Here is a 72,089-nt window from a genome sequence, read left to right as displayed (position 1 = left end):
GTGAAAGCGTAAAAATCATGACAACTAGTGAGCAATGGAAAATGGACACGTGTGAGAAATTCCATGTGTGAGAATTATATGTGTATAAAAATGGACACGTGTGAGAAATTCCATGTGTGAGAATTATGTGCGTATAAAAAGATGAATCCTATGTGTTTTCTTTCAGGAGCAAAGAGCCTATGAGCTCTGGACAATAACTTGAGGCCACAAAGATGGTCGGTATGAACTCTGTAAAATAAGGACTGTAATGAGTATAATGTATAATGTCCATTGCAAACTTCGTAGATTTACTGTCTTAGTTTTTAAATTTTTTTGTGTATCTTTACCTTAAGAACTGTCTTTGTCTATGAATGAGAGATCGCCATATTTGTGTAATCCTAATAATCAAATGACAGGAATACTGTGTTTGATCAATGTAAATCTGTAAAGTACTCAATCCCATAATGTTAACGGCGACATGTGAATCTTGGTAATCTCCTTGATTTCCAAGATTCCCATGGAAGGCAATGTAACATTATGTGATTGTCTTATCATTTTAAATCATTCACTAATCGAGCAGTCGCTCGGCAACAGCTACAGTTAGCAAATAATGTTGCGAGAATGTAAAAGGTGAACGACCTGTGACGTAACTTGTTTATTGTCGAAGCGCCGTCAGAGATGCAGTGAGTTATTGACTTTGAAAACCGCGGCGCGAAAAACGGACAGAAGAAGAACACTTTCATTCCATTTTTTTTTTTTGAGGTACGAGATATTCTCGATGAACAGTTACTCATTCTTCTCTTGTCTCTTGTGTCGGACGAGCATGTCTTGCCGCCGTATTATTATCGTTAAAAATAATATTGTTTTTGTGAAAAGTGAATGTGTAATACTAAACGTGCCTAGCAGTAGATTTATTGTGCGACGTGTATGTGAAAACGTCGAAGGAATTGTTTTCATTAAGAGAAGTGCCAGTCAAAACGGCATCCATGTTAAATCCTTCATTGCAGTGTAAGTTCGTCTATTAATTGCCATAAATTCAGACTTAAATGGAACTGGTGTATTTAATATAGAATCTATGTCTCACTCCTTCATGAAGTTATTTAATTTTCTTTATGTTTCTGCCAAATAGAGAGTTCACAGTCACGAATTCTTTCGTCGAGTTCGGGCGGAAGTTGCATGCGGCGAAATACTTTCTCCGCGCCATATTCTACTGGTAAATGCATGATAAACTACGGTCCCTTAGGAAATTCATGTTGAGCTATCCAAAATAATTATATTTTGAATAGGCATTTACTCTCCTATGCAATGCAACTTCCGAAAGATCAGACGACGAACGGGGACATTTATAACTGTATGTTTATGTATACACATTATGTAAACATATCGTTATAACTTCTAACATCCGTGTACCACAAGTCTCTAGAGGAACGGAAGGTTACAAATGATTGGAAAAGAGCACAGGTAGTTCCAGATTTCAAGAAAGGTCATCGAGAAGATGCGCAAAACTATAGGCTTATATCTCTGACATCGATCTGTTGTAGAATTTTAGAACATGTCTTTTGCTTGCGTATCATGTCTTTTCTGGAAACCCAGAATCTACTCTGTAGGAATCAACATGGATTCCAGACCCAACGATAGTGTGAGACCCAACTCACTTTATTTGTTCATGAGTCCCAGAAAATATTAGATACAGGCTCCCAGGTAGGTGCCATTTTCCTTGACTTCCGGAAGGAGTTCGATACAGTTCCGCACTGTCGCCTGATAAACAAAGTAAGACCCTACGGAATATAAGGCCAGCTGTGTGGCTGGATTGAAGAGTTTTTAGCAAACAGAACACAGCATGTTGTTCTCAATGGAGTGACGTCTACAGACGTTAAAGTAACCTCTGGCGTGCCACAGGGGGGTGTTATGGGAGCATTGCTTTTCACAATATATATAAATGACCTAGTAGATAGTGTCAGAAGTTCCCTGTGGCTTTTCGTGGATGATGCTGTAGTATACAGAGAAGTTGCAGCATTAGAAAATTGCAGCGAAATGCAGAAAGATCTGCAGCAGATAGGTACTTGGTGCAGGGAGTGGCAACTGACTCTTAACATAGACTAATGTAATGTATTGCGAATACGTAGAAAGAAGGATCCTTGATTGTATGGTTATATGATAGCGGAACAAACACTGGTAGCAGTTACTTCTGTAAAATATCTGGGAGTATGCGTATGGAACGATTTGAAGTGGAATGATCATAGAAAATTAATTGTTGGTAAGGCGGGTACCAGGTTGAGATTCATTGGGAGAGTCCTTAGAAAATGTAGTCCATCAACAAAGGAGGTGGCTTACAAAACACTCGTTCGACCTATACTTGTGTATTGTTCGTTAGTGTGGGATACGTACCAGGTCGAGTTGACAGTGGAGATAGAGAAGATCCAAAGAAGTGCAGCGCATTTCGTCACAGGGTTATTTGGTAAGTGTGATAGCGTTACGGAGATGTTTAGCAAACTCAAGTGGCAGACTCTGCAAGAGAGGCGCTCTGCGTCACGGTGTAGCTTGCTGTCCAGGTTTCAAGAGGGTGCTTTTCTGGATGAGGTATCGAATATATTGCTTCCCCCTACTTATACCTCCCTAGGAGTTCAGAAATGTAAAATTAGAGAGATTTGAGCGCGCACGGAGGCTTTCCGGCAGTTGTTCTTCCCGCGAACTATACGCGACGGGAACAGGAAAGGGAGGTAATGACAGAGGCATGGAAAGTGCCCTCCGCCATGCACCGTTGGGTGGCTTGCGAAGTATAAATGTAGATTTAGATGTAGATGTAGATCTCCACCATATGATGAGTAGTAACTATCATTTTCATAATATTGTTACAGTCCTGCCTGTATTTCCCATTGTTTGGTATTATAATTCCTTTTTTCCAGTCATTCAGCACTTTTTTCTCTTTCCGTATCACTACCAGCATCCAGTGTAACCACCATATTCCTTGGATTCCAGCTGCCTTTTGCATTGTAAAAGTCAGTGCCAGCACACCATTTGGGAACGGCAGAGGAGAGGAGGCTGTGAGAAGAAGTCAGTCAATTGCATCCTGACCAACATCCCTCCAGGATGACAATGTGACGGCAACAGCTCCTACGTGAAGAGGACATAAACGCAGCGCCCAACTGCTGTGGCCCACTTCAAAAGCAGCTCCAATATTAGCCACTTCATTAGTAAACTCTATGTAGCACAGACTTGTGGTGTCTATTCTGTACAAGACTGATTATTTTGTATGTCACCCTTTCTCGTGACACATATGAAATTTAAGTAGTTGTAATTGTCTTTTATAATGAAACTCATTAATATGAATTGTTTGATTGTTTGTCTAGCGAATCTCATCCACTCTTGCTGCCTTCCCACTTTTTATCTGTTTCCGGTCAATTTCTACATTTACATCTACATCTACATCCATACTCCGTAAGCCACCTGACGGTGTGTGGCGGAGAGTACCCTGAGTACCTCTATCGGTTCTACATTCCATTCCAGTCTCATATTGTTCGTGGAAAGAAGGATTGTCGGTATGCTTCTGTGTGGGCTCTAATCTCTCTGATTTTATCCTCACAGTCTCTTCGCGAGATATACGTAGGAGGGAGCAATATACTGCTTGACTCTTCGGTGAAGGTATGTTCTCTAAACTTTAACAAAAGCCCATACAGAGCTACTGAGCGTCTCTCTTGCAGAGTCTTCCACTGGAGTTTATCTATCAGCTCCGTAACGCTTTCGCGATTACTAAATGATCCTGTAACGAAGCACGCTGCTCTCCGTTGGATCTTCTCTATCTCTTCTATCAACCCTATCTGGTACGGATCCCACACTGCTGAGCAGTATTCAAGCAGTGGGTGAACAAGCGTACTGTAACCTACTTCCTTTGTTTTCGGATTGCATTTCCTTAGGATTTTTCCAATGAATCTCAGTCTGGCATCTGCTTTACCGACGATCAACTTTATATGATCATTCCATTTTAAATCACTCCTAATGCGTACTCCCAGATAATTTATGGAATTAACTGCTTCCAGTAGCTAAATGATAAGGGATCTATCTTTCTATGTATTTGCAGCACATTACACTTGTCTACATTGAGATTCACTTGGCATTCCCTGCACCATGCGTCAATTTGCTGCAGATCCAACTGCATTTCAGTACAATTTTCCATTGTTACAACCTCTCGATACACCACAGCATCATCTGCAAAACGCCTCAGTGAATTTCCGATGTCATCCACAAGGTCATTTATGTATATTGTGAATAGCAACAGTCCTATGACACACCCCTGCGGCACACCTGAAATCACTCTTACTTCGGAAGACTTCTCTCCATTGAGAATGACATGCTGCGTCCTGTTATCTAGGAACTCCTCAATCCAATCACACAATTGGTCTGATAGTCCATATGCTCTTACTTTGTTCATTAAACGACTGTGGGGAACTGTATCGAACGCCTTGCGGAAGTCAAGAAACACGGCATCTACCTTTTAACCCGTGTCTATGGCCCTCTGAGTCTCGTGGACAAATAGCATGAGCTAGGTTTCACACGACCGTCTTTTTCAAAACCCATGCTGATTCCTACAGAGTGGATTTCTAGTCTCCAGAAAAGTCATTATACTCGAACATAGTACGTGTTCCAAAATTCTACAACTGATCGACGTTAGAGATATAGGTCTATAGTTCTGCACATCTGTTCGACGTCCCTTCTTGAAAACGGGGATGACCTGTGCCCTTTTCCAATCCTTTGGAACGCTACGCTCTTCTAGAGACCTATGGTACACCGCTGCAAGAAGGGGGGCAAGTTCCTTCGCATACTCTGTGTAAAATTGAACTGGTATCCCATCAGGTCCTGTGGCCTTTCCGCTATTGAGTGATTTTAATTGTTTCTCTATCCCTCTGTCATCTATTTCAATATCTACCATTTTGTCATCTGTACGACAATCTAGAGAAGGAACTACAGTGCAGTCTTCTTCTGTGAAACAGCTTTGGAAAAAGACATTTAGTATTTCGGCCTTTAGTCTGTCATCCTCTGTTTCAGTACCATTTTGCTCACAGAGTGTCTGGAAATTTTTTTTTGATCCACGTACTGCTTTGCCACCTCGATAGCTGAGTGGTCAGCGCGATGGCATGCCATGCTAAGGGGGCCGGGTTTGATTCCTGGCTGGGTCAAAGATTTTCTCCTCTCAGGGACTGGGTGTTATGTTTTCTTCATGATCATCATCTCATCCCCATTGACGTGCAAGTTGCCGAAGTATGCCTAAACTAAAAAGACTTGCACCAGGTGACCAATCTACCCAACAAGAGGCCCTAGCCACATGACATTTCTTTTCAGTGTCACTTTCTTGTTCATTTTCCCCATTCAGTAAGATTTAAAAATAATTCTTCTTCACTTCCCTTATGCCTTCCACGCCCCTGAGAATATTCCCATCATCTGTTTCAATCACTTTTATATCTTCTCTGTCAGATCTCTTACTTTTCAATAACCCATATAACAGTTTTTGGTTCCCCTAGTTATCTTCCTCTAATTTCTGGGTGAGTATTTCCCCATCTCTTCTCCTTTTCTTCTTTCATTACTCTCTTTACTTGATGTTCTTTCTGTTGGAATTCCTGCTCCAGTGTTATCACCTTGTGTTCACCTATTGGCACCAGGCCCTGGTTCTGCTCTCTTTTTTAGTCTTCATGTTTTTCTTGGTGTATTGTGTTCTTTAATTGTATCTTTTACTCTATTGTTCCATAAACTGATTTCTATCATTTTTACTTTGTCATTTGTTTTACCACATATTTGCATGGCAGCACTGACTATTGATGTTCTATACAGGTTCCATTCCTCATCCACATTAGCAGTCTTTTGGAAACTTTTCTTATTTTCTTCTTCTTTCCATTTCCATTCCTTAATTTTAGGCATTCTTAGTACAGCAGTCACTCTTTTAATCTTATAATGGAAAATCAAGGATGGAATAATGGCAATTGTCATTTAATTTTATAATTTAGATCAGCTACTAGTAACCAGTTATCACTATCCAAATACTCAGTTGGTACAACTTTGGTGTCTCTCACCTTTTCTCCAATGAATTTGTCTGTTAAGACATAGTCAATAACTGTCTTAGATCTTACATCCCAGCCATATCTAGTAATCTTATGGCTGTCTCATTTTTTTAAAGAATGTGGTCTTTACTAAAAGCTTATTCCTTATGCACAGATTTAGAATTTGTTTGCCCTTAACATTTCTTTTTCCATGTTCAAAGGGTCCCATCACTTTCTTGCATCCATTTCTGTCAATACCGATTGAAGCATTGAAGTCCCCAATTATCATAATGTTATTTTCTCTTATTTGGTCTTCCAGTTCTTAAAGGAATTTCAGTTTTTCATCCTCGCTGCACCCTTGCTGAGGCATGTAAACTTGGAGTATATAAAAACCATTCTTTCTCATATTCACTATAGCTTTCATTATTCTTTTACTTATAAAGCTTTCATCTGTAATGGGGACAATGTTTTCTGAAACATAAAGCCAACTCCATTCTTTGCCACTTTATTGTGACCATACCAGTATAATCTGTACCCATCTCTCAGCAGTTTTGAGTTTTCAAGGATATGAATCTTTCTCTTTTCCATTAGGTCTACAACCTTTTCACTCTCTTCTGTTCAAGGTTATTGCATTTAATGTTCCCATTCTCTCCTTGTTTTTATCTTTTTGTTGAGTTCTAGCTTTTCATCCTTTATTACTGGGTTTTCTTACATTACTTGGATTTTCGTCAGGCTGCGAAACCTGTCATTCATTCCATGGGTTCAAGAAGTGTTGTCATTAGGTATTTTGAATCTCAGGCTCCTTCTTTCATTGAAAGCAGTAACATATTTTACTCTTCTGCTGCACTGCTAAACCTAAAGGATTTTCTTTCAGGGTTTACTCCCTTAGCCTTTGAAGTACCCTCTTCACCAGAAGGCAGTGGTTCCTCTATTACTTCTCAGAAAGGAGAGTGTGCCTCCTCTGACAGCTGTTCTGTACCAAAGGTAGTCTTCTCTGTCGAAGTTACCATTACATACTTGACCGTAACCCCGGCAAAGGACTTGTCTTTTATCCATGACAGGTATTTTATTTTTCTCAAACCCTCTGCACAAGTTGGATGAGCCCCCCATATTTGCCACCTGATAGAGGGTCAGGCAAACCTCCACAGGGATGCATAATAAGATCAACAAAAGTAATGTACTATCAACTGGTGCACTAAAGGATATCTCAGTATTATGCATATCTGAGAAGTGGCTTAACCCTGAATTATTTCAACATACAAAAATAAATAAATTTGTTTTGTCTTCATATTGCATTTCCACAGAAAACTGTAACCACAAAGGAGAATTCTAGAACCAACACTTGGATCACTATGGGGATAAGTGTTTCATTCCAGAAGAAGAGACTACTTCATAAAATCTATAACTTGAAGAATTCCTTACCTGAATTACATATATACTATAAAAAATATTCCAAAATACTAAGCAAAGTAATAAGAGGAGCAAAAAATAATGCCTAATGATGAATACATTTGTAATTCAGCGAATAAAGCAAAGAGTGTTATAAAAAAGAATCTGGTGAAAACAGATCATCATCTAAGAAAATATTACTAACACAAGAAAATAAAAAAGTGACAAATTGCTTACAAGTAGCTATTACATTTATAAACTTTTTTACAGATATTGCTGATAATACGATAAAATCAAATTTAAATAATACCACCCAAGCCAGTGAATATAAGTGCATGTCAATGTACATCCACTCTCTCTCACAAGATGAAGTAATAAAAGGTCTAAAAAATTTAAAGTCTGCAGGCATTGATAGTGTCTCTCCAACCATCTTAAAAAAGATGCACTTAATCTAATTGAAGTACTTTACATACTTATGTGACTGTCCACTTCAAGCAGGCACTTTACCTGATGTATTGAAAACATCTAAAATTATTCCAGTATAAAAAAAATGTAAGGTAAATAAAGTAAATAACTACAGTCTGAAATATGAGAGGAAATTGTAATCAAAAATATTAGAAAAAATTATGTATGAAACTCATAAAATTTATAAACAGAATCAGTTATCACATGTAAGAACAACTTGGGTTCAGAACTAAGAGGTCAACAACAACTGCCGTTATAAGGTCAAATAGCTCCACAACGAACCTGGGGGACAAAAAACAGGAACCAGCTGGAGTGTTTACTGATCTATAGAAAGCTTTTGACATTGTGGACCCCAAGATTCTGCTGTAAAAGTTTGAAAAAATATGGTATGTGAGGTCTGATCAACAGTTGGATCCTACTGAGCAACTGTAAGCAATCAGCGTGTGTAAAGCATGCAAATGTCAAACAAAAAACTATTTCTGAGCACTTGTCAAATTACAAACTAACTAAATATGGTGTACCTCAAGGATCAGTAATTGGACATTTTCTGTTCCTTCTGTAGATAAATGATGTAGCTTAAAGGTGGATGCTCATAACACGAATATATATGCAGATGACACTGCAATTCTATTAAAAGGGGATAATAAGGAATAATTGCACCAGTTAATCACTGTCACAGAACAATTTAGCTGTTGTGCAGAGAATAAACAGCTGGTAATAAACAGATAGCAAAGAAGAAAAAAAATGTACACCCTTTTAGAGGTTTTCAATTCAACAGCGCACATGGAGTACATAAAATGATTACATAGCACAATCTACATTCATATTAGTATGTGGTGTAACCTTGACAGATGGTAATGCAGCCACTGACTCTGGCATCCAGTCGATCGTACAGATGGTGTATACTGTCCCGAGATACATTATGCCACGCCTTTTCAACCTATTCGCATAGTTCTGTAAGAGTTGTCGACTGATGAGTCGCACATGTTTGGAAATTGTGCTGACTGGGGAAGTTGCTGCATATCTTGTAGGACACACTGAGTCTCATAAGCAGTATGCAGGCAAGCATCGTTCTGTTTGAACAACACATCACGTTCGTGTTGCAAGAACAGCAAAAGAACAGGTCTGATGACATTGCACACACACAGACTGTTTGTTAGTGTCCCATCCAGAAAAACCGAAGGTGTACGAGAGTTGTAGCTTTTGTACCCAAGATCATAAGGCACAGAATGGGGTCAGTATGTCTTCGACAAATGCACTCTGTGATGTAGAGCTCACCAGGTGTATATGCCAAAATGACCATTACTTGTACGAAGGCACATCTGCTTTCATCGCTGAAGATCATTGCACACCATTCTACCTTCCAAGTGATCCTGTCGTGACACCAGTAGAGCTGTGCACATTGATGCTGTGGGGTGAGTGGAAGATGGATTAGAGGTATGCATTCCCCAAATCCCAGTGCTAATATCTGTTTTGTAACAGTTTGTGGTGACATGTCTGGGCTCACATACCCTCTGATCTCTGCTGTGGTATCTGTATGATCTCCCACTGCTGTCCTACAATATGACAGTGAAAAAGAAGAGGAGCAGTGAAAGATAGGTTAATGTGTTGGCAGAGGGTGGCAAACAAAGGGGGTGGGAGATGATAGGACAGAGGGGGTGGAAACTGTTGGGTGGATGGTGTGTGGACAGTATGTTCCCACAGGTTGAGTTCCGAGTAATGTGTGAACAGTTTAGAACAGCTGGTGGTGGAGGAGAGGATCGAGATGGCTCGGGTAGTGAAGGAGCCATTGAAATCGAGCATGTTATGTTCAGCTGCATGTTGTACCACAGGGTGGTCTACTTTGCTCTTGCCACAGTTTGACAGTGGAAAGCTGGTTGGTAGTCATGCCAATATAAAAAGTTGTGCAAAGATTGCATGTGACCTGGTAAATGACATGGGTGTTTTCACCCTAATAGGATAGGATAAACTGTGCCAGTACTGGAATGGGAACATCTGGGTGGGTGGATTGGACAGGTCTTGATCACGTGTCTTCCGCAGGGCAAGGGTTTGGAATCTGGAGTGGTGTAGGGGTGAACTAGAATGTTGTGAGGAGGTTGGATGGGCAATGGAACACCACTTTTGGGGGGGTGGGAAGGATCTCAGGTAGAATGTCCCTCCTTTCGGGGCATGATGATAGGTAATCATAGCCCTGGAAAGACTGTCATTCAGTTGTCCCTGTTTGGTGTGGTATTGGGTGACAAAGAAGGCACTCTTTTGTGGCTTGTTCTATGTGGCGGTGAAGGAAGTCCTTAGTAAGTCACTCAACATATTGAGCAAGGGACTGCAGATACGTACCATACCTGGGTGGCCAGGCTGCATGGGAGAGATTTTTTTTTGGCATTCTAGTCCCTGCACACTCAGCCAGACTGTATCTCCCCCCCCCCCCCCCCCTTCATACAATTTAATTTTCTTGTTCCCTCTAGATTGCTGCTTCCATCCTGTGTGATTTTGGCTCGAGCTGCTGGAGTTGACAGTCATGTGTGCATAAGGTGTGCTTCCTTGTGTGCTTGGGTGTGTGAAAGGTGTGTGTTTCTCTTTTGCTGATGGAGACTGTGGCCAAAAACTTTATGTAAGTGTCTTTTGATTGTGCCTGTCTGCAACTTAATGTGTCTTCTTTACAGTAAGTAGCAATCAATCTTTTCCTACATTGTTGCTGTCTACACTTCCATTTTCCTAGTTAAAACAGTATACATTTCTATGTTAATTGCTTCTGATAGAAATGTTGAAACTTAATTAACTTCATTTTAATATTTTCATGATTAATAAACTGAGGGAATGTTGTTGTTATGTCAGTGATATTAAGAATTTAATGTACATTAAACACACAAACTGAAATCATAAATCTGCTCGACAATTCCTTCTACTCAACTGATTATTGCAGTGGTTGAAAATACCGCTTCAGTTGTAAATTTCTTTATTTTCACATGAACGGTTTCAGACTGTTGTAAGTCCATCCTCAGGTGTCCTACTGGAAATAGCAAAACATGGGAGATAATTTTCACACACTGCAACACACATAAAAAACAAAAAAAAATTCCCCTAAAAATTATAAAACTTTTAAAAAGCATTTTGAAACTGCTGGTCATGCTAGGTGCTGTGAAACCCATGTCAATGCACAGGTGGCACCGGACAGTACTACGGATGAGTGCCTGGGTAGGTAAATATACAAATGATATCGCAACACTTTCACTGTGCTGTGGTCCCCGAGCGCCGCGTGTACCAGGCGCGGTATGCTGCCTATGAGCGCAAAACAGGGAGTAGGGGATGTGAACAAGGAGGCAAATTGGTAAACTAAAGTGACAAAAGTGCTGCCATCTATTGATGGAGAGAAGAACACGGGGTCACAATTAGAATTTAGTGGTTCACATTTAAAATTAAGAAAAACAAAAAATTACTTAAAAATACACAATATAAGGTAAATGTTCACTTAAACATATTTAGAAAACTAACTATGACTAGTTCTATTATTCATTGCTCTTCAGTTCACTCAAAGCAGCAAAAAATGGCAGCTCTTCATGCTATGCTTTACCGCATTGCCAGAGTCCCTTTCTCAAAAGAAACTTACCAGCACGAGTTGGATACCATTAAAATCATAGCAAATGGTAATTGCTACCAGCCAAATGTTGTTGATGTTCTTCATCAGCAAATGCAATCGAAAGGTGCTTCCAATGATCTGTTTGGGATTACCTTGTCGTCTACTAACAGTGATGGTTCTAAAAAAACATTTTTGCAGTATCCCATATGTAAGTGTTGTATCTGACAAGATTGGCAAATAGCTTACGTAAGAGGGGGTTATACCCTCCTTCTACACCCCGCATAAGGTCAGGCACCCATTGAAGCATCACAAAACCAGAGAAGGCAATCGCTACGCACAATCGGGCATCTATCGCATCCAGTGTAATGAGTGCCCTTCCCCATACATAAGGCAAACTGGCTGTTCCTTTAACATACAATTCAGAGAGCATGAGAATATTCCAAATCTGCTCTCACTAACCACCTGAAGGATCATAACCATTCCATTTCAAATATAAATTGCAGGATTCTACATATTCAATGTAAGGGCTTGGTTTTAAACATTTTGGAAGAAATAGAAATCATCTGCAGCATTTGCCCTGATCCGTCTGGCATTTTGAACGAGAAAAATGTGCTTGAGCACACAGTCCTGCTGAATAACTTTTCTTTTCAGAAGCAGCGTCCAGCCTCATTTCCTTCTCTTTCTTCTGGTCCTTGATTACTGTACACCACACATGTACACTACTTTTTATTGGGTCAGTGTTTTTTGTGATCTTCAATAGGCTTAACGAATGTACGGCATATGCCTGTTTTCTATAGTGAGGTCCAAGAGGACCGCCCATTTCATTTTACATAGCTGTAAAATTGCCGTCTCTTAGTAAAAGTTGCATGTTTTCATTTTATTCTATGACTATGGTGCATTCTAGTGCCCTCACTAATTAAAAATTTATTTGTCTCTTAAGATGTAAAGTGAGTCTCGGATCTTATCTCTTGTAAGCCTTGATTAGTTGTCAACTGTTGGTTAATAGTTTTAAATTGACCCCACTTTTAGTGCGTCCTTTTAATGCTTTTGCTGCTAGCTATTAATTGGTATATTACTTTCTGACAGTATAAACCGTAAGGTTTCACTACATTCCTTGTTGATCAGTAACGAGAGCTTCTAAATAGGAGTGGCACATGTGCATGTTCTTTTAACTGATGACTGTGGCATGTTGTTCCACATTGACACTTACATATCCCCACTAAATTTAAAACTTGTTTGCCACTCATGTAAAAGGAAAGTTTCATTGCGCTTTACAGTTTATATAATAATTGTATATCACACCTTCCATTCAGTTTTACCACAGTTCTGTACCGACCTGTTAATAAGCTTCTTTACTACCCATAAAGCACTTTTACCTTATATCATGTATTTCTTATGTCATTTTTTGTATTTTCTTCATTTTAAATGTAAACCACTAAATTCAAATTGTGAACAGCTGGGCTAGTGCCGTCAATAGATGGCAGCACTTTTGCCACTCTGGTTTACCAGTTTACCGCCTCGTTTGCATCCGCTACTCTCTGTTCTGCGCAGGCATAGGCAGCACCCCACGCCTGGTACACGCGGCGCTCGGGGAGCAGAGCACAGTGTGAGTGTCGTGACATCATTTGTATATTTTCCTGCTCAGGCAGTTGTCCGTAGTACTGTCTGGTACCACTTGTGCATTGACATAGGTTTCACAGCACCTAGCCCGACCAGCAGTTTCAAAATGTTTTTTTTTTTTTTAAGTTTTAACATTATTAGGGGAAATTATGTGTAAATTATCTCCCATGTTTTGCTATTTCCAGTATGACACCTGAGGATGGACTTATAACAGTCTGAAACCGGTCATCTGAAAATAAAGAAATTTACAACTGAAGCGGTATTTTCAACTTCTGCTATAATGCTCAGTTGCGGATGTTCTTCCAACAGGATTGTTTGAACTGATTATTGATGGGAAACAGTTATGTCTGGCTACTTGAGAGGCCATTTGCAGCCATTTGTTTGATTTGGTCACCCAGATCACCTGACATGAATCCCATCAAACATTTGTGGAACATAATGGAGATGTCAGTTCATGCACAAAATCCAGCACAGGCAATATTTTCACTATTAAGGATGGCTGTACAGGCTGCATGGCGTAATATTTAAGCAGGGGGATTCCAAAAACTTGTAGAGTCCATGCCACTTTGATCTGCTTTACCATGTCAGGTAAAAGGAGGTCTGATATGATATTAGGAGGCAATCCCATGACTTTTGTCACCTCAGTATAATTGCATCTTAGCACATTTCAAAACATAAAAATGATCTGACATTACTTGACACAGAAGCTAGTTTAATCACATTGTTACTGATTATGACTTTCTGCGTGAATTGCACACTATGAATTGCATTGTGAATATTTTGCTTGTGCTTTATTTTTAATGCATCTGTAATATTCTGTGGGGTAAATGATTGTATCTCTGTTTTTGTTTCTTGAAACATTTTTTTGTTTGCCATGAAACAAAAAGATGCACGCGTGACTAATTCACCCAGTAAGAAGCCAAGATGATAGATTAACAAATTTATTGCACCGCAAGTGGTCTTTTAGTGAACCGAGGTCATGGTACTTAAAGTGCCTATCAGAGTTTCATCCCCATGATGGAGCAAGTGATTAGTGTCCTGAATGTAGGCCGTGAGGTTGCAACAATTAGTTGGAGATGCCAGTCAACCAAGACAAGATCTCTCTTTGCAAGTGTGTCATAGCAAGTCATGACAGGCAGGCCAGCATTGAAGTTTCCAGATGAGTAGGGTTTGTGGATCTTTGGATCCAGGTGACAGGTTGTAGGATGTACCAGGTTTTTAAAAGGTATTTTGAAGGACCCCTGGGATGGTATAACAACAGAAAAGTTTGAAAGTAGAGGTTCCAGAAGCTGGAGAGTATTCACAGCCATGAAGTTACTGCAACTCATGAGCAAAATTGTTGGACCCTTATCTGTAGGAAGAGTCATAAGATCAGTATTGGCTTTTGGGTCATGAATTGCTTCTACAACTGTGATGTTGGTATCACTACAAACAGAGTTGAGGAAGGAAGGTGAATCCTGCGAAGGATGCTGAATTTCTCAGAGGGTAGCTGTTTGGATACAGGATAAAGAGGAGGAGAGGGGGGGTCTCATATTTGAAGAGCAATTGAATCTGTATCTAATACTTTTATTTTACATTGCTAGCATTATTTGGTGGCAGAAATATTAGCCAAAAGAACGAAACATTTTGCAGCACTGCTGGAAATTTATTTAGTTTTTGTTCCTCAGTAAAATTTCATACAAATTTAATGCTTTCTTATAGGACAAGTTCTTATCTTTATATAATCACAAAAACACATTACTAAATTTATCTTGGCTTGATTTGTTGAGTTATATCAATAATGATTTTGTGGAGGGGCTAGGTGGTAATCATAACTACATCACAATTTTGTCATTAAAAAAGTAATGACTCAGGGAAAGCTGACACGAACTCCCAGTCATTCAGTCCCGAATTGCACCAAATTTTTCTGCCTTGTCGAGATACTCGTAAAATGGGAGTAGACTTTGATAGTAGCTGATAGCGGGGTGGGAAAAGTTATATAAATGCTTTGTCTAAAGGTATTAGATGAAAGCAGTAGCTGAGTAGTGGAGGATTTTTCAATGTAGCTGTTTTTATCTTTACATATATAAAAACACAAAATAATCGAAAATTAATTAGATTAATTGTCAGTTTGAGTTGATTAATGCTGATCATAATTTGTTGACAGTATACTCTGCCGAGTCCGCCTCTGTAGCTGAGTTGTCAGCACAGCCAACTACCACCTAGGGGACCCAGGTTCGATTTCAGGTACTGACACGGATTTTTCCTCCACAGGAGAAGTGGTATGGGATGCACTTAGCCTTATGAGGCCAACTGAGGAACTACTCTCTTGACTATTAGAGCTTCTGAGGTCAAGAAACTCAACAGTGACTGGGAAAATGGTGTACTGAACATGTGCTGCTCCGTACCACATCTGAAGATACTGCTGGCAGAGACAGGAAAGAGGGGGGGGGGGGGGCCGTCATCAAGCCTGGTTGGTGCTTTGGGGCCAGGACACTGAACTTAACTTTACTTGTACTCTGCCAGCAGCAATTACTTCTGACTGTCAATCTATAACTTTACATCCCTGTAGGCTCACCTGAATTATGTGTGCATTAATAAATGGATCCATGAATCATCTTGCAGTACCACCAGTGCCACAAAATAGTAAGAATGGGCAAACTTGCCTACAGCATACACAATTCACAGTTGTGTGCAGACTGCTTTCTTTAAGTGGTTAAGAAGAGACTTAAGTTTTCAATAACAGCACCTGCCAAATATTAGTAAGTGCTGTACCTATAAAATTATGGCCTGGAAACTGTAATATGAGCTTGTGTGTGCATGGTTAAGCACATGCATGCTTGAAATTTGTGACACTGCATTAACAATTCACACATGCTTTTGAGAAACAATTCTCTTCCGTCAGTTTTTCATACTCCGTAGAAAGAACTGATTCAGCACTCTTTCACATTGATGAATTGTAGCATGGAAGAATAGTGAAATAAAAAATACATCATGTAAACTGATATTGTTGGAAATTTAGTTATAAAAATACATAAATTGAAATTCTTGGAAATTTAGTTCTTTGTATCTAGTATTGAAACTTAAGATGAACTGAAATTTCCTTTCTTCAGCCTTACAGGCTTAGTGAAAAGATAGTAATAATCAAAACAAATTTATCATTCTGTGATTACATTCTCTAGATGAAAAATCCATAACTTACAATGAAAACATATAACTTAATTTTCTTGCAAATATATCAGAATTTATTTTGCTTTTCTCATTGAATGCTTATGAGTATAGATAAACAAACACCTCCCTGAATAAATGCAATCATTTCTGATGGCATTAACAAACATATTCTGTTCATTTCTTAAACACAGTTGTTATATCTACAGAGCACATTTAAGATACTCACTTTACTACATTCTTGGTAACTTTTTACCACCAGGCAAATAGTACTTATCAAAAGTATTTTATATTTATATAAATTGTACATAAGTCACATCTTTTACACAGTCAACTATGCATGAGAAGATTGAAATGTATATACAAAAGTTTTGATGAACATTGTAACAAACAAAATACACTATAAAATAATAGAAATTTCATTTACTGATAATGATGAATAAATTATAATTACATACAGTCAGACATAATTCACACAACTCAACTCAGTTACTTTATCATATAAACAGAACAACACTAAGCAGAAATCTCAAGTGTCTTTAAAGACATAAATAAATACATAACCTGTGTTCATTCCACATCAGGTGTTTTCTTAGAATAAGATTCAAGTATGAAGCACCTGCTATACAATGCATGTATATATTTATTTCAAATTGGGTAATGCTAAAGCAAAGCAGGAGTTGTAAATAATGAATTAATCTATCTTTATTTTATATACCTTTCTCTGGACTTTGTGCTTATTACTGTTATTGGAACTGCTGTTATTTCTTGGTAAAATAATTTTGATCTGTTATTTTTAAAGCATCCAGTAGATCAAAGAAATTGAATCCTCTCTGATGTTTTGGTATAGTAATAGCAAGATCAAAACAAATAAAAACTGTTTCTCAAAATGACATTGGAGCTATCTCATTTAATGATCTACAGATACAATAACTCACAATTGTTAAAGTAGCTGTCAGTGAACTGATAAATATGTTAAACTGTGAAATGTCATAGGACTATAAAAGTTCAACCATGTTCTAAGAACAGTGCAAAACATATCAAAATACAGAAGAGATCAGACTGGGAGAACAGTTTCCCAAGGTCACTACGATACACAAATATTTCTAATACTGCAAGAATTCACATGGAAAAGAAACCACCAAAAATGACTACTGTATCCTGCGCTTATCATGTAAAATTGATAAGACATTTAGAAATGCCATACAACAGTCACATTTATATAAAACTGATTTAATTTTGATGTAAAATATATTACACAATACAGCAGTAATTCTAGTCCACCTCAAGTTTTCGGAAGCTTCCTGCAACACCACTTAGTTCATCTTCTAAATCGGTAATGTATGACGTTTTATAATTCAGGTCTATCTCCATATCATCTAGTGATTTAAGAACATCTCTCTTCCTTCTGAGAACAGTTTTGAAGTTCGCTGAAACAGAATTTGTCCCATATAGATTATGAAAAATAACTTTCTCACTTAGAATATTATGAAAAGAATAGATTGCTGTTCACCATATAGCAGATATGTTGAGCTATAGACAGGCGCAGTAAAAGGACTAATAAACACATAAGCTTTCAGGGAGATTGCTTTCTTCTGAAATACAGGATGATTATAATTAAAGTTAAACTTTCAAAACGCTGTAGAAATGACAGCTATGATCAGAATGATGTCAAATTGCAATGGAATATTATCGGAGAAGGGGGAAAACCAATGACAGAAGAAAAAAATTGTGTGAAAATTGAGTGATAGATGGTGCTGTATGTGTCAGAATATGTAAATGAGAACACCTGTCATGTGCATGACCCACTGAAGTTCCTCCTTTCGCATCTGTGACATTTGCGATGGCTGTCTCAATGCAGGATTGTGATCTGCTTGTAAAGCACGTCACTCTGCAGAAGTTCTGTACCCTGAAGGATTTGAAAACAAGCTTTGGCCTGATGACTGTCATGGGTCTGGAGAAAATGATTCGAAAATATGTGTTCTTTTGGTGTGCAACCAGGTAGAAGGAAGAAACAAATTGATTCAACGCCAGCGGAAGTAGTGGCCACAGCAATGCAGGAGGAGATGAGTGGAGGTGTGCAAATGTGTAGTGCATGGAGAATTGCCTGAACATTGGACATACCCATGAGCACAAGTTGCTTCCTGCCAGCAAGAGAGACCTTTACTTTAAAATTTCTTGCTCACATGGAAGTGGTCAATGATTGGCTGTGGAAGATTTTGTGGACAGATGAAGCTCACTTCCATCTGATAGGATGTGTCAATACACAGAATTGTTGAATATGGGCAATGGAAAATCCACAGACAAATCAACCAATACCACTTCATCCCGAAAAGATCACTGTGTTGTGCAGGTTTTTATTTATTTATTTATTTATTTATTTATTGTTCCGTGGGACCAAATTAAGGAGAAGTCTCCATGGTCATGGAACGAGTCAATACATGAAATTATAACACGATATTAGAAACAGATAAAATGAAATATAAAAAAAACATATTCAGGTGGCAAGTCGTAAGTTTAAATAAGGAAAATCAACAATGTAACACTGGAATTTGCTTAATTTTTTAGCTCTTCCAGGAGCTCCTCGACAGAATAGAAGGAGTGAGCCATGAGGAAACTCTTCAGTTTAGACTTAAAAGAGTTTGGGCTACTGCTAAGATTTTTGAGTTCTTGTGGTAGCTTATTGAAAATGGATGCAGCAGAGTACTGCACTCCTTTCTGCACAAGAGTCAAGGAAGTGCATTCCACATTCAGATTGGATTTCTGCCTAGTATTAACTGAGTGAAAGCTGCTAACTCTTGGGAATAGGCTAATATTGCTAACTACAAACGACATTAAAGAAAATACATACTGTGAGGGCAATGTCAGAATTCCCAGACTATTGAATAGGGGTCGACAAGAGGTTCTCGAACTTACACCACATATAGCTCGAACAGCCCGTTTTTGAGCCAAAAATACCCTTTTTTAATCAAAAGAATTACCCCAAAAATCGAAACCATACGACATAAGCGTATGAAAATATGCGAAGTAGACTACTTTTCGTGTTGAAGTGTTACTTATTTCAGATACTGTTCTAATGGTAAATAAAGCAGCATTTAGTTTCTGAACAAGATCCTGGACATGGGCTTTCCACAACAGCTTACTATCTATCCGAATGCCTAGGAACCTGAACTGTTCCGTCTCGCTTATAATATGCCCATTCTGTCTGATCAAAATATTGGTTCTTGTTGAATTGTGAGTTAGAAACTGTAAAAACTGAGTCTTACTGTGATTTAGCATCAAATTATTTTCCACAAGCCACGAACTTATTTCATGAACTACATTATTTGATACTGTTTCAATATTACACACAAGATCCTTCACTATCAAGCTGGTGTCATCAGCAAACAGAAATATTTTTGAATCACCTGTAATACTAGAAGGCATATCATTTATATAAATAAGAAATAGCAGGGGCCCCAGCACCGACCCTTGGGGAACGCCCCACTTAACAGTGCCCCATTGGGACTGAACATCACTACCACTCTCAATATTGCAGAGAATTACCTTCTGCTTTCTGTTCTTAAAGTAAGAGGCGAACCAATTGTAAGCTACTGCCCTTACTCCATAATGGTCCAACTTCTGCAGTAATATTTTGTGGTCAACACAGTCAAAAGACTTCGTTAAATCAAAGAAAACACCTAGCATTCGCAACCTTTTATTTAATCCATCCAAAACCTCACAGAGAAAAGAGAATATAGCATTTTCAGTTGTTAAACCATTTCTAAAACTAAACTGAACATTTGACAGCAAATTATGTGAATTTAAATGCTCCAGTAACCTTCTATATACGCCCTTCTCGATAACTTTAGCAAACACCGATGGCATAGAAATAGGTCTAAAATTGTCAACATTATCAATGTCTCCCTTTTTATAAAGTGGCTTCACTACTGAGTACTTTAATCGGCCAGGAAACTGACCACTCCTAAAGGAAAAGTTACAGATATGGCTAGGTACTGGGCTAACATACATAGAACAATACTTCAGTATTCTGCTAGATACCCTGTCATATCCATGAGAGTTCTTGGTCTTTAGTGATTTAATTATTAACTCAATCTCCCTCTTGTCAGTATCATGGAGGAGCATTTCAGGTAACAGTCTCGGAACAATTTTTTCTAAGAGCGCTATATGATTGTCTGTTGGGAATAGGTTTCTATTTAGTTCACCTGCTATATTCAGGAAGTGATTATTAAATACTGTACATATATGTGACTTATCAGTAACTCGGACATTCCCACTATGCACTGATTCTATATCCTCGACCTGTCTCTGCATTCCAGCCACTTCCTTTACGACTGACCATATGGTTTTAATTTTATCCTGAGACTTAGCTATACTACCTGCATACCACATACTTTTTGCCTTCCTAATAACATTTTTAAGCACGTTACAATACTGTTTGTAATGGGCTGCTGCATTTAGATTTTGACTGTTTCTAACGTTTTGATATAATTGCCATTTTGTTCTACAAGATATTCTTATCCCTCTGGTCAGCCACCCAGGCTGCCTGTTTGTGCTAGTACCCTGTTTTGAACATTCTAACGGAAAGCAACTTTCAAAGAGCATGAGAAAAGTCTTGAGAAAAGCATTATATTTATCGTCTACTGTATCAGCGCTATAAAAATCTTGCCACTCTTGCTCCTTGATAAGATTTACAAAGGTCTTTACAGCAACTGGATCAGCTTTCCTAAACAGTTGATGACTATATTTAACACGTGTTGCAGCACAAAAATCTTTTAGAGTTAAAATTTGTGCACCATGATCTGAAAGGCCATTCACCTTTTTGCTAACAGAATGCCCTTCTAGTAATGAGGAATGAACAAAAATGTTGTCTATGGTTGTTCTACTGTTCCCTTGCACTCTCATCAGAAAGAATACGGTTTGCATAAGATTATATGAATTAAGGAGGTCTAGCAGCATCCTCTTCCTTGCACAATCACTTATACAATTAATATTGAAGTCACCACATATAACTAACTTTTTGTATTTCCTATATGGCATTATTTGTTACAGAGCCATATTTTTTCAAAGAGACAGGTGAATCCGGTCCTGTTACCTGTACCATCACTGGTAAGCACTATGAGTGTCTTTTGTACAACCATGTCATTCCAGCTCTCCAGCAGTTTGGATGTGTGGATGAGATCATTTTTATGCAAGATGGCACACCTCTGCACATTGTAAATCCAGTTAACCAGCTGCTGAACTGCCATTTTGGAAAAGCTAGAATTATCAGCCGCTATTTCCCTACAGCCTGGCCATCCCGATAACCTGATCCTAATCCGTGTGGCTTCTGGCTGTGGAGCTATCTCAAAGATGTCATGTTCAGTGTTCCAACTGTAAACCTAGCTACACTGAAGGCACACATTGTGCAACACATTCTGAATGTGACCCTGGAAACACTTCGATCAGTTGTGGAACATGCAGTTTCTTGATTTCACATTGTTGCAGAAATGGTGGACAGCATACTGAACATGTTTTGCGCCAGTCACATGGAAATTAATAGTCTGATTTGGTTTTGATTTATGCTTTTTATGTGGTTTTTGGCCTTTGGACAATTAAAAACTGATATGATTGGTACTTTTTCAGGGTGTATACATGGAGGGGGGGGGGGGGGGGGGGGGTAAAAAAAATAAAAAAATATCTCGAATTTTTTCCGGCTCTCCCATTTAAAAATGCACTTTTCCCCACATGAAAATACATTTCTTCTATCTATCTATCTATATCCGAATCCCGCTCCAGCTACTGCCGGGTCTGGGTGATGACGAGTCCTCTCCATTTGGCTCGGTCCTCCCACCACTTTTCTTCCTCCACTTGCTGCCAGGTCACACCTCTCCTTTCAACAGATATTCTCACTCCCATTTTCCACCGTGTTCTTGGGCGCCCTCTAGGTCGTTTCCCATCCATCTTTAGTTCTTCCATAATTTTGGGGAGTCTTTGCCCATGCATCCTCTTAACATGCCCATACCATCTTAATCTCTTTCTTTCAATTTCCTCTCTCATACTTTCTTGTTTGAGGTCCTTTCTAATCTCTACATTCCTTACTCTGTCCATTCTTGTTTTTCCTTAACTGCTCTGAGAAATTTCATTTCCCCTGCTTGCAGTCTGCTCCAGTCCCTTTCTTTCATTGTCCATGTTTCTCCACCATAGGTGACAATAGGGAAGTAATAATTCTTATACATCAGGAGTTTTGCTCTTTCTGAAACTTCATTATTCCAAATCAGATGTTTTATTGTTTGGTAGAAATTGCCTCCCTTCTGTAATCTCCTATTAATTTCGTTAGTTATTCCTCCAAGGTGAAAATATACTTTTTCCATGATAAGCAACACTGTACATTCCTTCAGACCCGTAAAAATATCAATTCTTTGAATGGTCAAGTTTTTATGCACCAGCAGAGACTTTCTGGCACTCTATAAAATGAAACTCAGCAATGGGGAAAGGGGTGGAAGGGGGAGGGGGAGGAGAGGGACGTGTTTTGGAAAAATCTTTGAGATGCAGCAACATGTATGCTGGATATTTTCATATTATGATACGCTGCATATTTTCCTATTACAATTTGCTGCATATTTTCTTATTATGAATGTATATATTCAATTTCCACCAAAGTACTGAAACAGAGATTGCAATGCACTTTTGTAAGCCAACCATAGCTCATCTCACTGATTTCACCAGCCAGTTACAACAGATATTCACAGCATAGAATGTGATGTAGTTAGCCAATAGCAACATCACTTTTAAGTAGTGTGAACACACAAATGGGAAAAGTTAATGGTTTAAATTAATGTACATACTGTAGCACAAGAAAAGCTAATGTTTCATATATAATATTGGTATTTTTAGTGTCTGTTACACTTTATATACATCACACAAATGTGCCAATAAAATTTTAAACAATGACAATTTATGGTCTTCTGAGCTCGAAATTATTCTAAGAGGCTGGTACTCAAAGTGTTAAGTTTTAAATGAGAGTCTGTGATTGAAGAAATTCATTGTACATTCTCACACGTAGCATAATTCATCTTGCACAAAAGGAAATTTCCTTTGAAAATAACACTTTTCAAAGAACTATTTGCAATATTTTTCTGCGACGTCTTAGACATGGGTTCATTTAGCAGATGTCAGAAAACAGGTGTTACTAAATGTGGGCAGCTGTGATGTCATAAGAAGCTCACATGTTCATACACATATAGCATTAAGAGATATTACAAGATGTCATGAAAAAATAGGACATCAGAGGATACTACAAGAACATAGGAATTTTGTAAACCATACTAAAATGCATAATTCGGCTTTAAGGACATGTTCGTACATCCAGATTCACAATGAAGTAGGCCACAACCTGATATTAAGCTTTTCAATGTGCTTTTCAGGATGCACATTTTCTTGGAGTACCAGTACTGTTTTGTCTCATGTTTGGTTCTTTATTATGGCATAATGCCATATGTGCCAGAAGATGAAAGTGTGCACTTGAAATTGAGTGAACCTGGCCAATAGTGTGGAATGAAACACTTTGTTTCTTATAAACTGACTGCATTTGTGGAAAAGGTTAATAAAAGCCACATTTATTTAGCAAAATGACAAAAATAACTTCGTTGTTGTGCAAGGCGATTAATGCTTGACTGTCAAAAACATGGAAAGAATATCAGACAACTGAAATCAGTAACATATTTTAGCCTTCCATAATTATGTAAATTTATAATAATTCACTTGATAGTTCCCAGTCACAGAAATCCATTTTGTTTCTATTTGATGATGGAACTGTAAACAAAAAGGAAACAACAAAATGACCAACCATAAACACAGGTCACTACCCCCTCCCCACTACAATCCAGCTTGGGTGCGCCAAATAAAAATTTCTGGGTGGCTTCACTGCCTCTTGCTACTGCTGCAGCCACAAGCAGGAGAAGGTACTGCTCATATGCTACTCAACTGCGCATGCACGAGTCCACTGGAAACTGCCCAAAATGAAAATGTGAACAGCTGTGACGTCACACTCATCAGAAGCAGTTTGCCATTATGAAGTATTCCATAGTCTTTATCCAAAGCAGCTGACACATTTTGCTTTCAGCAAGCACTTGTGTGCACACTGTTTTGTTGTTGTTGGATTCATGTTTTTGTGTTAAAAAGGTCACCATTCATAGTAATTGACAGAAGGTATCAAGTAAAACAGAAATGAAATCTGATGTTCCTCGAGGATATGTTATAGGCCCTTTGTTGTTTCTAATCTACATAAATTATGTGGGAGGCAAACTGAGCAGCCATCTCAGATTGTCTGCAGATGCTGCCATTTACCATTAGTAAAGTCAACAGAAGATCAAAATCAATAGCAAAATGATGTTGACAGGATACCTGTGTGGTGCAAATAGTAGAAATTAGCCCTAAGTAACGAAATGTGTTAACTTCATCCACATGAGTACTAAAAGGAAACCATTAAATTTTGGTTAAATGAAAAATCACACACATTTAAAGGCTATAAATTCAGCTAAATTCTTAGTAATTACAATTAAGAAGAACTGAAACTGAAACGATCACATAGATAATGTTGTGGTGAAGGCAAACAAAAAGAGTTCGTCTTATTGGCAAAAAACTTATAAGATGCAACAGATCTATGAAAGAGACTGCCTACACTATGCTTGTTTGTCCTCTGCTAAAGTACTGCTGTGGAATGTGGATTCCTTGACAGGTATGCTGGGTGCAGGACATCAAAAAATTAAAAGAAGGTCTACTCCTTTTGTATTATTGTGAAGTAGGGGAGAAAGCATCACGGATATAATACACAAGTTGGGATGGCAGTCATTAAAACAAAGGTGTTTTTTGTTATAGCGAGAACTCTTCATGAAATTTTAATCTCCAGCTTTGCCCTTCAAATGTGAAAATATTTTGTTGACCCCCACCTACATAGGGATAAATGATTATTGTAATAAAACATGAGAAATCAGAGCACACACAAAAGATTTAAGTGTTTATTTTTCAACAATCCCACACTCAAAGAGCTCATGGGAAAAACAGAGTGAAAGTGGTTCGACGAAACCTCTGCCAGCCAGCTGAGTGTGAACTGCAGAGCAGCAGTGGGCAATGTTAGGCATCAGCAACTGCTGCTGGCCTCGTGCTTGTGGGGGTCTCGCAAAAAAGTTGTTGAAGCCGATAAAATTTTAGCTACGTAGTTGTTTGTCTCTATTTCCGTACGAATGCAGTAATATTTATCTAGGGTCACCTGGCAACATTATCTGAGGTGTATACCTATGAGGCAGTGCACCAAGCGTACATGTCTGGGACTGCAGACTGGTCCTAGTAGACCTATTGCGTTACACGATTCGCAAGGGACATACCTGTTACGAATCAGCACATGCACACTAGACGGCAATAATCTATGGAACTCGATGGAGACTGTTCTGCTGTAAAGTCGTTCATGCAGACTAAAAAAAATTTGTAAAATAACTTATTAAATTATATACTTAGAGAGGAAGCTAATCGCCATATTAAAAGAAGATGCATGGTAAACGGAAAATACACTTACTTGTCTTCATACATATTCAGAGCCCGCTTGGTATGCACAAATTCTCTGAATTGACTCTTCGATCCAACAACAAGTAAATGCAACAATGCTCTGTGGAAGAGACAATACAGGCAAGAGCATTGTCCTGGCCAGAAATGCCAGCTCTCTGAAACCAATCCTACCAAGTGACACTTCACTCTTATTTCAAGTTATTAAACTGTTAGAAGTGAACAAGTCTTTTATCTCTGAAGGTGTGGTTGTACCAATTTCAGCCATACATACTACAAGAACACCATGCTATGGTAGGGCAGTACACAAAAACATTTCATGGAATATTTATTTGGCTGCTATCATACATGACAGAATAAAAAGAAAATATTCTGCCATGTATGATAATCACACAGCCTATTCTTTCTATACTATGACACTGAGTACTTTAAGTATCCTACTGTACTTATCAGCATACTAAGCACAAAATGTTTTTCACATCATCATGTCTGGAGGATCCTCTAGAGACAGAGACAAAGGGAGAAAATGGGAATCCAGTCCATCAAAAAGAAAAAGAAAAGCAGAGACGATTATATCCAACCAACCTATGAGTTCAAGTACAATGAAATTTCTTAAGAAACCTGCAGGTTTAACTGTTCCAGAGGCCTCCGATGAATGTCTTATCCAAGTGTCTTTAGTTTCTGAAACAGAATGAGCTTCAGGGTCAAATGAATCTGTTACCCTTTCTGATACAGCATCAGAGTTTGGCGAAACTGCTGTGATCTGAGATTGTGTGCCGAATAAAGACTTCAAAAGTGATAATCAAGAACAAACCATTTGTATAAGAGAGTCATTTATAGAATTAGATCTGGGAAAGTGGGTATTTCCAGTAACAGATTCAAAATGGTCCCAACAAAACCTGATGAAAGCTACCCCAAAGATGCCAATAAAAGACATTTTACTAGAAAACAGTAATGACAAAAAGTAACGTTGCGGATGGTTAGCTTCTCCATATCTCAATACAAAGTTTAATGCTTTCCATGTTGACTTTTTTTCACATTTGCAGACACAGATGGTAAAAGAATGATGTTGTGACTGATTAGGGAATCACAAAGATGTTGGTATAACTTGTTTGGGAGATTGAGCAATATTATAAAATACTTAGCTTCACCCAATCTGATGCATAGAGGGCATCGATAATCCCTTAACCTAAATGACAGTGGAAACAGTGGAAATTTTATAGATCTATTTAAATTGTTATCCAAATATGACCTGACCCAAAAAGAGCACTTGCAACTCATTAAGGAAAAGCAACTATGTAAGCATTATCTGAGCCATGACATACAAAATCAATTAATTATAGTAATGTCCAAATCTGTTAACATCGAAATTATAAAAAGAGGCAGACAAGCAAAATATTATGCCTTCATGCTTGATTGTACCAGGGATTTGAGCTGTGTGGAACAAATGTCAATAACATTAAGATTTTGTAAATCCTCAACTGGAGAGGTAGAGGCACATTTTGTTGGGTTTATTGCCATCCCAGAAACAATGGGAGAATATTTAACAAATGAAGTTTTAAATGAACTAGAAAATAATGACCTACACATCCAAAACTGTCAAGGACAGGGATATGATAACGGTAAGGTGTTAGAACAAGAATACTCAACATTAATCCAATAGCTTTGTTCATGCCACACAGGTGCCATTGTGGGAATTTGCTTTTGCTAGATGCTGCTAACACTTCTACAACAGCTAAAATACTTTTTGACTTCATCAATAAAGCCTATGTGCTTTTTACAAAATCAAGCAAGCACTAGGACCTTATAAGAACTAAATTGAAATTGACATTGAAACCTCTGTCTGAAACACAATGGGAAAGTAGAATTGCAGCTGTAAAAGTGATATTTTTGCAATTTGATGATACCATGAAAAGTGTGAGTGACCTGAAAAATAGAACTGATGATTCTGAAACTCTTAGCGACTGTGTTGAAGGAAATGTTAACTTTTGAGTTTATTGTTGCAATACATGTGTGGTATGAGATTTTACTACATGTCAACAATGTAAGTAAACTGTGGTAATCTGTTCAAGTCAACTTGAAAGTTGCTATTGATACTTTACATTCATTTCGTGATTGGATTCAAGAATTCCATAAGACAGGATTTGTAACAGGCACTGCAGTAGCTCGATTATTTGTATAAAAAAGTAGTTATGAAATTGAGTCTCAGTTTAAAAAAAGAATAGCACAGAAAAAAACGAATGTTAGGTTATGAACAAATTGATGAACCTATGCAATCTGCTGAAATACAGTGCAGAGTTAACGCAATGATAGACACTATAATACTTGACACTGTTTGTTGTTTCAAAGTGCTCAGTGAATATTTTGAACAACTTGGTTTTCTTTACAATATGAATTATTTGAAATTGTTATCCATGGATGACCTTCGCAAACACTGTTATGATTTAGGTACAATACTTCGAGAAGGTGAAAATAGCAACATACAGCCTTTCGAACTTTATGAGGAGCTCAATCGAAGTACAATCAAAGATGCAAAACAACTTATTCGGCACATATTAGAAAATAATTTGGAAGAAGTATATCCAAATCTTTACAAAACAATCAAAATAATATTCACAGTGCCGGTCCATACAGCTTTTGCCGAGAGAAGTTTCTCAAAGTTAAAATTCATTAAGAAGCACGGTGTGTCAAGAAAGACTACCTGTGTTGTCAGTACTATCAATTAAAGCAGAAATAGCAGCTGGTATTAAACTATGACATAATCTTTAAAAAAATTTATTTATTTTAATGTATACCTGTCACATGTACTTTTTGTCATTGCAATAATCCTTATATGTTATAATAATAAAATTTCTGTATAATTGTTATTAGTGTATAATTCAGCTCATTTAACATTTCCTTTCTGACTGGAAAGTGAAAGGGTCCTCGCAAATTTGATTCATCGCCAATGTTCAGTTTTCCCCTAGAGCCACCATTGAAGAGTAGTCATATAGTTTTAGATGTAGATGAAGATACTCCATGTGTTTAATATGTACTGGAAGAATAGGCTTATAATAAGTGTATGGAGGAATACAATTGTCATCACTTTTTTTTAAAAAAGTAAAATGGAATAACTGTGATAATTCTAGGGGGGTATGTTTGACAGTCATGGCCTATAATATAGATGCACTAGAATGATTAGAAAGAGACTACAGGGTATAAGTGAAATATTCATTTTAGAAAAACAGAATGGTTTCAGGAACTGAAGGTAGCGGACAGACAAGTACTCATTATAAAACAGTTAATGGGGAAAATCTGTAACTTTAATGTGGAATGCATATAGCCTCTATAATTTATATAAAAGCCTTTGATGATGTAAATAGTCAACGACTATGACAGGTAGTAGAGAAAAGAGGTTATGCTGAACATATCAAAATATTCTGACAGATATGTACATAGACGCTAAGGTATGATTAAAACAGGTGCAAGAATTTCAGATATGATACCTATAAATCAGCATGTTTGACAAAACGTACAATTTATCACTGAAATTATTTAACACATTCACTAATAATATCTTAAGAAAATAGAAACAAGGAGCACATCCTGGAATACAGATATCATACTATGGAAGCACAAACTGCTGTCTTTTTGCAGAAATTTTTTTTTCCCTCTCTCTCTCTCTCTCTCTCTCTCCTTTTTTTTTTTTTTTTTTTTTTTTTAATTACAACATGAAATTACAGTGTATCATTCATTAGTTACACCTGTTGGACAAAAAATAATGTGGAAATCTCAATTAATAATTTGAAGGTAATGGCATCAAAAATTTTTATCAATAATAGAGTAATTGAACAAGTTAACAGTTTTACTTATTTAAGAAACCAAATAAGTTACAAGTAAAATAGCAATATAGACAACAAGCTTGAAGAATTTAAGTATATATGGAGCACTAATAATAGAACCTTAAAATAAAAAGTTAGGAAAGGAAACAAAAATAAAGTTTAAAGAACTATCTGCTGTAATGAGATATCTACGGGCAGCAAAAAGTTGCACTCACTGGGACCATATTAGGACTGACTGACAAGTTAGAGAAGAACTTAAAGTTGAAGGGATCAACAAAACAATAGAGAAACATAGAAACTGGTGAAAGAGTGTGTGAATAGAATTCCAGAAGAATGACTGACAAAACCAGTGTTGAAATATATCTCAAAGTAAGATTGGCTCAACAATGACCTTTTAAGATGGAACAGGCAATTGGCCTAATTCCTGGAAACAATGATAGACCCAACAACTACTTAGGTGTGATATTCTACTGGCCTTATCAAAGTATGACTCTAAAATTATTCAGAAAACTTAAAACTCTGACAGAGACAAATCAGTAACTTTGCATTTGTGACCGTAATGTTGTCATTTGAGCCACCTTAAGAATACCATATTGATTGTTCATGGTTTTCAGCTTGTCAGCATCAATCTTTTACTGTTTGTTACTATAAGTTGCTCTTCCATGACAGAAAAAATATGAAGGATAATGGCTTAGTTTGTACACAGCCTGAGGGGCAGTAGTTCTGTAACATTACTTTCATATTGCAGTGGAGTATGGTTTACCAAAGTTTATCTGGTTTCTGAGGCAATGCAAGAACTAAACAGGTAGAATTTGGAAGTGTTCAGATAACTAATGTTGCTCTTCATTCACTACCAAGTCTACTGTTGCTGTATTAGGATTACTGTGGGCAGCATTCAGAGTAACTACTGTGTCTTGACTTCTGTCATGTTGTCAGAAGGTTTGACATACACTGGAAGTCAGTAAAGAATTTAAAAAAAAACTCTTTCTTTTTGCTACACTTCTGCTTTTGTAATGATGCTTGATACAAAGCACACAACATGTATGTGTACCAGAACAGTTAGAAAACCGCAATTCAGGACTATAGTAAGATGCATGCCTCTGAGGTACAGTATTATAACAGTACAAGCTGAATGCACTACTGGTAAGATGCACATCACTGAGGACACAGTATTACAACAACACAAGCTGAATGACAGAAGTGGTAACAACCTCACTAAGAGCTGCACAGCAGGTGACTAAGTGGTAGTGCACATCATCACCAAGTGCACAACTGGTGGTGGACCAGACCGTGTATGTTGGTTAACAAAAAACAATCGTCTTTGTGTCATCCGTCAAAGTTTGTTGGAGTTGCCCTAAAACATTCTGTATATTTTTGTTTTTATTTGATTGTAGTTCCATTTTTAATATTGTTTTTAAGAGATCATTACACGTGGAAAAACTCTGATAGACATAAAAGCAACAAAGCTTTGTGCAAGATCCGTATCAACCATATGAGGTTACAGACTCTGGACAGGAGCTGCACCCTAGACACAACCCCAGGGCACAGAGTACAGAGCAGAACTAGCTGGCAAATTACAAATGTGTGAGAACAGTGAATTAAGTAAAAAATCAAGAAAAAAATTACACACTAGATAGTGAAATACAGTAAAATGATGTAAGTTACTATCCTTCCACAACAACAAATTTTAACTCTAATAAATAATTCAAATAGGCACATACCTATCATGTCAGCCATTGGAATGAAACCTCCATATTCTTTTGGCAGTATTTTTGGGTTCACAGTTTCTTTCAGGTCATCAATACTTGGGTGAAACTAGAAATTAATTAAAAATGTCTAACATTAGACTTATTTGAATTGACGTCTCATAATTGGTTATGTTATTACTCTTTTTAACTACAATATTTATAAAAGGAAATGTGGCATTATATAATATGCATGCACAGATTTTCTCTAGTTTTACACAACAGAAGAATATTCCTAGATACCACCACCAAGAGGAGTGTCAGAAATGCAGAAGTCCACGATCTATGTTTTACCCAAGCACAATCCTATGAAAAGACTAATATTATGACACAATATTATATAAAAAATTTCATATGAACCACATTATAATCAAAATCAGTGTAACAAAAACTTAATTCCCTTGCTTGATAATCTCTGTATTGATGCTAGTCAATGAAGTAGAAGGAGATGACTAACAGATAACTCTACAATTTAGTCTTAAAATAAGCTATATTTCCAACAAAACATGTTGTTTATTCATGTAGCTGACTCATGGCAAGTAGTAGTATTCATTGTAAAGTTGTTTCACAAGTATTACAGAATTTTAAGCAGGCCAAAAGAGGTGTAGGTAAGATTTTCTTTGGAAAATAGCAAGGCAAACATTAAGATACCAATATGATATTTAAAAATATGAAAAGCTATTTACTATAACTAAAGAGGCAGTAATTTTTTCCCCAACATAGCTGCTTTTTTTCTAAATTACTCAGCTGACTTTAACTAACATAAATAAAAATAGCATTAATGAGTATAACAGTAGTTTATTCTTGGTACAGTTTACACATTAAGTTTACATGGTCTACTTGTCTTTTTTCAATTTAAACCTCACTTCACTCCACATCTGTGGAGGTTCTCCTTCTTGATGGGATCTACAGAACACAAATGATTGAATTAATTAATTTCTGTAATAAAGATAAACACAAAGTTTTCTGAAGCCAATTTTTAGCCTTGGTATTGTACTTTGCAAAAGAGAAAGAAAAGTGTTAGTAATAACACACAACATTAGTGAATGTATCCATTGGGATACTAGTGTTAAAACAGCTGCTGTTTAAAGAGGGCTTTAGGGGAGGTTCTAGTAATAACACGAGATATAACTTTTGTGAAATACACAAGTACTACAAAAGTGTTATCTCTGTGAGACAAAAGGGTTGCCACAAGTTACTCTGATATTACCCTAATTTACAGACAAGTTTTAGAATTGTTCCCTAGCAAATTTTGAGATCTCAAGGGTAAGTAAAGACATAAATTGAAAAAAAAAATTGAAAGACTTCTGTATTCCTAAATGTGTGAGCAAAAATCTTAAGTACTAACATTAAAATCTTTTGTATGAACTGCTTTTACATGGAGAAAGCAAGCCAAAATATATATCTGATATGAATATAATAGAGGGAAACATTCCACGTGGGAAAAATATATCTAAAAAGAAAGATGATGAAACTTACCATACAAAAGCGCTGGCAGGTCGATAGACACACAAACAAACACAAACATACACACAAAATTCTAGCTTTCGCAACCAATGGTTGCCTCGTCAGGAAAGAGGGAAGGAGAGGGAAAGACAAAAGGATTTGGGTTTTAAGGGAGAGGGTAAGGAGTCATTCCAATCCCGGGAGCGGAAAGACTTACCTTAGGGGGAAAAAAGGACAGGTATACACTCGCGCACACACACACATATCCATCCTCATATACACAGACACAAGCAGACATTTGTAAAGGCCTTCCTGACGAGGCAACCATTGGTTGCGAAAGCTAGAATTTTGTGTGTATGTTTGTGTTTGTTTGTGTGTCTATCGACCTGCCAGCACTTTTGTTTGGTAAGTTTCATCATCTTTCTTTTTAGATATACAAAATATATATCTGTTTTATTAAGACCACTGAGGTTATTTATTTCAATAAAACAAACCACATTTGATGAAAAAATATGCATTTCCTTGGAGCCGCAAGACAGTTTTAAAATAGCTTCACTGATTTCAGAATTATCCTTAAAAAAAAAAAAAAAGTAGGCCTCTTGAGAGAAGTGTGTAAGGCAGGGAAGACTTGTGTAAACCAACACAGCACATGACCACCAATAATATTTTGGTGTTACTATGTTTGTTATTATCGCTGATTGCCCAATGTGTTATGTCTATTATTTTACCGGTATTGTGGGATTCCTCTTTCAAGAAATATATGAGTACATAGCATGCAAACTGTCAGCAACTGCCACAATTTTTTTCTCTTTATCATCCACACTTCCTAATAGATAAACTACTTCCAAAGTGTCAAAAATATGCTAGAATAAATGCCACACTGTACAATGTTCTTGTGGTGAGATAGTTGCAGTTCCTGAAATCCATTGCCCACGGCATCTGGCCTGGTGAGGAGCACCGCAGTCCTGGATCCACAGATAAACCATGAAAATTTGCCGCATTACACCACACACAAACAGACCCAGCCTGCAGGCAGATCAGTGACACTATATCCAATGGGCAAGGCTTGCACATTAGTGGGAAACAGTGGGTTTCAGATCAGCAGGCCCGATTCGTTAAGAGGTACCCACTGAAATTGCCTGTGGTTTTGGCCCGTCATGGAAGTCCATTTGCGTAGCCAGCTATTCACATGTCACAGACACCATGTTGATGAAATGGGACCCTGATGATCAATCCATGCAACATATGACTTGCGCAGATAATTTGAGAATCAATACTAATGAGGATAGGCAGCAACTCACCATAAAGGTGATCTCTGAGCTGCAGACAGGCACATAGAAAAAGACAATCACACTCTCACAACTACATATTTGGCCAAAACCTCTGTCAGAAAATGAGAGCACACACATGTTCACACAATCACTGTGGCACATCTCATGCGCACATGACCACCGTCTCCATCCGGCAACAGTCTCTGAGAATCAGATCCAAACAAACCACTCACCTCCCTGCCTCTCACTGGCAGCTACTAGGCTAGTGGCAAGAAGTTGTGGCAGCACTGGCTGCAAACTGTGGGGTGTGGTAGATGCAGTAAGAATAAAGGAGTAGGAAAGCGGTGCACGTACTCAGCTGCGCCCAGCCAGCAACGATGCATGACATCACACTAAACAAACTATTTCATCTACTGAGACAAAAACAAGATTTTTCCAGTTTTTTTTTTCAAATTTCCCTGACATGCTTGAAATTTCCTGATAGTTCTGGGTTTCCAGAACTTGTGGCAACCCTGACCAAGTTTCACCATAGTATGATTTTATAACTCATCATCAACTGGAAGTGTGCACACAGCAATAGCATAATTCATTCGTTAAACAATTAAAAAATAAAAACTCTTTATGAATAAAACACAAACAATAAGTAACATTATTTAAAATAAAGTAAAAAAAGAGAAGAACAGAAAAACATAGTGTCATGGTTGAAATAAAGATCACAGGTGACAGATTTAAGGAATATGATATCACATTGCAATCATTAGTTTCCAGGCTTGATGATGACTTTCAAATAGTGACAATAAAGTGTGTCCCTTGATAAGTAACAAAATATAGATGCAGTTCACATACTTCAGTGGACATTATGTACACAATCAATGGATTTTAGTTTCAAAAGTGCAACCATCAAGGAATTCACAAATTCATATCAGCGCACACTCCACTGCAGAGTTAAAATCTCATTCTGCAAACATCCTCCAGGCTGTGGCTAAGCCATGTCCTTTCTTCCAGAAGTGCTAGTTCTGCAAGGTTCGCTGAAGAGCTTCTGTGAAATTTGGAAGGTAGGAGATGAGGTACTGGCAGAATTGAAGCTGTGAGGATGGCTTGTGAGTCATGCTTAGGTAGCTCAGTTGATAGAGCACTTGCCCGCGAAAGGCAAATGTCCCAAGTTTGGGTCTCGGTCCAGCACAGTTTTAACCTGCCAGGAAGTTTCATATCAGTGCACACTCCACTGCAGAGTGGAAATCTCATTCTGGAAACATTCAGTTATTTAAAAAAAATAAATAAATAAATAAATAAAAGAGTAATTATTGTGGCTGTGGTATTGTTTCTAGTTGAGTAGCACAATATTGGGCTGGCATGAAGAGGCCATTCTTTGTGGTGTGTCAGTGCTTGAAGTGCTTCAAGACATACACTGATGAGCCAAAACATTACGACAACAGGCCACCATGAGGCTGAAAGCTGCCTGGTGACATTGCAGGCACATTACATAAGGAAAGTATTTTAGCAAGGCGGAGACAAATGGAAAATCATTCTAGTGAGGATAAGGATTGCAAATGGCAAAATACCCTGACATAAACAACTCAAACAAAGAGCTGATTGTTATAGCCCAATGCCTGAGAATGAGCATCTCGGACATGTGTGGCAGGTCAGCTGTTTGCTCGATACAGTCATGAGTATCTACAGAAACAGATCAAAGGACAGTGAAACTGTGGGTTGGTGACAAGGTGTCAGACGTCCACGCTTCATCACAGAATATGAAGGTCAGAGACTTGTCTGTGTTGTAAAGAAGAATAAGCAGTGATCTGTGGCAGATCCGATGGTGCAGTAAAATGCCACTTCGAGCACAAGTGTATCAGAGAACACAATTTAGTGCATATTGCCAAATGTGGGACTCTGAAGCAGATGAACCCTACATATTCCAATGCAGCCCAACAACATTGTCGATGATAAATGCAGTGGGAACCGGATCACTGAGACTTGACTGTGTATAAATGGAAATATGTCACCAGGGTGAATGAATCATGTTTCTTTTTACACCAGGTTGCTAGTCACGTCCAGATATGTTGTCATCCGGGTGAACAGCTGCTCAAAATATGGACTGCATCATGAACATAGGTTAGCAGGAACAGTATTATGCTATGGCGGACATTCACTTGGGCTTCTATAAGACCTGTTGCGTAATCAAAGGTACTGTGACAACTGTCCAGCACACAAACATTATTGCTGACCACCTGCATCCATTCATGCTTGATGTCTTCCCTGAAGGCAAAGGCATCTTTCAGTAAGATAACATCCTTGCCACATGGTCCATCTCCGTAGTGCAGTGGTAGCACAACCACCTACCATACGAGGGGGCCCGGGTTCGATTCCCAGCAAGTCACTGAAGTGGTGTCAACTAAAAAGACTTGCAATATGGCTGCTAAACCCCAAAGGGGATATCCCAGCCAATAAATGCCATACAGTGAATTGGGGAGCATAATAATGAGTACACAGTTCGCCTAATATGAACCCAATCAAGCACAAATAGGACGTTTTTGGGCACCAGCACTGTGTCTTCAAACTACCAGTCAATAATTTAGAGGAATTCTGTGGTCTCTGTGCACTCATACAGTGCCATGTACCTCCAGAAACCTACCAACAACTTGATGAGTCCACACCATGCAGAGTTTCTGCAGTACTGCATTACAAAGCTGGACCGAAGCTCTGTCAAGCAGATCGCCACAATGTTTTGGCTTACTAGTGAGGTGCACATCCTAGGCAGGCTTAAATATGCAACAGGAAAACAGCAAAAACATAAAGGAAATTAAATCACACTTAATTACAGCTTCAATGTGCTGCTTTCAGTCATCATTGTCACATAGAAAAAAAAGGGGAGAAAGAAATAAAAAGAGTTCACTGTAGAATAGAAGTTCATTTTTCTGACCAGAACTTGCAAAATGTGTCTCAATAGGCTTTCTATAAAGAATGTTCTACAGGTAAAAACCATAAATTATATGACATGGGTGCCCTGGCAGAGGTCTTCTTTTGCTAAAATGTTTCTGCTTATGCAGGTCATTCACAGAGCCTCTTCCGAGCCTCCCTTTTCCTCCACAGTAGCACCTCCTCCCATTACACTCCTCTTCGGTTCACATCATCCTTCACCTGGTCTCTCTGCCGCTTTTGTAGTCTTCCAACTCAACTGGTCTTAGTCCAGATTCTGTCCATTCTAGGGCTCTTTTCAAAAATCTTTCTGATCCCATTCTTTTAATATGGCCAAACCATTTAAGCCCATCGCTCTCCATAGTTTCTTTTAAGAGCTCAATGTGCAGCATGTTTCATATTATTTCATTTCTTATACTGTCTATTATTGTTTTAATGAGGATCTCTCATGCAAAGCACATCTGTGTTGCTTGTATTCTGCTCAGATTTGTCCAAGTCCAACATTCTGATCAGTATGTCAAAGTTGAAAAGATTATATGACTTATACATCATGATCTTTGCTTTGGCAGGAATTTGCAATTTCTAATTATGTCCAACACATTATAAAAAAAAATTTGAACTATTTTCTACTTGCTCTGAAATTTCATCCTTGATGTTTCCTATCTTCCTATCTTGGTTAATTTATGTCCTAGGTACTTGAAGGTGTCTATTTCTTTAATAATTATTCCATTTGAAGAGGTAAAAAAGAAAAATCATCCCACTGTTGTCTCCAGTCATGTTTCAAAGGCATCAGATTCCACAGCTCCCTACATATTATGCAGGAAGCTAAATTGCTATGGCATTATTCATACTTGAATGGAGTCTTAGCTTCAACATGAGGCTCAGAACATTGTACTGGAAAATTAGCTTGCAGCAAAAAACTCAACTTAGATTCCAGGAACATAAAATACAGAATACCACAAATATTTGTACACAGTGTACTTCTGCTTTTTTATCTGTATAAATGACCTAGAACCACTTTAAAGAAATGTTAACAAATAAGATTCTTTTACGTGTAATATTCCTTGATATTTACCTGGGTAAAAAGATAAAACATAGTTAATAAAGGAGCCCATCCACTTACAAATTATTTACATTCTACCAGAACTTTTCTTGTCATATTTAAAATGAAGTTATATCTAAAAAGAAAGATGATGAGACTTACCAAACAAAAGCGCTGGCAGGTCGATAGACACACAAACAAACACAAACAAACACACAAAATTCTAGCTTTCGCAACCAACGGTTGCCTCGTCAGGAAAGAGGGAAAGACAGAAGGATTTGGGTTTTAAGGGAGAGGGTAAGGATGACTCTGCATATTATACGTGCACTTGATATTCTTACTAAAAGTAAGAATGTGTCTGTAACCAGATGGACTAACTAATCATCACTTATTCTGATTACATGAATACATTATTATTATTATTCTTTTTATTACTGTTGGTACTATCACTTACCACAACACGGGACCTTAACTTCTCATTCATAAGTGCAGTGAAGAACTCAAAAACTTTGTTGGCATAATGTGGAACATGAAGGAAATGCATCTCTTTATGCCTCATTGGGGTTGAGTTCTGGAAAGATAAGTAGCTATGTACAGTTGTATAACCTTAGCAACAAATTATGTGAAGAGTACTGCACTAGTATAACTAAAACTAAAGTTTTTACTTAATGGATCCTTTCACCATACCATGATCATTCTGTTTAATTTGTCACCATCACTTCCTGATTGTATTCAAGGCTGAAATAAATACCAGAAGAATATTCACAGGTTTATGTTTTTCATGGTTAAATGTATAGTGAAATGAGGGAGGATTTTTGCAGTCACTCAGTAGGGACCTCCTCAACATCTCTTGAAACATAATAGTACTGCAGTAACCAAGAAAAAATGCTTCTGTCATCAGGTCCCAACTTCATAAAAGAGCCTTTCTGACTGACTCCTTTCTATGCTTCTCAAAATCCTAAACTCATTGTCTGATTCAGGTTCATTGATGATGTCTTCATGACTTTCCCAGTATGCTGAAGATCTCTTAAATGCCTTTGCAGACAAGCATTATCCACCAAACCTAGTCCACAAGCATATTTCCCACACCATATCTGAAGACACCCCTAATCCTGCCATCACCACCAAGTACTAATTGCAAAGTTGTACTCCGCCTATGACTATTTTTTTGGAAATCTGTGATAAGGTCTTATGGGACCAAACTTCTTAGGCCATCAGTCCCTAAGCTTACGCACTACTTAATCTAACTTAAGCTAACTTATGCTAAGGACAACACACACACCCATGCCCAAGGGAGGACTCGAACTGCCAATGGAGGGTGCCGCGCAGTGCATGACAAGATGCCTCAGACCATGCGACTACACCACGCAGCATATGACTATGCATCACTGTGTCTGGAAATAAGGGGTATCCTACCCACAATCCTTTCCACCACACCTAAAGTGGTATTTCACCATCCACCCAACCTTCATGTCTTGCTCCATACCTATATCATTCCCGCTGCCCACCCATTGCCACAATGGTTGTACGATCATGGAAGATCTGGGTATAACACCCACCCAACACATCCTAATCTAGCCCTGTCACAGTCTTATCCTATTCCATCAGAGGTGGGCCCACATGTTAAAGTAGCCATTTCACATACCAGCTATGCTACAATTCATGCACAACATTTTATGTGTGCAGGAGCACCAACCACCTGACCACCAGAATGAAAGGCCACAAGCAGAGTTGACCACTCAGTGGCAGAACTGGACCCCTGTCCCACACCAGCTTTACTGGACTATGTAAGTGGGCGTTACCATGTTCATCTAGATCTACATGGATACTCTGAAAATCACATTCAAGTGCCTGGCAGAGGGTTGATCGAACCACCTTCACAATTCTCTATTATTCCAATCTCATATAGCGTGTGGAAAGAATGAACACCTATATCTCTCTGTACGAGCTCTGATTTCCCTTATTTTATCATGTTGATCGTTCCTCCCTATGTAGGTCAGTGTCAACAAAATATTTTCGCATTTGGAGGAAAAGGTTGGTGATTGGAATTTCGTGAGAAGATTCTATGGCAACAAAAAATGCCTTTCTTTTAATGACTTCCAGCCCAAATCCTGTATCATTTCTGTGACACTCTCTCCCATATTTTGCGATAATACAAAACGTGCTGCCTTTCTTTGAACTTTTTTGATGTACTCCATCAGTCCTATCTGGTAAGGATCCCACACCATGCAGCAGTATTCTAAAAGAGGACAGACAAGCGTAGTGGAAGCAGTTTCCTTAGTAGGCCTGTTACATTTTCTAAGTGTCTTGCCAGTCTTTGGTTCCCCACAACATTTTCTATGTGTTCCTTCCAAGTTAACTTGTTTGTAATTGTAATACCTAGGTATTTAGTTGAATTAATGGCTTTTAGGTTAGACTGATTTATTGTGCAACCGAAGTTTAATGAATTCCTTTTAGCACTCATGTGGATGACCTCACACTTTTCATTATTTAGGGTCAATTGCCACTTTTTGCGCCATTCAGATATCTTTTCTAAATCGTTTTGCAGTTTGTTTTGATCTTCTGATGACTTTATTAGTCGATAAACGACAGCGTCATCTGCAAACGACCGTAGACAGTTGCTCAGATTGTCTCCAAAATTGTCTATATAGGTAAGGAACAGCAAAGGGCCTATAACACTACCTTGGGGAATGCCAGAAATCACTTCTGTTTTACTCGATGATGTAGTCCTCCTATCCTCTATCTCTTTTAAGCCATTGCACCCACACAATCTGGCCAACAATCTCTCCTTCGTCTGTCCTGCAGCCCCTGCCATTCCACTCCTCATCATCGTACACTGCACAAACTCACTGGCTCCAGTGCCCATGTGTCGCATTTCTGTCCCTGGCACATCCTTCACACATACCTGTCTTGCACACCTGCTATCTTCCTCTTGAGCTGTCAGCCACCCTTCCCTAACCCTCACTCCCACCTACCATCTCTTCCCTCCAACCAATTGCCCCAGTCTATCTGCTGAACTGCAGCTGGCACACTGTAGCAACACACTGAGTGTGTGTGCTGTTTGGGTTGTCTCCTTTACTCCTAAATTATTCACATGAGAACAAAAATGTAGTGGTACACCTTCAATTACACTTCAGTTCAGGAAAACCTCCAAGAAAATAAAACTAAATGAAAATAGTGTATGTTAAATCACTACTTTCATTGTGTTGTTTCATGTTTAGAAACAAAATTGCATTTTTTTTGTAAAAAAACAGATATTTTTTCAATACACACTGTAAGTTTTCTTACTAATTGCTCTATACAGTATGCTTCCTTAATAAAGCTGATCCTCTGTAAGTCAGATGACTGTAAATTCTTCAACCATTAAGCTGTAATCTTTTAACCCAATATTCTTTCTTAGTAACACTGATGTGTTGCAAATCAGATAACTGGTTACCTTTCTTCATTTTTCCATATCTAGCAGAAATCTGAAATTTTAGAACATTCACTACCTACTGTAAACAACTATGTCTTTCTGTCACTGACATATATTTTCACATAGCTCAAACAATGGAAAATCCAACATGGAATAACGACCTTCATGCCTGGAGATGACCGTGGCCATATGTGTATGAGCTGGGTTTGTGTGAATGTTTGTGAGTTTTCTGTGTCTGATGAAGGACTTGGTCCAATAGCTGAATATATCTAGCATTGTTTTCATTGTGCTTGTCTGGAGCTCAATGCCTTTCAATTTGTAGTGACTTTTGACCACAAAAGGAGTACCTTTGAGTTTTGACTTGCAGACCCTTTGATCTATGTTATTTGATAACTTTGTCTTTGCGCAGTTTCCTCCCATATTTGTACTTCACGTGTTCGACACGCAAGTCGCCAAAGTGGCGTCAACTCGAAAGACTTGTACCAGGTGAACGGTCTATCTGACAGGAGGCCCTAGCCACACGACATTTCATTTCTTCATGTGTGTGTTCCACAGTTCTCAAATAAAATTTACTCTTCAGCACATATGAAGTTGGTGGTTTCTGTTCCTTCATCATATAACAAAGGGAAGGAATTTACCAGAAAGTAGTTCAGAACATGTGTTGTTTTTATAAGGTATATATTGTACTGCAATGCCAATTCTATTAGTGACTGTACTGATTGAATACATGGGTCACGTAAAAATGAAATGGAGTCAGTGCACATTGAAAATAACCATGTATAAAAATAAAACAAAAAAATTTAGAATCACAGGTATAATTTACAGAGAGACAGCTTTGAGAAACTTTGATGACAGATCAAATAAGCTCTGAGAACTTCACATATGTAATAAAACTGTGCTGTCAACGGAGTTTGAGTGACATCTTAGTAGATATGAGACTAATTGTGCAGTCCCACCAAAGTTCAATATTTGTCACTACATGGGAACAAAATCTTTCTTTCTTGTTCCCCTGCACATTCAGAAATGTAGTTTAAGACATCAGATTTCTTTGGTCACGTCTGTGATGAATTGTATATATTATTGTGAAAAATTAAAATTAAATCATCAGACAAGTTTTACTAGAGATGCCTTCTCTAAGTTTGAAATATCATGTACAGTTTAAAAATTACAGTGCTGCCCATAAATGTGGGTGTATTTGTGTATGCATGTATACATGTATATGTATGTTCATGCCCTCAGGGGTGGCATGAAATCATGCCTGCCACCAGGCAGCTTAGCAACATCATAGGCTATGGATCTGATACTAAAACAGTTCATTTTGAATTATTTTTACAGTCACCTACTTACTCACCCATTGTACTCCCAGAGATGCTGGAGGTGTTATAACCCAAGAATATCTTTTGCTGGGTAGTAAATGACATGTATACTAAGTTTGGCTGATATTTCTCCAGGTATTCCACAATTATTGTTACATGACACCCACTTTTCTGTTACTGTCCTAGGAGTCATGCAGAACTATTTTTTCCAGATAGTGACTAATACATGTACCAAGATTGGTTGAGACCACTCCAACCATTTCTATGGGTTTTACAATAACAAGCATGCTGTCAACATGGGAGAACACGGTTTTACCTGCTTTAGCTGGTGTCAGTTTTGTGGGCTGCCAAAAATGCCTCATAATGACTTATGAATGAAGATCACATTACTTGGAAACTACAAATCAACTGAAATTTTTTAGTGACTTTTGGTAACAACAGACTGTTAATATTGTGACAACTAATAAGTAATTTCAACTATAACATAAACCACTTTTGATCAGCTTCGCATGTTATCCCCTTAACAAATTCTCCCCCTCCTAACAATGCTACTGGGAACTTTACCACCTCCTCCTCTCCACCAGCATATTTTCCACATACCGAGCCCATAAAATTTCTCCAGTCTTTCCAGAGTTAAGCTTACAAGTCATCACTATCCCATCCCAAAAAATAGAAATACCGGTACTAGGGACACAATTGTGTCCTGATGTTAAGTCATGTATGCACCATGTTTGTCTGAAATTGCTTGAGATTTAGTGTACCTGTATGCACCGTAGCATGCTTCTGATGTCTGTGAATGACCACAAGCTGATGTGGCCCATGAGAAGACCAGATTCATCATTCAGGTAGGTATATCCTCGAATCTGATTTTCCGGTTCATCCATAAGTGCCTCGACCACCAGGCTGTGACAGCGAGCCATGTGTCCTGAAGAGTACTTGTAAGGGTCAAATCGACCTGAAACCGACAGGCAGTACTACAGTTAATACAGACTACTGCGTAGTGAGTAAGGAAGGCAGGCACATAATTTATTTCGGAAAGTAATTCTCACAATACTTTAAGTGCTTAAATTCAATAACAGTGGAAATTACATTTATGTTTCCTTTATCTTTACTTTTTTTGTGGTCATCACAAGCAAATAACAAGCATTTAATACAGCTGACACACCTACAGATAGAACAGGATACAGTGTGCAAAGGGCTCGAGACGTACCTGCACAGGACAGGAGGACTTGTCGGCCATGTTCGTCACGTTCTGGCAGAGGAATCAAGTACCTGGAAAATGTTCAAATATAATTTGAGAGACTCTGTGATCACTCTGTCTCACCTCTGACAGCAATGAGTAGTAATTAAATAAGAAACTTGTGTTTTTTGGACAGTACTTGAAGAGCTGCAAGATTAATTATAAGGAAACTGCCTAATCATAGACTCAGCATTTCAAAAGTAAGTTTCCCTTGCGTGGAAGTATGCCATAAAAATAATATGTGCAATGCATCAACAATGATAATAGAGACACTTTTGTAAAGGGTCTGACATCTCAGCTTGCTTACAGAAGTTTTGATCACCACCCAACAGATTTTCCAGGTAGCAAAATTAATTTTAGAAACAAACTAAAAACGTTTTTTTCCATAAAACTACTTCTATTCCATGGGAAAAGTTGTATTTATAAACTCACTAGTTGCATTTACTGAACTAATGTTCACTATCGCGCCCGCTCAGCAACTGAGTGCATCAGATGCCTCTTAGCGACAGTTTGGCAATGGCTATTCGCGTGAACAGATGCTTGTCAGTGGTTGTGCCCACAAAGCGTGCCACACAGTGGTTGTAGGTAAGTTGGAAGACATTATGGCTGCGTTCACAGGTGCCTTTGCCTTTGGTGGCATAGGAAATGCCTGTGACAGGACTGCCAACAAGGCACAGTGAGAGGATGCACGGGAGAGGTCTTGATTTTAGGTTTCTTTGAGGATGTGAACTATAGGGCAAGGGGTTAGGAGCAGAGGTGGAGTAGAGATGGATAAGGCCACTGCATAGGTTGGGTAGGTAACAGAATACCACTGTGGGAGTGATGGAAATGATAGTGGAGAGCACATTTCTCATTTCAGGACACAACGGGAGGCACTTGAAACACTGGCAGAGAATGTTGTTCAGTTGCTCAAGTCCTGGGTGGTACGGAGTCATGAAGGGGTGTTGCTTTGTGGCTGGACAGTGGGTGTGATGGGGATGTTAGGCAACTGGGGAGACAAGGTCCAGGAGATATATTTCTGTACGTGGTAGGGGATGTAATTTTGGTCTGTGAAAGTCCCTGTGAGACCTTCTGCATGTTTGGAGAGTGACTGCTCATTGCTGCAGATGTGACAACCATAGGTGGCTAGACAGCACGGAAGGGATTGAATGGTAGCCATCAGAATAGTAGGTGTGGTATGACGGAGGTGCTGATGAGGTGGAAGTCAGTATCAAGGAAGGTGGCTTGTTGGACTGAGGAGGACAGGGGAGCACAGAGGCATTGAAGTTCTGGAAGGATATGGATAAAGTGTACCCACTCCTTGTCCTGAACATGAAGATGTCATCAATGAATCTGTACCAGGTATTTTGGGTGGCTGTGAAGGATTCCTGTACATGGCACATTAAAAGGTTGCCATAGGATGGTGATTTTTGGGAGCCCACGACCATACTGTGAGTACTTTTGTAGGTGATTCATTGAAGGTGAAGTAATTGTGGGTGACAATATGTACTATCTATCCAAAAAGCACTCAGCCTGATTTTATTCTTTGTGTACAGGCAACAACAATGGATTAATATGGTGGCAGCTTGTGCTAACAAATGTAAATAACTGTTTTGAAGAAGAGAAAAATGTGTGCAAAGTCTGTCCCAAACACATTGACTCCCCCCCCCCCAAAAAAAAAAAAAAAACAAAAAAAAAAAACAAAAAAAAAAAAACACAGTGTGTGGATACTTGCTGTCACTTGATTGAAATGCAAAATGTCGACAATTCTTTTCTGGAAGAAATCATCACAGGTGATGAGACTTAGTGTTATGGATACAAACCTACCACAAAATGCAGAAATTTACAGGAAGAGTCAATGTTCTAACAATGTATTGACATTCAAGCCAGCGTGATGCTCAAGTTGACAACATCTCAAAGTAGGACTCTCATACTTTCACAAGGTTGTATGAATGTTCCATACATTGTACTCAAGTGGTAGGAGGCTTGGGAGCCTAGGTAGAACACCCGAAGCAATAAAACCACATCTTAACATCTCTGTATTTTTTATTAATGCATTCTAAAACTTTTTAGATTGACAGAGTAGATGGTCATGGTGATCAGGAAGGAGGTTGTACATTTGTAGTCAGTTAGCTATTGGGTAAGGTGTTCTTCAGCAGTGACAAGGCCAGGGGAATTTGGGATCTTAATGTAGAGGGAGGTGGCACTGACAGTGTTGTGTAAGGTGTCAAGTGGTAAAGGATCAGGAACTGTAGAGCATCAGTGGAGGGAATTGTTAGTGTCTTTTATATTGAAGATATGTTACTAGCAATAAGCTGAAGGTATTTGTCCACAATGGCAGAGTCTCTTTCTGTGGGAACGTGATATCCAACCACAATGGGACATCCTGGATGGGTGCTTTATGTATCTTTGGCTAAGTCTTTGAAGAGTTTTTATGATATTACTACATATTTCTACATGTTTTATATCTTGAACCACAGATCTTTTCTTCTTGACATTTTCCACTCATTCAATTGAAAAATCTGGGTCTGATACTCCATTTAGGTAAAACAAGTGTTGTCTCATCGTATAACTGGCTTACTATATGTATTTCTCTTAATCTGCACAAAAGGTTTACAATGTTCTTAATTTTATGAAACAAGTAAAATCACATATAAACTTGTTAATTGGCGCAAAGACAGAATAGCTAACCAGTGTCTATTCCCTGAACATGCAACACAGTGGGCATGTAGTGCGCTGACGACGAAGTTGAGGAAGGTAGCGAGGGGCTGGATGTGAGTGGAAACTTGGGGTAAGTGGGGAGGGATGCCACAGTATGATCCAGCTGCAGTACTGTACATGCTAGTGGAAGACTGAGCACAAAAGAAGATGAACTGAACAACAGAATTTAAGTAAAATGAGATGAAAGACCCCACGAACTGTGGATTTTGCCGTTGGTGGGAAGGCTTGCATGCCTCAGTGATACAGAGAGTAGTAATGTAGGTGCAACCGTGATGGAGGGGTATCTGTTGAGAGGTCAGACAAATGTGTGGTTCTGGAAGAGGGGCAGCAGCCTTTCCAGTAGTTGCAGGGGCAATGGTCTGGATGATTGACTGATATGCCCTTGTAACATTAACCAAAACAGCCTTGCTGTGCTGGTAATGTGAGCAGCTGAAAGCAAGGGGAAACTGCAGCCATAATTTTTGCCAAGGGCATGCAGCTTTACAGTATGTTTAAATGATGGTGGCGTCCTCTTGGTACAACTTTCTGGAGGTCAAATAATGCCCCATTTGGATCTCCAAATGCGACTACTCAGGAGGATGTTGTTGTCAGGAGAAATAAGACTGACATTCTACGGATAGGAGCGAGGAATGTCAGATGTATTAATCCGGCAGGTTGGATAAAAAATTTAAAAAGGGAAATGGATAGGTTAAAGTTAGGCATAGTGAGAATTAGTGAAGTTCAGTGGCACGAGTAACATTCTATGAATCGGAGTGAGGAATGTCAGATCTATTAATCCGGCAGGTTGGATAGAAAATTTAAAAAGGGAAATGGATAGGTTAGAGATAGGCATAGCGAGAATTAGTGAAGTTTGGTGGCAGGAATAACAAGTCTTCTGGTCGGGTGAATACAAAATCAAATAGGGATAATACAGTAGTAGGTTCAGTAATGAATAAAAAAAATAGGAGCTTGGGTAAGCTACTATGAACAGCACAGTGAACACATTATTATAGCCATGGTAGACACGAAGCCCATGCCTACCACAGTAGTACAAATTTACATGCCAACTAGATCAGATGATGAAGAGACTGAAGAAATGTATGATGTGATAAAAGAAATTATTCAGATAGTGAAGGAAGACGAAAATTTAATAGTCATGGGTGACTGGAATTGGATAGTAGGAGAAGGGAGAGAAGGAAACATAGTAGGTGAATATGGATTGGGGCTAAGAAATGAAAGAGGAAGCCACCTGGTAGAATTTTGCACAGAGCATAATTTAATCATAGCTAACACTTGGTTCAAGAATCATGAAAGAAGGTTGTATACATGGAAGAAGCCTGGAGATACTGACAGGTTTCAGATAGATTATATAATGGTAAGACAGTGATTTAGGAACCAGGTTTTAAATTGTAAGACATTTCCAGGGGCAGATGTGGACTCTGACCACAATCTATTGGTTATGAACTGTAGATTAAAACTGAAGAAACTGCAAAAAGGTGGGAATTTAAGGAGATGGAACCTGGATAAACTGAAAGAACCAGAGGTTGTACAGAGTTTCAGGGAGAGCATAAGGGAACAATTGACAGGAATGGGGGAAAGAAATACAGTAGAAGAGGAATGGGTAGCTTTGAGGGATGCAGTAGTGAAGGCAGCAGAGGATCAAGTAGGTAAAAAGACGAGGGCTAGTAGAAATCCTTGGGTGACAGAAGAAATACTGAATGTAATTGATGAAAGGAGAAAATATAAAAATGCAGTTAGTGAATAAGGCAAAAAGGAATACAAACGTCTCAAAAATGAGATCGTCAGGAAGTGCAAAATGGCTAAGCAGGCATGGCTAGAGGACATATGTAAGGATGTAGAGGCATATATCACCAGGGGTAGGACAGATGCTAACTACAGCAAAATTAAAGAGAACTTTGGAGAAAAGAGAACTGCCTGTATGAATATCAAGAGCTCATGTGGAAAACCGGTTCTAAGCAAAGAAGAGAAAGCAGAAATGTGGAAGGAGTATATAGAGGCAATGTACTTGGTAATATTATAGAAGTGAAAGAGGACATACATGAAAATGAAATGGGAGATATGATACTGCGTGAAGAATTTGACAGAGCACTGAAAGATTCAAGTCGAAACAAGGACCCAGGAGTAGACAACATTCCTTTAGAACTACTGATAATCCTGGGAGAGTCAGCCATGACAAAACTCTGCCATCTTGTGAGCAAGATGTATGAGAGGCGAAATTCCCTCAGACTTCAAGAAGAATATAATAAATCCAATCCCAAAGAAAGCAGGTGTTGACAGGTGTGAAAATTACCAAAATATCAGTTTGATAAGTCACGGCTGCAAAATACTAATGCGAATTCTTTACAGGTCAATGGAAAAACTGTTGGAAGCAGACCTCAGGGAAGATGAGTTTGGATTCCGTAAAAATGTTGGAACACGCGAGGCTATACTGACCCTATGAGTTAGCTTAGAAAATAGATTAAGGAAAGGCAAATCTACATTTCTAGCATTTGTAGTAAAGAAAGCTTTTGAAAATGTTGATATTTCTACATTTCTAGCATTTGTAGACTTAAAGAAAGCTTTGGACAATGTTGACTAGAATATTCCCTTTCAAATTCTAAAGGTGGCAGGTCAAATACAGGGAGAGAAAGGCTATTTACACTTTGTACAGAAACCAGATGCAGTTATAAGAGTCAAGGGGCATGAAAGGGAAGCAGTGGTTGAGAAGGGGGTAGTCTATCCCAGATGTTATTCAATCTGGTATTGAGCAAGCAGTAAAGAAAACAAAAGAAAAATTTGGAGTAGGAATTAAAATCCATGATGAAGAAATAAAAGCTTTGAGGTTTGCCGATGATATTGTAAATCTGTCAGAGGCAGCAAAGAATCTGGAAGAGCAGCTGAACAGAATGGACAGTGTGTGGAAAGGAGGATATAAGATGAACGTCAACTAAAGCAAAATGAGGATAATGGCATGTAGTCAAATTTAATCAAGTAATGCAGAGGGAATCAGATTAGGAAATGAGACACTTAAAGTAGTAAATGAGGTTTGCTATTTGGGGAGCAAAATAACTGATGATGGTCGAAGTATAGGGGATACAAAATATAGACTGCCTATGGTAAGGAAAGTGTATGTGAAGAAGAGAAATTTGTTAACATCAAGTATTGATTTAAGTGTCTGGAGGCCTTTTCTAAAAGTATTTGTGTGGAGTGTAGCCATGTATGGAAGTGAAACATGCATGATAAATAGTTTAGACAAGAAGAGAATAGAAGCTATCAAAATGTGGTGCTACAGAAGAATGCTGAAGATTAGATGAGTAGAACACGTACCTAATGTTCCAATGTGTATGAAGTCTTATGGGACTTAACTGCTAAGGTCATTAGTCCCTACGTAACCAATGAGGAGGTACTGCATAGAATTGGTGAGAAGAGAAGTTTGTGGCACAACTTGACTAGAAGAAGGAATCGGTTGGTAGGACACAGTCTGAGGCATGAAAGGGTCACCAATTTAGTATTGAAGGGGAGCGTGGAGGGTAAAAATTGTAGAGGGAGACCTAGGGATGAATACACTAAGCAGATTCAGAAGGATGTAGGTTGCAGTAGTTACTTGGAGATGAACAAGCTTGCACAAGATAGAGTAGCAGGGAGAGCTGCATCAAACCAGTCTCTGCACTGAGGACCACAACAACAAACAAGATAAAAGAGACAAGCAAGTGAGAAGAGAATATGGGAAAAAATGGGTGACCATCGTGTATTGTGAAGGTAGAAATATAAGCGAAAAGGATCTTCCCAATCAGCACCAGCTTTTCTGCTCTCTAGAGGTGGAGGCTCAACAATTTTCTGTAGCTGGAGAAGTCATATTTGACTTGATCTTCAATATCTAGGGGATATCAATAAAAAAGTTGTGATTTTGCTTCATGACAATATGAGGTTGCAGAATACTAAAGCAATACAGGATGCTCTGTGTTCTTTTGAATGGCAGGTGTTGGATTGCTGCCTTACAGTCCATAATTATCACCTCGTGATTATCACATATTGGTTCCTCAGAGGGTGGCATACAGGTTGGCATTTCTCCTGTGATTGTGTAGTGTGGAGGATTGGGTCCATCAGCCTTCATCTTTTGTGAAAAGTTCTACAAAACTTGAGTTGTGTTTGGACAGTTCCCTGAGCAATGGAGGTGATCATTTGCACACTCTCTTGAAGCCTCAATATTATAACATTATTCATCTCAGTTGCTGTAGCATTTGTTTCTGAGTGAAGCATCTGTATTGCCTCAAACTTGACCCCTGTATCTTCTGAAATGGTCAGTCTGGCACTGGTACTGTGCTTTCCAATCTAAAATCCTATTAAATAGCATCAGGACAATCACTAAGTTTAAACTTCTTTTCTCTGGTTTTTCCTTTGCTTTTGTCTCACCTCTGCACGGGATCAGCACGGTTACTATTGGATTTGGCATAGTTAATTAATGCATGGCCAGAGGCCCTCACTGTCACCACCCCATTACCCCCACCCCTGGGAGGAATACATGTAGGAGTGTGCAAACATTTTCCCAATCTTTGCAAATCGTGTAACTGAAGCTCAGTACTTGGATACCGGCCTGGCATTCACCTAGTCAAATGTGGACAGTCACCTAGAAACCACATCGAGGCCGGCCATCACACCGGCCCTCGTCGTTAATTTGCCAGGCAGATTCGATTCGGGGCTGGTGCACCTGCAGTAAGCTAACGTGCTCAGCTTTCTGGGCAGGTACAGCCACCGAGTTTAGTGTCCAGTTTAACAAAAGAGATGGAAAGTGAGATGTCGGCCCACAGTCTGGAGGTGTGAGATTCTCACGCACTTGCCAGACAAATTCCGGTGACTGATGCAGGTCCCATTAGTAAAGCTTAAATGGCAACCTCCACATCACCACCTTACTGTTTGTTACAGTCCTCAGCAGCCCGATACACCTATCATTGCTAACACCAGAGAGAAGCTCGCCACACTCACCCACTGTCGAGTATGTCGGAGAGGTCGGGGTCGTCGACGTCGAGCCCGCGGAACCAGTGCGGGTAGAGCTGGCGCACGGTGAGGTAGCGCTCGAGCATGTCCTGAGCGAGTGGCACACTGAACTTCTTGGTGCGCAAGAAGCGCAATAGGAAGGGAGTATCGGTACGGCAGCGGCGGATGGCCGGATGCGTGCGAAGCCAGGCGCGCATCTGCTGCAGGCCGTGGGCCCGCACTGACGCGTCCTCTCGCAGCTCGCGTGCCGCCTCCTCCTGCAGCGCTGCTGGCAGAGCCACCTCGTCCTCCTCCTCAGCTTTCACACCGCAGTCTCCGTGGCCCATCTGCACCAAAGTTTCGAGTCAGTGAACTAAGACCTACTTTTATGTATTGTGTTCCATTCATTCACATATTCATTCACTCATCGTGTTCTGTACGACCGATCCAGAAGGTGCACCTTCAGGGATGTGCAGTGAGCCAAAGTATATGTTAACACATTACAAAGACAACATAGAAACTGAAAGTGTATGCTGTATGAACAATAAGCTGTCACTATGCTGATTAATGCTATTCGTGCTTAAGGCAATGAAATTTAATCAAGTAAATCAGTAAAGACAGCATCCAGAGCCGAATGTTTAGTGTCACTGCTGTCAGTGTGGAAGGGTCAGGGTTTGATTCCTGATACCTCATATTCCTGATACATCCTCAGAATTGTTCTGGAGGTTACAAGGTCTGGAATGGGTTCTATGTAGCCCTTGAAAGATCAAATCAGGAGATGCTCAAATAGTGAAGTAGTGACATTGTCAGGATTTGTCTACAGGCACTAAGGGCTGGAAGGATCGGCAATACACTGATCGCATATCACACGAACATAGCTCACTGTTCGTAGTGCCTTGTAAGCAGCAGTTGCCCACTGGAAACACACCTAAGGCCTATTCTGTGACTGGTGTATCATTTTAATAAATTAATAAGGAAGATGCTACTTTGAAAAAGCTAATGGCCCTTCAAACACCGAGTCATATCGATAGTACATTACTTGTCATATAGCAGGCTTTGTAGTCAGACCAGTTAAAGTGTGGATATATAATTTGAAGAGAAGATTGCTTCGGCTGTAAGTCCTTTATTTGTGAGAATGACCAGTTTTGCAGCATTTCAGCAGCAGGTGCAATAAAATCAAGTCATGTTCCAATTCAGAAAAGAGGATGGGATGACTCTGTATTAATATACAGCTTTTTTTTTTTTTTTTTTTTCTTTGAGCATCCGCTGCTTATCAAAAAATTGCTGACTATGCCATCCCATTCTCTTTCCTCAACAGGAACATGACTTGATTTTATTGCACCTGATGATGAGGCTGAAATGCTGTGAAACTAGTCTTGCCTGTAAATAAAGACCTTACAACTGAAATGGTCTTACCTACAAAACAAAACTTGTCATACAGCTTTAGAGTCACTTGGTGTGGATTAAGTACAACCCTAAATCCAGAGTTTTAATCACCTGCAATGCTGGTTACTTCAGAGGCCCAGAGTAACTTAACATTTAGTGCAATAGAGGAGAGGCTGCACTCCTGCATGTGTCTCTTATACATTATTTTATGACATTTTAACTGAGCACCACAACTCTACAGTTAGATTTATGGTTGAGTCTAAACAGAGAGACTCCACTGATTGCTCTGTTGTTTTCCCTGATTATGTCATCACGATCCAACTACCTCAAGACTTTACTGCCTCCAGTAGCGAATTACACACAATCTTGTGGGCACTGGAACAGATGAAATGTGTTTTGAGTACTACATTCCTCGTCTGTTATGACTTCCTGAGGGCCTAATGCGCCAAGAAAAACACCTATTAGCGTTTTTATTTTATTATTTTTATTTACATTTTCTAACCAGAATATACGATACTTAATTTATTTTAGAGGTTTCATATTCATAATTCCAAGTTATCGCAACAAATATACAAATTTTTAAAAGCAACAAGTATTATTTTTATTTACTCAAATCTTTTCTTTGAGTTTTATTATCTTCGTATTGTATTACCTTTGTCTTGGCGGCGGGTTTTTTGTTGGTGGTAATGTAATTTTGTGGGTAGCAACTAACAGCGAGTTAAGTGGATGCACAATTCCTACACAAGTGGCGTTGGAATATCTCCTGCGAAGCTATAACTACACTTTTTTGCGTAACGGGACAATAATGTGCTTCCGTAAATCAGAGGAGGTTATACCTGATAACACTCATAGGTAAGTACAAAATTTTAACCAGCTCTAAATTGCTTAAGATGTACCCTCTGGTCTTCTGTTTAAATTTAATGTTTCACCGGAGCATAACCTATCAGGTCGCGAGGTAGACTGTTCAAATCACGGTACAGACAGGCAGACTTAGAGTTTCCGTGATTTTCCTAAAAAAACTTAAGGCAAATGTCGGGATGACTTCTCAGAAAGGGACAAGGCGCTTTCTCGTGCCAACTCGATGTTGTTCTCCATCCCTGATGGACTCGCTGTTGATGGGACGTGAAACCCTGACCTTCCTTCCTTTGTTTCTCGAGGCTCACTTAATGAAGTCAGAGCCCAATTTGCCTGCTTGCGTGGTCAGGCGGACGTTTGACCTGTAGGAGCCGTTCGCCTGATGGCTCAGCTGTGTGGGGAAACAGCAGTTGGCAGGGGTGACGCTTCTTCAGTGTGCTTCACACTTGCGCAAACGTTTGCTACGCTCCCCGTGCCACCAGCCCCTCCAACCAGCCCTCACCCTCGCCCTCCCAAACCTCATTTCACCCGACTTCGAGGGTCCCCTCTCATACTATTTCATTACCAACTTCACCGTAAGTATTTGAGGCCAGAGGCAATTCAACACGCTAAAATTGGATCAGAAATGGAAGGAATCAACTGCGAACCGATTTCAGTGAGGACTGGCACTGAAACTTCCTGGCAGATTAAAACTGTGTGCAGGACCGAGACTCGAACTCAGGACCTTTGCCTTTCGCGGGCAAGTGCTCTACCATCAGAGCTACCCAAGCACGACTCACGCCCCGTCCTCACAGCTTTACTTCTGCCAATACCTCGCCTCCTACCTTCCAAACTTTACAGAAGCTCTCCCGCGAACCTTGCAGAACTAGCACTCCTGAAAGAAAGGATATTGCGGAGACATGGCTTAGCCACAGCCTGGGGGATGTTTCCAGAATGAGATTTTCACTCTGCAGCGGAGTGTGCGCTGATATGAAACCTCCTGGCAGGCTAAAACTGTGTGCCGGACCGAGACTCGAACTCGGGTCCTTTGCCTTTCGCGGGCCAGTGCTCTACCATTTGAGCTACCCAAGCACGACTCACGCCCCGTCCTCGAGGACTGGCACTGTTTTAAGCATTTGGTCTTCTTTTCTTTTCTGTAGAAAAGAAAGTTAGTCACAAAGCATGTGTCGAAACCATATTTGAATAGTTTCTCTAATCCGGTTCAGCTCCTGTGGAGGTGGTTCCATGGTACTAGTATTTTATCAGCATTAATATGTACTATGAATTGCATCTTTTTGGGTTAAAATGTTTGCCGGCCGCTGTGGACGAGCGGTTCTAGGCGCTTCAGTCTGGAACCGCGCGACTGCTATGGTCGCAGGTTCGAATCCTGACTCGGGCATGGATGAGTGTGATGTCCTTAGGTTAGTTAGGTTTAAGTAGTTCTACGTTCTACGGGACTGATGACCTCAGATGTTAAGTCCCATAGTGCTCAGAGCCATTTGAACCATTTGGTTAAAAAAACTTTATTTACGTCAAATTACTAACGGTTGAAATTTCACTACAAAATCAGGTATTTGCTTTGTAGAAAGCTGACTTTATTATGTAGACACTATAACGTGGCAGACCAGACGATAAAAGCATTCAACAAAATTTGTTACGTGAGCTTCTAGTGTTTGGTGTTTCAAGTTCCACAGTACCCAAGATTTATTTCGTGTACACAGAAAGCGGGAAAACATCGTCTGATAAGTCGCAATGCGGACGAAAGTGTGTTGACTGATCGTGAAGGACGGTTATTGAAGAAGACAAAACTAAGACGACAACAGGTGCAAAAGTCACTGCAGGACAGAATGTCGTACTCGCGAATCCTGTCAGCAACAAAACAACGTAGGCTGCAATTACAGGGCATGCTGAAATTTCGAAACCACACATCTGTGAGGCAAACGCCCGCAACGGCAAAACGTGGACCATAAAACTTGGTCTCAGTGGAGCGATGAAAGGAAGTCGCCCGGTCGGATGAGTCTTGTTGCACACTGTTTCTAATTTCTGGCCGATTTTACACCGAAAGTTTGAAACACGACTGGAGTTCGGAGCTGACTCGGGCAGCCATACCGTGGTATGCTACGCCACCCAGCCTTACTCTGCGATCTTGCATTGCTGCCAAGCATTATGCGACCATTTTGGCTGATCAGGTCCATCCCATGTTACAATGCTTGTTCCTCAATGCTGATGCTCTGTCCCTGTCCACACAAGTGGTAGCGGCCGTGACTGCTTTGTAACCAGATCTCAATATTGGGTGAGCCTTTGTGGTCTACCTCGGAGAAAATTTTGTGGTGGTAAGTTCCTATGGAACCAAACTGCTGAGATCATCGGTTCGTAGGCTTACACGCTACTTAATCTACAAGGTGTACGACTTTGCTTCCGCCGTTTGCCGATAAGTGGCGGCAACGGCAAGTAGCGGTCCAAAGAAACAGATCGCAGCCTTCAGGCAGTTAGCTTGGACCTCGTTCAACCGCATTCAAACATTAGTCGATTTGTGTCGCATCGTAAAGATTGTTCTTGATCGAAAATGTCAGTTTACGAGACTAATTCTCGTCATTTGCGGTGGGTGTTACTGTTTTGAAGAAAACGGGATGAGTCTCATCTATTGTGCTCAAGTACGTGTGGCAAGGACGCCATTGGTGAAAGGACGTGTCGCGAGTGGTTTCAACGCTTCAAGAACGGTGATTTTAACGTCGTAGACCGGCACACTGGTGGAAGAGAGAATATTTTCGAAGATGCAGAATTGGAGACGTTGCTGAGTAGCGTCAAACTCAAGAAGTATTGGCACGATTAGTGAGAGTGACATAGCAAGCCATTTCAAAACGTATCAAGACTATGGGCATGATTGAGAAAGAAGGAACTTGGGTCCCGTGTGACCTGAAACGAAGAGACGTTGAACGGCGTTTGTGTGTTTGTGAACAGTTGCTTCAGAGACAAAAACGGAAGAGATTTCTACATCGCACTGTTCCCGTGGGCGAAAAATGGGATCATAGTGATAACCTTAACAGCAAAAAATCATGGGGATATCCCGGCCATGCTTCCACGTCGACGGCCAAACCGAATATTCACGGCTCCAAGATCATGCTCTGCATTTGGTGGGACCATCTCGGCGTCGTGTACTATGAGGTGTTAAAAACCAAGTGAAACAATCACAGGTGCTCGTTATCGAACGCAATCAATGCGTCTGAGCAGAGCATTAAAAGACAAACGGCCGCAATACAGCGAGAGGCACGATAAAAGTGATTTTTCAGCACGACAACGCTCGAGCCCACTTTGCGAAAGAGGCCAAAACGTACTTGGAAACATTAAAATGGGAAGTCCTACCCCGCCCGCCGTATTCTCGAGACATTTCTCCCTCTGACTGTCACCTGTTTAGATCAATTGCGCCTGGCCTGGCTGACCAACACTTCCGATCACACGAAGAAGTCACAAATTGTATCGATTCGTGGATCGCTTTAAAAGATGAACCACTTTTTTGCACGCGGGATTCGTACACTGCCCGAAAGATGGGAGAAAGTAGTGGCCAGCGATGGGAAATACTTTGAATTATACATGTGTAACCAATTTGTTTCATTAAAGCCTCCAATGTTCTGGAAAAAAGGCGGAAGCAAAGTTGTTCACCTTGTAACTTAAACTAACTTACGCTGAAGACAACACACACACACACGCACACACACACACACACACACACACACACACACACACACACACAGACACAAGCCCGAGGGAGGACTCAAATTTCCAACGAGGGGAGCCACGCGAACCGTGGCAAGGCGCCTGAGAGAACCGTAAGTGATCGCTATCCACCTCCATCATCGTCACTCGACTATTTTGCAGAAAGAATGGTATAAGATTCCCTTGAAAGGTGTACAGGAGCTGCGTTTAGTCATTCCAAGACAACTGCAAATCTCTTTTGAATGACAACTGTTGTGTCTAGACAAGACAGTCTAGACACAGGGTGAGGTTACCGAAAGGGCACGCGTCAACTCACGCCGACTGGCGTGAAGTCTGGAACAGGATAAGTTGTGAATGCTATAGAGAAAAGTATGCAGCTTATGTTATACTTAACTTTTATTCCATCATTGTGGTACATGGCTATTGACGATACAAATTAGACTCTCTCCAGATAGGGTTAATGGCGCCTTGCTAGGTCGTAGTCATGGACTTAGCTGAAGGCTATTCTAACTGTCTCTCGGCAAATGAGAGAAAGGCTTCGTCAGTGTAGTCGCTAGCAAAGTCGTCGTACAACTGGGGCGAGTGCTAGTCCGTCTTTCTAGACCTGCCATGTGGTGGCGCTAGGTCTGCAATGACTGACAGTGGCGACACGCGGGTCCGACATGTACAAATGGACCGCGGCCGATTTAAAGCTACCACCTAGCAAGTGTGGTGTCTGGCGGTGACACCACAACAACAGTTTTGCTACAGGTCTTCGAGATGATAATGTTTATGTTTTTGGTGTTTTCATATTTTTGTCCACCCCCGATAGAATAGCATTGCGCTGCAGACCACAGAACCTTGCCTCTCATGGGTAACTTTGGAGTATGTTCTGTCAGGTTTAGACAGTAGGAGAGACGCGCTGGTGGAACTGAAGCCCTGAGGTCGGGTGGTAAGTCGCACCTGGGGCCCTATTTTGCTCCTTCCATCTTTCCGACATTTTCCCGATCGGCTCGGTATGCGAGTGCACCGAACGGTCTTGTTTTCGAAAGAGAGCCCCAATATTATTCAGTACGCATTTATGCCCAAGTCCCAGCGAACTAAGTTACTTGGCAGGGACGGTAACTACGTCGAAAAGCAAGTGCGCCCTCTTTTGCCCGTCCGAAAAGTTTCCACTTTCGCGAAGAGGGCAGCCGTGGAGAAGAAAGCGCCGTGCCGGCAGCGGTGTGTGTCGCCGCCGCCGTCCACTCACGCTGCGAGCACTTTCTCCGTCCCACCACCCAGACACAGGTTCCGCAGACTGGTGGCCGATGCTCGCCTTCCTGGCGCCAACGGAGGAGCTGCACGCGGTGCTCGCCAGTGGCCACGAGCCGCGGCCGAGTGGGCAGGGCCCCAGCGTTCCGAGCTGCGCTGCTGCTCCAGTTGGGAGGACGGGCAGTCGCTGACTCCCTACACCGTGGAGCCGCCTTGGCGCACCCAGTTTGTCAACAACGGTCGCCGGTTTGAGATAGTTCTGCAACCGCTCAGATTATATGGAATTGTATCGTATTTCCTGAAGAAGGAATTAGGGACTAGCTGAGCATTTGTGATAATGAGCGTGGCAAACCGGCTAAAAACCGTACTGGCACTGGTCGGTGATCCAGCCCAGCTGTAGTAAAGAGTCAAACAGGTCGTTCATTTTCTTTGTAGTACAGTAGCGGCGGGCATTAGTGTTCTACTCAAACGGCTGTGGACTGTTTGCTGCGCACGCACACAGACACACACACACACACACACACACACACACACACACACACACACGCACACACAAAATCTCTGCAATGTCGCATTTATCCGTCCTGTATCGGCGCATAAACACGACATTGCAGTGCCTATGCTATTCTGAATTATTCTGTAGCAATTCACAATAACACAGGCATCGCAATATCGTATTTATCCGCCGACAACGGGCAACCGACTTTCAAGTAAAACGTCTCGCCTGTACGGGAATAAACATAGTGGATGTACGAGCACAAACTGAAGACGCGTTGTTGACGACTTACGAACGTGTGGATCTGGTTTGAGAGCCGTTCGCGGACAGCCAAATCACAACGCGACCGCTCGCGATGAGCGGGAGTTCAGGGTTCAGTCCCGGCCCGCCACGGATTTTCACTGTCGTCACTCCATTCTACAGCCGACGGTTGTCCATATTCGCAATTGAGAATACATTTAATGAATTCTGTTCTCTTATTTACGATGAATCCTCAGCCGCCTACAAAACACGTTTGTTGTATGTGCACTACACAGCCACAGAATACAGCGAAGTAAAACGAATAAATAAAAAAACCTTCCCTTCTGCTCCCTCCTCAGAGTTTCGCGCTCTTTCTGTGGTGCCCCTATTTGACCAGACCGACACCAGACCTTACTGACGCAGTCAAAGTCCAGCGCCAAGCGTGCCGTCACAGGCCGTTCTCAGGTAGAAGTAGAGCGCCAGCACTTACGAGTACTGGCCGTGTTCTGAGCAGCTTGACACGCCTCTCAGCCAGTTAACTAGTGCCACGGCGGATTATCACATCTTAATTGCAAAAATAACGAAATTATCCGTAGTTATCCATACTAATGTGAAACACACACACTTACACACACCACTACCACGTCCCATTGATAGCTTCCGAGGCCTACGAGAAAGTCAGGCCGCGGCTTATACGTCAAGATTCAAGAAGGTAGCCCTGAGCTCGCTCGCGCGCTCAACTCGGCAGACAAAATGCGTTTCTGCACCTGTTAACTCGTAACTAGGTGTGTATGTACAAATGAGAATTACGAAAATGAGTTTTGCTATTTGGGGAGCAAAATAACTGATGATGGCCGAAGTAGAGAGGATATAAAATGAAGACTGGCAATGGCAAGGAAAGCCTTTCTGAAGAAGACAAATTTGTTAACGTCGAGTATAGATTTAAGTGTCAGGATGTCGTTCCTCAAAGTATTTGTATGGAGTGTAGCCTTGTGTGGAAGTGGACGATAAATAATTTGGACAAGAAGAGAATAGAAGCTTTCGAAATGTGGTGCTACAGAAGAGTGCTGGAGATTAGATGGGTAGATCACATAACTAATGAGAAGGTATTGAATAGCAGATTGATGCCGTATTCCTGGACTTCAGGAAGGCATTTGATACGGTTCCGCACTTACGTTTAGTGAAAAAAATACGAGCTTACGGAATATCGGACCAGGTTTGTGATTGGATTCAGGATTTCCTAGAAGAAAGAACACAACATGTCATTCTTAACGGTTCAAAATCTGCAGATGTAGAGGTAATTTCGGGAGTACCGCAAGGAAGCGTGATAGGACCTTTATTGTTTACAATATACATAAATGACTTAGTTGACAACATCAGTAGCTCCGTGAGGCTATTTGCAGATGACACGGTTGTCTACAAGAAAGTAGCAACATCAGAAGACTCGTACGTACTCCAGGAAGACCTGAAGAGGATTAATGCATGGTGCGACAGCTGGCAGCTTTCCCTAAACGTAGATAAATGTAATATAATGCGCATACATAGGGGCAGAAATCCATTCCAGTACGATTATGCCATAGGTGGTAAATCATTGGAAGCGGTAACGACCGTAAAATACTTAGGAGTTACTATCCGGAGCGATCTGAAGTGGAATGATCACATAAAACAAATAGTAGGAAAAGCAGGCGCCAGGTTGAGATTCATAGGAAGAATTCTAAGAAAATGTGACTCATCGACGAAAGAAGTAGCTTACAAAACGCTTGTTCGTCCGATTCTTGAGTATTGCTCATCAGTATGGGACCCTTACCAGGTTGGATTAATAGAAGAGATAGACATGATCCAGCGAAAAGCAGCGCGATTCGTCATGGGGACATTTAGTCAGCGCGAGAGCGTTACGGAGATGCTGAACAAGCTCCAGTGGCGGACACTTCAAGAAAGGCGTTACGCAATACGGAGAGGTTTATTATCGAAATTACGAGAGAGCACATTCCGGGAAGAGATGGGCAACATATTACTACCGCCCACATATATCTCGCGTAATGATCACAACGAAAAGATCCGAGAAATTAGAGCAAATACGGAGACTTACAAGCAGTCGTTCTTCCCACGCACAATTCGTGAATGGAACAGGGAAGGGGGGATCAGATAGTGGTACAATAAGTACCCTCCGCCACACACCGTAAGGTGGCTCGCGGAGTATAGATGTAGATGTAGATGAATAGAATTGGAGAGAAGAGAAATTTCTGGCACAACTCGACTAGAAGGAGGGATCGGTTGGTAGAAGATATTCTGAGGCATCAATTAGTATGTAGTATTGGAGGGCAGCGTGGAAGGTAAAAATCGTAGAGGGAGACCAAGAGATGAATACACTGAACAGATTCAGAAGGATGTAGGTTGCAGTAGGTACTGGGAGATGAAGAAGCTTGCACAGCATAGAGTAGCATGGAGAGCTGCATGAAACCAGTCTCTGGACTGAAGACCACAACAACAGCAACTGGAATCCGCTATTGTGGAGTCTTACTGTTGTTCGTCCTACCATGATCGGAAGTTCATAGGCTTAGTAATAATTTCTTACGGCTGTACTGGCGTGCAATAAAATTAAAACTAATGATTATCAGTTGGATAAGGCAGAATTTCTTCTATGAAACGAGGACTATTAACCAGAAGAGACTAAATGCTGTAAACAAGCTATTGTAACATTTCTATCGAGTATTGATCTTAAATTGAATTTTGTTGTAGTATTGTTAATCAGTAAGACTACATAATAGCAGATTCCAGTGCAAAATGCAATTCTCGTTAGTGCGTACACACCCAGCTGCGAGTTAACGGGTTCAGAAACGCATGTTGTCTGCTGAGCGGAGCGAGTTCAGACCCACCTCCGTGACGTACCAGCCCGTCTTCCTCGTGCAGCTCGACAGCTTCGCAGTGAAGTCAGTGATATCAGAGTCCGACACATACAGTCACGACATTGCTCCTTGTGTTCGTTACACACAGCGGCAGTAGCGCTGCAAGGGGACAGTGAGCTACGCTTTTGAACACAAAACCGGATGACCGGGAACAGTGTCATTTATATGGATTTGTAACACAGTTTTTACAAAACAGAGCGTATGTAGTGAAGCGAATAGCGGGAATAAGAAAGACTCGTAGACGGATGCAACAGTACATTACACAGTTGTTTATTTACGAATCTCTTCTAACCTGCAAACATGTATTGAAGACTGTCGTTCTCCTTTAAGTACAAAAAATGGCCATTAAACAGTACAACACTCGTGCTTTTGCTGAAAGGCATCGTACATTTACAGAGCAACGTGAAGTTTCATTCGGTACACTTCCAGCCAAAGCAGTGACCGTGGAACGTAGCAGACTCGTAAGGACTGCAATACCTACATTATTGAATCTACCAAATACACTGAGACGAGTAAAAAACGACGAACCTAGAAGGAAGTATCAGAGTGTGACGGAAATCGATAGACGTTATGTACAGACAAACAAATGATAACATTTTGAGGAAAATTGGATGATTTATTCAAGAGAAACAGCTTCACAAATTAAGCAAGTAATAAAGGGTTGGTCCACCTTTGGCCCTTACGCAAGCAGTTATTCGGCTTCGCATCGATTGACAGAGTTGTTGCATGTCTTCCTGAGGGATATCGTGCCAAATAGTGCCCGACTGGCGTGTTAGATGGTCAAAATTGGAGCGACCTGCCCACAATGCTTCGTGGTGTAGCAATTTTAATGGCCAGTAGTGTATGTTGCAATTGTTGTTGTAGGTTAAACGCTAATTGATTTGTTTTGTATTTGGAGGTGGTGTTTGATGTTTGTACATTCATCCCCACGGCCTACTGTTGTAACCTAGGCGGCAGGCCAAGTTAGAGTTTAGCGAGCACGAACACGAGCAATGCAAACTCTCGCAGTGTGCAGGCGGCCATTATCCTGCAGAAATGTAAGCCCAAGATGGCTTGACATCAATGTACCGCTGTGTTGTATGTGTGCCGCCGGTAACAATCACACCTGTGTGTCGGGCTGTATGGCGGGTGATACGTTGGTGTCCCACGGCTGTCCCGTGCACCTGCAGACACGTCTTCACTGGTCATCGGCGCCCAGTTCGAAGCGGGACTCATCGCCGAACACAACTGCACGCCTTCCTGTGAGATTACAGCCCGAAGAGCTGGAGACGCCCACCGTCGTCAGCCGCACGGTCCGACAACCAGGAGCGCTGGCCTGGCACGCTGTTCCGTTCCATAGCAGCACCCCTTTGGCTGCCATCCGTGCTTTTTCATTTATTTATTTTCTACATTACAATGGCCTGCCGCCTAGGTTACAACAGTAGGCCGTGGGGATGAATGTACAAACATCAAACACCACCTCCAAATACAAAACAAATCAATTAGCGTTTAACCTACAACAACAATTGCAACATACACTACTGGCCATTAAAATTGCTACACCACGAAGATGACGTGCTACAGACGTGAAATTTAACCGACAGGAAGAAGATGCTGTGATATGCAAATGATTAGCTTTACAGAGCATTCACACAAGGTTGGCGTCGGTGGCGACACCTACAACGTGCTGACATGACGAGTTTCCAACCGATTTCTCATACACAAACAGCAGCTGACCGGCGTTGCCAGGTGAAACGTTGTTGTGATGCCTCGTGTAAGGAGGAGAAATGCGTATCATCACGTTTCCGACTTTTATAAAGGTCGGATTGTAGCCTATCGCGATTGCGGTTTATCGTATCGCGACATTGCTGCTCGCGTTGGTCGAGATCCAACGACTGTTAGCAGAATATGGACTCGGTGGGTTCAGGAGGGTAATACGGAACGCCCTCGTATCGCTAGCAGTCGAGATGACAGGCATCTTATCCGCACCGCTGTAACGGATCGTGCAGCCACGTCTCGATCCCTGAGGCAACAGATGGGGACGTTTGCAAGACAACAACCATCTGCACGAACAGTTCGACGACGTTTGCTGCAGCATGGACTATCAGTTCGGAGACCGTGGCTGCGGTTACCCTAGACGCAGCATCACACACAGGGGCGCCTGCGATGGTGTATTCAACGACGAACCTGCGTGCACGAATCTCAAAACGTTATTTTTTCGGATGCATCCAGGTTCTGTTTACAGCATCATGATGGTCGCATCCGTGTTTGGCGACATCGCGGCGAACGCACATTGGAAGCGTGTATTCGTCATCGCCATACTGGCATATCACCCGGCGTGATGGTATGGGGTGCCATTGGTTACACGTCTCGGTCACCTCTTGTTCGCATTGACTGCACTTTGAACAGTGGACGTTACATTTCAGATGTGTTACGACCCGTGGCTCTACCCTTCATTCGATCCCAGCGAAACCCTACATATCAGGAGGATAATGCAGGACCGAATGTTGCAGGTCCTGTACGGGCCTTTCTGGATACAGAAAATGTTCGACTGCTGCCCTCACCAGCACATTCTCCAGATCTCTCACCAGTTGTAAACGTCTGGTCAATGGTGGGCGAGCAACTGGCTCGTCACAATACGCCAGTCACTACTCTTGATGAACTGTGGTATCGTGCTGATGCTGCATGGGCAGCTGTGCCTGTACGCGCCATCCAAGCTCTGTTTGACTCAATAACAGGGCGTATCAAGGCCGTTATTACGGCGAGAGGTGGTTCTCCTAGGTACTGATTTCTGAGGATGTATGCACCCAAACTGCGTGAAAATGTAATCACATGTCATTTCTAGTATAATATATTTGGCCAATGAATACCCGTTTATCATCTGCATTTCTTTTTGGTGTAGCAATTCTAATGGCCAGTAGTGTAAATTTAAAAAGAAGTAATGAAATCTAACTTCGATTTACTGGTAATATATTACTGCTACCAATAAGAGGAGGTGTCGCAATGAGTCGTTCTGACTGTCAGACGTTAACAACTTTGAGACCAGGGAGCGTCGCAGGTGAACGTGATGCACGTTTGCAATACCGACAGGTCTCCGTGAACCACCGTCTACTTCCTCCTTATTTCTTCCTTACAAAGACAGCCGGACGTTTTCGAGACAGATACCACTTTCAAATCTTCACAAAAATCGTGGAAAATTCGCCGGTGGAGAGAAGCGTATAGTTTCCGCGTCATCGGACTAAAACCCGTCATTAATGCAGTCAGAAGTCTTATTTACCTCTACAGTTGCTAAGTTTCTCCGTCAGTGTGGTAGGCCTGCCTACAAACACACTGATCAGCCAGAACGTTATGACCTCCGACCTGATGTTGACATAGCAACGTCACCTGGCGGAGGATGACTGCTGGTCAGACACACGCACAGTGTGTGTTGTATGAGTGGAGATGCCCACTGTGTGTAGAATGGGGAAGACGCGCGGTCTGTCTGAGTTTCACCGAGGGCAGACTGTGATGGCCCATAAGTGAATGCTACAATCAGAATTTTCAATGATTACATAAACTACAATCACCCACAATGCGACAATCTTCCAAAGAAGGAGGACCACTCGCCTTCAGCCATAAGTGAATGCTAGAATCAGAATTTATCTTACAACGTCTACGACAAGACAAAGACAAACTCCCGTGCGGAAAAAGGTAGGAACCCTCACTAGAAATCATAATCTCAGAAACAGGTATAGTACGGTAAGCTAAGATTTCCCTACTTTCAAAGGATTCCAAACCTGCTCTACCTGCATTGTTACAAGCAACGAAAGCTACAGTCAGCCATCCGTTACCCAAACTAGAGGAAGAAGAAACTTTCATTATAGAAAAATTTAACCTCGCACCACAAAATAAAGTAGGTCCGTGAATAAGAACAAATTGAGCAGTTTTAGAAACTCCCCTCGTTTCGTTCTTTTCACCCTTCCCAGAAGATGTCGAAGCACCGAGAGTGCACGTAGTTTTCGTCGTCGCCGGCGAATGCTGGTTCACAGATCACTTGTCAATGTGGACGGCACTCTTGGTGCTTCGACATCTTCTGGGAAGGGTAAAAAGAACGAAACGAGGGGAGTTTCTAAAACTGCACGAGCATTTCGGAAACTGTACGACTTTTTCTGTGTAAGAGGAGTGCCGTGCTGAATGTTTTGAACACTTGGCGAAACCAAGGTAAAACCATTTCGACACGCACGCTGGTAGAACAGGACAGGCGGCGGAACTAACACGAGACTTTAATTCTGCGCAGACTACAGGTGTGTCTGGACACACTGAGCACCGAACAGTCCTAAGGATGGGCCTCCACAGCCGGCGACCCGTGCACGTGGCCATGTCAACACCACGACGGCGACAACTACCACTGAAACGGGCGATGGCCATCGGGACTGGACTTGACGCAGTGGCAGAGCGTTGCTGCCGGCCGCTGTGGCCGAGCGGTTCTAGGCGCTTCAGTCTGGAACCGCGCGACCGCTACGGTCGCCGGTTCGAATCCTGCCTCGCGCATGGATGTGTGTGATGTCCTTAGGTTACTTAGGTTTAAGTAGTTTTAACTTCTACGGGACTGATGACCTCAGATGTTAATTCCCATGGTGCTGACAGCCGTTTGAACCAGAGCGTTGCATGGTATGATGAATCCCGGTACCTTCCTCATCACGCCGATGGGAGGAAGCGAATCCGTCGCCTTCCAGGGGAACAGCTCCTTGACACCTGTCCTGCAGGAAGCAGATGGCTCAAATGGCTCTGAGCACTATGGGACTTAACATCTGAGGTCATCAGTCCCCTAGACTTAGAACTACTTAAACCCAACCAACCTACGGACATCACACACATCCGTGCCCGAGGCAGGATTCGAACCGCTCGGTCACAGCGGCCGGCGCGAGATGGAGACAACCTGCTGGCGTCTGTATTATGCTCTGGGGAATATTCACGGGGGCATCCACTGGTCCAGTGGAACACGTGCAACGCACCACGACGACCAAGGAGTATCGTACACTGGTTGCAGACCACGTAGACCCCTTCACGATGATCACGTTTCCGGGGCAATGGTAATTTTCAGCAAGGTAATGGGCCGCGTCACAAGACCAGGCGTGTGATGGAGTGGTTCGAGGAACACAGTGTGGTGAGTTCCAGTTCATGTGCTGCCCCCGAGCTAGCCGGAACTGAACCCAATCGAGCGCATCTGGGATGTGATTGAACGTGGTGTCAGAGCTCATCGCCCTCGTCTCCGGAATTTACCAGAATTAGGTGACTTGTGTGGGCAGAAGTGGTGCCGACTCCCTGCAGCGAGCCGTCAAGGCCTCACTGCTTCCACTCGACGGCGCGTCGCCGCTGTTATCCGTGCCAGAGGTGGCCACGCCGACTATTAGCCCTGGCTGGCCACTGTGCACGCCCGGCTGGAGGCCGCCGCCGCCGCCGCCCACGCACTTTGCCTCCCGCATACTGAGCAGGCCGGCCAGCCTTCTGGAGGTACTTTATTGGCGACGACAAGGGCGACAATTTGCCCGAGGGCTATCCCGTTAAGGAGAGCGTAAGTTACCACCGGTCACGCCGGAAAACATATTCTTCCTCCGTACCTTCGACACTATTCCACCGTCCTATCGAACTGACTGATGCGCTGAAACAGCCTTCGTCTGACTCAGCCGCTCCTACACTAACGCTCTTTTCGTGCCACGCACTCTGCTTCACTCTGTCATAGCCTAAATTATACGTAATAAGAGTTACTTCCGGAGTAACGTCACAGATACTTAACGCCAGTACATAAAACTGCTCGCAACCAACCGTCCGTGTGCACATCTACCTTTTTACTCACTTTTACGTATTTGACCACTTACTCACACGCAGTGACGTTACAGGTCTTTTGGCTGACGCCTTCCGTCAGTTAATCCTGCAAAGCCCGATATGAGAGATGTATGAGATATACCATACTTTTGATACATTTTTAAACATAAAAGCATCTCAAGCAGGAAGTCAAACCACCTCAATTCTGATAAAAAATTTTACTTTTCAATTACTATTAATTTTACTAAAACATCAATAAGTTTCGTAACGCTTTGCCTGGGCAGAATCCAGTTTTAGTTTCGTCATCCTCTGACGAAACGGAACTGTATGATTTAAATCACAATGACATTCTGTTCGATTTTTATTTTGATACTGTTCCAGAAATTTTTGTTTTGTTATTTTCTTAGCCTCTTGAAACTCTTCAGCGCGTTTCCGTCAATAGAATACAGTGGTGTTAAAAACTTAACGACAACCATAATACTCGGATCATCAAAACGACGATGGTGACAATGTTACTGGGTTGCTTACTTGTTCCCAGGTCTCGCCATATGAGCGCACCTCCAGAATCACTATGCAGAGTGAATCTGCCTTAATCCGAGAAGGCCGGCCGCGGTGGCCAAGCGGTTCTAGGCGCTAGTCCGGAACAGCGCGTCCGCAACGGTCGCAGGTTCGAATCCTGCCTCGGGCATGGATGTGTGTGATGTCCTTAGGTTAGTTAGGTTTACGTAGTTCTAAGCCTAGGGGACTGATGACCTTAGATATTAAGTCCCATAGTGCTTAGAGCCATTTGAACCATTTTCTTATAATATAGTTTGAAGCTGGGCATCCACGATGCCCTTTTGCCTATGGTAATTAAAAGTCTCTTGTATGTTAAAATTTTCCATAAATGTCAAGTTTTAGCCCAAAATTAGTATGCAGCGTTATAAGCTGGTTAAGGAAACGTTTCTAACGATACCACATTTCAGGTAAATTGAAGTTGGAAGAGAAGCGGCGGGGGAGAAAAGGAAGGGAAGGGAAGGGAAGGGAAGGGACAAGTGATATCAGCTGCATAAGGAGTTTACCCGGGATCAGCGGCGACGAGTCAAAACGTGTGCCGGACCAGGACTTGAACCCGGAACCCCGTGCTTACTGGTCAGTTGTGTTAACCACCCACTGCACCACCTGGGACACAGTGCTTAACTATCTCGGCCGACTCACACATGCACTTAGCGCCACCTATCTCCAGTCACCGTCCACGTCCTCGCAGGGAGTCGGATGTAACTGTACGTCCGCACTGAAGGGGACAGATTCTAGCTCATCGAGGCGAAATCAATTATATGAGTGCGTGGTGTCTATTCTTTCGGATATGTCCGAAGGAACAGGCACGACACATTCATGTAACTGATACCTCATTCATCCCTGTACGATGTGTTGACAAAAAGAGGTGTTGGCTTGAGAAATAACATACATGAGAAAAGTGTCGTCTTCTCGCGTATTTGTTTCAGTTACCTTCTGAACAACTCTGTAGCAGTTCTTTCTAAGTACGGTCAAAATCTCATGAAGATATGCTGCTTGGCAGTGACATCAGGCAGAATTTACGAGGGTAATCCCAAAAGTAAGGTCTCTTACTTTTTTATAAGTGCACAGACCTGTTTATTTCTACAATTGTTTACATCAGTTTACAGCTTGAACATTTAGCTATTTTTCGGCATCATCACCATTTGTGTCGATGCATTTTTGTAGACGCTGTGGCAGTTTGTGTATGCCCATGTCATACCAGCTCGCCGCCACACGGTTCACAAAGTTATGAACCGTTTCTTTCACCTCGTCGTCGGAGCTGAATCGCTTTCCGGCCAAATGTTATTTTAACCTAGGGAACAGGTGATGGTCACTGGGTGCCAAGTCAGGACTCTAGCGTGGGTGGGTGATCATGTTCCACTGAAACTAAGTTGCAGGAGGGCAACGGTTTGCCGAGCGATGTGTGGGCGAGCGTTGTCATGGAGAATGTGTACGCCCTTGCTCAACATTCCTCTTCTCCGGTTCTGAATTGCCCGTTTGAGTTTTTTCAGAGTCTCAGAGTACCTGTCAGCGTTAATTGTGGTCCCAGTTGACATAAAGTCGACCAACAATACCTCTTTCCGACACCAAAAAACGGTTGTCATCACTTTACCGGCAGACTGTGTTTGTTTGAATTTCCGCGGCTTTGGCGAAGAAGGATGCCGCCACTGGCGTGATTGTTGCTCGGTCTCAGGTGTAAAGTGGTGTGTGCACAGGTGATAGTCACCCGTGACGACTGAGTCTACAAAGTTGTCGTGTTCGGCTGCAACGCGGTGAAGAAGTGCGCGAGAAGCATCAACTCGTTGCCGCACGTGGTCTTCAGTCAGCATGCGTGGCACCCATCTTGCGCACACCTTCCGGTAATTCAATGTTTCCGTTAAAATTCTGAGACCGGTGCTTCGGGAAACCTCAGGAACGAAGCTGCAGAGATCATCCAGGGTGATCCGCCGATCTTCACGCGTGCTTTGTTCAACTTTTAACACTGTCTCTTCAGAAACTGCCGCTCCTTTGTTCGTCATGTATTTCGGTCCAGCTGCAAACTCTCTACACCACTAACTAACATTTTTGACATCCATGCACGACTCACCATACAGTTCCGTCAATTGGCGATGGATTTCAATCGGCGCAGTGCCCTTTGCATTCAAAAACCGAATAACTGCGCGCAATTAGCACTTGCGCGGTAAAATGCAACGGGAGCTCCGTTCTCAACGGCTGCCAAGCCAAGACTGAGCGGCTCAGCGCGGCGTGCGAATGTTTACATAGAGCGCGTGAAGCACTCTTCATAACAGGGTGACCAACTGCCACACAAACAGAGTTCTGTACTTATAAAAAAATAGGAGACCTTACTTTTGGGATTACCCTCGTACAAGAAGACTACGCTGAATTCTTGCGACAAATTACACCTGTTCCACAAGTAGTGGACTTTGGGGGGCAGGGGTAGAGACAGCATTTGCTGCCGAAGCGGAAACATGATAACGTCGTTTCCCCGCTGAATTAAGACGTAATGTGCAGTTGCTACCATAGCAATTTGATTTCGGAACTGCCTGAGGTGAGATGACAACAGAGTGGCCGGGTCGGACAGTCGCAAGGGTGCGAAAGTGCGTCGTGTAGAAATAAGTGAATGCGGGAATCAAAAACAGCCGACAGCGCTGGCCAGACAAAGGACGGTGAGGAATCCGTTAGGCCCGTACTTACCGCAGCGTCGCAGCACTGTTGGTCTCTGGAACAACGTGACTGGAGATAGCCGCAGGCCGTTCAGAGCTATAGTCCTACCTCACTGGCGTGAATTCTAGTACAGTTACGGAACACCCAGCGCGGCTGCGTGTCGGCGCCTCTCAGCAGATGTTAACTGCTGCTGTGCAGGGACTGACTCGGTGTCCGCATACGGCGAACGTCTTGTTGTTGGTTTGGGGAAGGAGACCAGACAGCGTGGTCATCGGTCTCATCGGATTAGGGAAGGATTGGGAAGGAAGTCGGCCGTGCCCTTTCAGAGGAACCATCCCGGCATTTGCCTGGAGTGATTTAGGGAAATCACGGAAAACCTAAATCAGGATGGCCGGACGCGGGATTGAACCGTCGTCCTCCCGAATGCGAGTCCAGTGTCTAACCACTGCGCCACCCCGCTCGGTGGCGAACGTCTGCGACGCTCGTGAGATACAGAAGGTGGTACGCGGCCCGAAAACAGACCATGTCGCGGGTCTTTACTTCTAGGCTAGACACCTACATCCACACCCACTAAGCAGAATACCTGCATACGAAATAACCAAACAGAAATGCTATTGAATCGCAACTTGTTGAAAGAAGGTAAGTCACATTTTCATTTTTTTTACCGAATAGTACATTAAAGAG

General features: G+C 41.0%; 1 protein-coding gene across 1 annotated transcript; it reads right to left on the bottom strand.

Annotated features, from left to right (window-relative positions):
- Positions 1–16,676: 16,676 nt before the first annotated feature.
- LOC126092936 (clavesin-2) lies at positions 16,677–67,864 on the bottom strand. The gene is made up of 8 exons (XM_049908667.1): positions 67,768–67,864; positions 58,777–58,973; positions 51,621–51,958; positions 43,929–43,990; positions 43,480–43,673; positions 38,442–38,558; positions 31,289–31,382; positions 16,677–17,636 (listed from the first exon to the last, which is right to left on the bottom strand). Exons 1-8 carry the CDS (start codon positions 67,862–67,864, stop codon positions 17,482–17,484), a joined length of 1,254 nt encoding a protein of 417 aa, XP_049764624.1. The 3' UTR covers positions 16,677–17,481.
- Positions 67,865–72,089: the final 4,225 nt, after the last annotated feature.

This window comes from Schistocerca cancellata, chromosome 7 (assembly GCF_023864275.1).
Source record: "Schistocerca cancellata isolate TAMUIC-IGC-003103 chromosome 7, iqSchCanc2.1, whole genome shotgun sequence".
Lineage (NCBI taxonomy): Eukaryota > Metazoa > Arthropoda > Insecta > Orthoptera > Acrididae > Schistocerca > Schistocerca cancellata.
The sequence above is the reverse complement of the archived record's forward strand: the minus strand, read 5'-3'. Positions and strand labels throughout refer to the sequence as shown.

What these genes read in the sequence shown, in the direction of transcription:
- LOC126092936 (XM_049908667.1), bottom strand. Translation starts at nt 67,864, where the DNA reads ATGCGGGAGGCAAAGTGCGTGGGCGGCGGCGGCGGCGGCCTCCAGCCG. An exon ending in ACGGAGAAAGTGCTCGCAGC is followed by an intron (nt 51,959 to 58,776) that starts GTGAGTGGACGG and finishes ACTTTGGTGCAG; the next exon opens with ATGGGCCACGGAGACTGCGG. An exon ending in GCATGCTACGGTGCATACAG is followed by an intron (nt 38,559 to 43,479) that starts GTACACTAAATC and finishes TTATCTTTCCAG; the next exon opens with AACTCAACCCCAATGAGGCA.